We start from the raw sequence: 72,089 nt of genomic DNA, 5'->3' as shown, positions 1-72,089 counted from the left end.
ATGCTCTTAAAAAACGTTTGCTGAATTGAATCTGTTACTCCCCTGAAGCTCTGAATTCAGAGACTAGTTCTCTCATTTTCTCAGCTCTGTGGCTTTTCTTTATCAGCTGCAAATTCCCCCATTCACTTTTTGGGTACTACCTTCCATCCTGTCAAAATCTCCTCTCAGGAAAGAACCTGTACCTTAATTATAACAAGAGTAGTTCACATTGTTCACTTCCCTGAGATGATGAAGTATTTTACAAACTAACAAATCCTGATGGGAAAAGAGCAGGATTTTAAAGCTGGAATATCAGGCCTTAGTTTAGAGGTACTGTGGGACTTTGTTGGCAACTCCAGAATCAAATCACAAAGGCCAGCTCTGGACCTTGTACTCATTTCTGGAATCTACCTGTAATTAGTTTGAAAATTGGCCCCTGAGAGCCCCACCAGCACTCTCTAAGATAAATCAATCCAAGATAGAATAATCCTCATGTACCTTCATATTTTGGAATTGTGTCAACACCCAATAATAGATATTTCTATCTTACTCCACTACAGGCTCAAAAATGTTATCTGTATCATAGTTTCCAAATTACCTCAGAGTGTGTGTCTGTAAAACTTGTATAACTTACCTATTTCATTTGAAAAATCCCTACCTGGGAAATAATTTAAATGTCAAATAATAGAGGAATATATTTTAATGGTATGTATTCATATATATGGATGAGTGCTTTAAAATAATTTTGATGACGTAAAATATTGAGATATAATATTGAATGAAAGTAGTGTCCTGCAAATCAAGAATAGAATGGAAACATATACTTCTGGTAATTAAAAGGTATTGTGGCTGGATAACGGAATCATAGGTCACTCCTGTTTCTTTCTTTGTACCCTTTGGCATTTCCCAAACTTTATATAGTGAATGTTCAAAATTCTGTAACTTAAATAAAATATTAGGGGGTAGTTTTTTTTAAAAGCAGACGTTATGTTCTTTTAGACTCATTGACAAAGACCAACATTTATGGTTGGTTGGCTGGTGGATGTAGTGAAAGAAAGAGACTTCAATTTTGGTGAATCCATCATGAGAGATGCTCGTATGTGACTTACCACTTGAGCTGCAATACTCAGAGAAATGGCCTTTGCAGGGTCTCCACTCTCTGACTTGTTAGTAAAAATTACTCTTTCGGATCACATTTTCCCTGAGTTCCTGCTCAGACAGTCACAGGAAAGAATACATTAGATATAATGCTCTGAAGTGTCATGCTCCCTAGTCACTTTGTCTTGTCTCAGGTTTCTTCTCCATCACCAAGTCGTCCCCTACTATTTCTGAGGTTCATGAGTGGTCCATATAACAGTTACTAATTTCACAATTACCAACTTGACTATAGAAAAATGAAATACTCTTTAATCCCAAAGTTGGGTTTAATTTGTGGCCACGAGAGCAGACCACTCCATCAGCCCAGGGCCAGGTTTTGCTCAGCAAGTTCAGTGCTGTCTCAGTGAGTTCAGGCCTGTAATCCAGCCCTATTCTGGTTTACAACCTTTCAGTTCAGCATTCTGCTCTCTGGGACCATTGTGAGCCACATGTCATGTGGGGCAGGCAGGGGTTATGTAGTCCTTGGCTGTTATTTCTTTGGCATCTGGTGTCTAAGTAATTTGCCTGGCCTGGTCCTTGGGTTTATCCTCATGTTGATACCCATAAGCAGGGCAGTCTTCCATTGAGGGTTGGTGATCATGTTCTCCTTCCTCCCTGAGGTGTCCATGGTCCTGATAAGGTCTCTGGTCACAGCACATGAAGGACACTGACTCTGTGTCCTTTCCAGCTTTTCAGCATTCTTCTCATGGGCACAGAAAAGTCCTTCTGTTCTTCCATGCTTTCCTGAGAACTACAGGAGATTTGGGACTCCCTGGCAAACACTTATGTTGTCAATACAACACTTCATCATTCTCTTTGCAGAGAAATGTGCTACCAGAGTTGTTGGGAAAAGCAGAGTACAAGTACACTCTACTCTTGGATTCCCAACCCAAAGGGGAGGTTTCCAGCAAGACACTTGTGGAAGGCAGAATGATTGCCTCCCAGGGGTGTCCACACCCTAATCTCTAGAACCTATAATATGTTACATGGCAAAGAATTAAGGTAGCAGATAGAATTAAAGTGGCTAATAGCTGATTTTAAAAGAGGGAGATTATCCTGAATTATGCTGACTGGACCCAATATAGTCACAAAGGTCCTTACCTGTGGACAAGGGAAGCAGAAGAGTCAGTGTCAAAGTGATGCAGCATGAGAAAGACTCAGTTGGTCATTGCTGTCCTTGAAGGTGAAAGTGGGCCATGAGCCAAGGAATGCAGCCAGTCTCTAGAAGCTGGAAAAGGCAAGAAAACAGATTTTTCTCCTAGGCAGGAAAGAATGCAGACCTGCCGACCTCTTGATTTTAGCCTCGAGACCCATTTTGGACTTCTGACTTCCAGAGCTATAAGATAATAAACCTATGTTGTTTAAAGTCACTAAGTTTGTGGAAATTTGTTATAGTAGGAAGTATCAAATTAATGTATCTTCAAACCTCAGGATTCAGCCAGGGGTTTGGAAGAAGGGCAGGGGTAGAGCACATTGCCCTAGTGTGTGCTCATGAGTTTTCTCTCTCGTTCTGTCTCTCTGTCTCTCACTTGCTTTCTCTCTCTTAGTTCTGTTCCTTCTCCAGTTTGAAAATCTTTTTTTCAAGTCTGAGGATGGGCAGGTAGAGCTATTCAATCTCCTTATCCCTGCATGAATCATTTCTCTCTCACACTGGGCAGTGCCTTTTGCACTTAGAAGCCATGTTGGTGAGTGCAGGGGACTACTGCTAAGCAGTGGATATACTTCCAGTTAGTCAGGAAAGAGGGTCAAGAGGGAAATGGCACACCAGTGATTACTTTGAAATAGTAGTCTGCCTTATATGGATAGGAAATGAGCAACAGTAACCACACAGAAAGCAGAAACCACTAAGTACCATGGGCCAGTATACTCTGATGAAGGGTATTCCAGGTTCAGGGAAGTGACCAACTTCCTTCCCTCTGTAGAGGTTCATGTCCTGGCTCTATTGCTAATGGGACCTTGGTCAGTTCCCTGTGTCTGGGGCTCAGTTTCCCTTTCCTCAAACTGAGAGGCATTCATCTCATCTCCATCACCTCTAAGCACACTTTCAGCTCTGATACTTTGTGATTCTATGACACTAACTAGTTCAATTGAGAAAGAACCACTTACCCTGAGGACTCCCTCCCTTTGATTTCTGTATGGAGGCCACATTAGCATAGCAGAAAGGATATTGACACTGCAGTTGATTTTTAAAATTCACTGAGAAGGGGAGATAAAATGAAAACACACCAGATGGAATGTGAGTTCCCTACTATTTCAAAACTTAGATATTTCCACTAAATGTTGGCACAAACTTAAAATTAAATATCAACGTGAATGCTATTTACAGTTTTCAAAGTGACAATAGTCCCTTTAGAAAGGGAAGACTGTAAGATTGATTCTATCACTTTAGGAATTTTATTTTATGGAAATATTAAGGAAGTAATTAGCTGTATATAAAAATAATAGGGGAAGTCATGCAGACAATTGAGACAGTAGGATTCCACCACTGACTGACTGGGGCCTCCAGGAACTGAGTCCTGAGAAGCACTGTGAATTTGACTCTTCATCTCAAGCAGATTGACTAAGTAAATTTTCACTGTCTTTAATTTTTAGGGATCCTCCATGCTGTGGTTCTTGATCCATTTTGGGTCACAGACCCCTTTGAGAGCCCTGCTGAAAGCTAGAAATTCCCTAGCTAGGAAAAATTTTAAATATTTACAATTACCATAAAGATTTGCATTTAATGTTATGATTTTTTTTTTTAAATCCTGGGTTAAGAATGCCCAACTTGAGGTAGAGAAAAATGTTCTCAACATCTAGGAAATTAGGGGTGCCGGGGTGGCTCAGCTGGGTGAGTGTCCAACGCTTGGTTTTGGTTCCAGTCATGATCTCAGGGTCATGGGATTGAGCCCTGCATCAGGCAGTATGGGGTCGGCTTCAATTTCTATCTCCCTCTGCCCCTCCCCCCTGCTTGCTTGCTCTCTCTCTCTCTCTCAAAAATAAAGAAATAAATCTTTTAAAAGAATCTAGGAAATTAGTAAAAACTGATTTTGTGCAAGAAGTTTTATACACACATAGGCTTGTATGTACACACATGTGTATACACAGTCACACATGGTCAAAGATTTGTATTCACATCTTTGAGGCTCACTGTGTCCACTCAAGATCCAACTGTCTCCATTTGAGAGCATTTGACTGTTGCATTATTCTCTTATAGAGCAAATGTCAGAATATGCAAGGAGGAGGAAAAGGTCTTTTGAAAAGGAACTATTCACTGGACCTAGGGCAGTGAGCTTCATCGGGGAACCCATAATTGAACACATCTGATGGTTGACTCTCTCAGCTTTCCTCTAATAAAAAGGCCAGTTGTAGAGTCAGGTAGTAGTTCTAGAAAACAGGACATACAATTCCACAATTCTACAAAGAATTAGTACTTGCATTTTTAAGTTTATTTGTTAATTGACTTGATTTCTGTTGTTTGACGATTATATAACACCAAAGTACAGAAAACAGTTATCTTGAAATTTACCTATCATAAATCTTTTTGAAGTGTTAAGTAGTCTTTAAATAAGTTGTAAAAATAGGAATTTTTTCCCTTCTGTCAGTGAAGGAAGTTACATATTCAGTTTTTCTATTCTCTAATATACTTTTCATGATTATTTTTTAAGTGCCAGATGACTCAGACTGTGGCTCTATAATATCAAAAAGATAGCTTGAAATTCAAAATTTTTGAAGAATCATGGAGCCAGTTGATTCCAAAGTAGTTGAAAGGGTGATTTTTTTTTTTTTTAAAGAAAATCTGTTCACAGCTGCTCTCATTTTTTCATCTTCAATTAACATTTTATATGCAATGGCCTCATTCATCCTGCACACATCTACAAAAGGCTTACTACTTGGGATACTGTAGGTCAGGTTGATCCAGACATTTGAATTCAAGTGATGCATTGCTCAAACTTAATACATCTGAAAATAAAATGCATCCCCTTCTCCCATAAAATATCTCCCTCTTCTATCCATCCTTACTCTTGGCATCCCCATTCTGGATAATCCCAGCTAGAAAACGTGGTTCATTTCCAGCTCATTCTTGTAGTCCATCCCCTATACACTGTTGTTCATCACGTTCTATTAATTTTTCTTGCTAAACACCTCTTATAGTTATTCTTATTCTTGGGTAGGCAGAATTCCTGGGATTCTACTCTCCAGAAGTTTTCTGGGGCTTTCTCAAAGCTGTCAAATCATGTCTTCAGTGTACTTCTCTCTTGATTGTGGATGAAATTAGAAGAAATCTCATAATTCTGTCAACTAATTTTTTTTTGCAATATCTTTCTGAAGGTTGGGGTGGAAGATATTTTTTTAATATTTATTTATTTATTTTAGAGAGAAAGAGAGTGAGTACAAGTGGGAGAGGCAGAGGGAGAGAGAATCTTAAGCAGACTCTGTGCTAAGCAGGAAGGCTGACATGGGGCTTGATCTCACGACCCTGAGATCATGACCCCTGAGCCAAAATCAAGAGTTGGATGCTCAATTGACTGTACCATCCAGGCGCCCAGGATGGGAGATTTTAATGTAACTCCAAATCACACCAAAATTATCTTCTATTTGTTTCTTTCTCTCCCTCCATTTATTCCTTCATCGGGGAACCCATGGTTCTTGATCCATTTTGGGTTACAGACCCCTTTGTAGGGACGTAACCCAGTTACATCCTTTTTCCTACCAGTTACTTTTGAATCTTATGACATGGGTTTCTACTTGATTCCCCATTTAGGGGTTACTGTTAAATTTGCCCTGGATTTCACCATTATTTTGTGGCCATTATTATTAATTTTGTTAGATGTCGAGGAAGGAGTTTATTCCTTCTGAATTCTGTCACCTTTACAATGATGAAGCAGCACTATTTGTATCATTTCTTTTCTGTCCTCTTTCTTTAAGCCCTCACCAGCTGGTACCTTTTGGACTTTGTTCCAGCCATTCCCACTTATACCACATGAACTGGCAGATTACTTTTCCCAAAATTCAAATTCTAGCATTCCAGTGTTCAGACAAATCCAAACTTCCTGACCTATGCTTTCAAGATCCTTTGAAATCAAACTTTGACTCCTTATCCAACTTGTCCCTTGCACTAGTGAACCATTTGCTTAATCCAACTGCTCTCCTGATGGGTCCAGTAGGGGACTAAATCATTTCCACCTTGTGCTGTTGGACTGCTACCTCCAGTAACTCTAAAAGCTCTTGCCTCCACCATTGCTCTGTCCAAACTTTAAAGGTACTTCCTGACTACTCCAGCCCACAATAATCTTCCTTCTCTAGACCTCATTGCATGTATATTTAAGCACTTAAATTCTCAGAATAACAGAGCTGAAAGGCTTCAGAATAATCTAATACAGTTTAAAGATGGAGAAACTCATGTCCAGATGAGTTAATGATAATAATAGTGACCATTTTTTGCTCTTACCATGTGCCAGGCCCTTGGGTAGAAACCTCCCATATTTTTACAGTAACAGTTTTTATTCAGATACAATTAAAATACCATATAGTTTACCCATTTAAAATGTACAATTAAATGATTTTAAGTGTGTTCACAGAGTATGCAGTTATCACTGTTTAATTTCAGACCATGTTATCACCCCCAAAAGAAACCCCATTCCCAAACTCCCCATTCCTCCCTTCCCCCAGCTCCTGGCAATCAGTAATCTGTTTTCTGTGTCTATGAATTGCTGACTGTGGACATTTCACATAAATGGACATTGTACATTATGTGGTCCTTTATGACCAACCTCTTTCCACTTAGCATCATATTTTCAAGATTCATACATCATGTAGCATGAATCAGTATTCCATTTCTTTTTATTGCCAGATAATATTGTTATATGACTGTACCAAATTTTGTTTACTTGTTCATCAACTGATGGCCATTTGGGTTGATTTTTACTTTTTTATGAATAAGGTTGCTTATGAATAATGCTGACAAGAATGCTGATACTCATGTAGAAGTGTTTGTGTTGGCATATGTTTTCATTTCCGTTAGGTATATACATAGGAGTAGAGTTGCTGGGTCATATGGCCACTCTATGTTTCACCTAAAGCATCTATACCATTTTACATCCCTACCAGCAATGTATGAGGGTTTCAGTTTCTTTATATCCTCACAAATATTTGTTATTTTCTAACTTTTTAATTATAGTCATCCTAGTGGGTATGACGTGCTATCACATTGTGGGTATGAGGTGCTATCTCATCCAGGATGGCTAATGATGTTGAGCATCTTTGCACATGCTTAAGTTACTGCATAACTTCTTTGGAGAAATGTCTATTTTGAGCCATTTTAATTGGATTATAGATCTTTTTATCACCGAGTTGTAAGAAGAATCTTCCATATTTAACTCATTTAATCCTTGTGCTTCTTTCTGGGATTGGCAGACTTAACTTTATTTTGTAGGTGAAGCAATTAAAGGTCAAAGATGTTCACTCATTTGTCCAGAGTCCCACAGATGGCAAAGGCAGACTAGGGCCAAACCTCTGTATTTCTGACTCTTAGACTAGGATATTTCCTAATAATGTGCCCATTCATATTCTTCACCATTTCACTTGAAAAGTAAAACAATGAAGAGTAAGGATAACATTAAAACTATTAGTAAAGTCCAAAAGATAGTGTAGAAATGGGTGGACTTAATACTATAAAGGAAAACAGGGTTAAATGAGAAAATCAAAAGAATAAGGATAGTGAACGATTTCATTAACCAACAGAATGGGAAGTAAATGTTTTCTTATGTGAATCATGTTAGTCACACACTTGGAAGAAAAACAACCAACCTCAGTATGATCACATCAAGGAAGGACTGAACAGAGTCTGAAAATTTGGCCTAAGGCAGAAGCCACCCCTAGTCTTGGTGAATACATGGTACATAAGGAGTGAGCAGTTCAAGCACAAATGGATGGCTTAGTGCAAGGTGGTGCCAAGGATGGCACTTGGGGGGAGGCAAAGAGGGTACAAGGGGAGGAAAGACATTTGGTTTGGTCTAAATGTATAAACCCAAGCATTCCTATGTGCCAGTGTTCTGGGTACTGCAGGCCTTTCTTCTGTTGACTTTGATTTAGTCAAGGAGCTACTGTATCATGCAGTTGAACAACCATGTCACTGCACCTTTTCTGCTCTCCAGCCTACACTGTTGCTAGAAGGAACCATCCACTGGCACAACATAGAAACCCACTGTTCTCATGTCCTACAGGGCTAGTTTGGGACTGGAGCTACTGAGAGCCTATTAGTTAAGTCACTGTCACTATCCGGGCCTCTACATTCAAGGTTTGAGACTACCTAGAGAGATGAATCCAATAGGCACCATCTTGTATTGTTCCTGTCACTGTGCTGGATGAAGGTGAAGAGCAGGTACAGTGTCTCCTGCTGAGCTTCTATTCTGCCTTCATGGTGCCTAGGTCAGGGGTTGCAAACTATAGTGAGTGAGCCAATGGCTTGGTTTCATAAATAATGTTTTATTAGAACACAGCCATGCTCATTTGTTCACATATGGCCTGCAAAGCCTAAAATATTTACCATCTGGATCTTTATAGAAACAGTGCCATTTCCTGGCCTGGAGTAGTACTGGGCCGACAACAGCTGACGCATATACCCTCTGTTGACTTGTATACTTCCATTGTCACCTAATTGGCACAGAGCTACAAGGAGCCAAATTTTTATTAGTTCCACTGAGACATTCTTTCCCTAGGTGAGGGTTCCTTGATGCTCAAGCCTGGATGCTAGCAGAAGCCACAGTGCCATTGTTTTCTTTAAGTGGTTAAAACCTTTCTTGCCTTCCTCCTCCAGGTGTCTCAGCCTACCCCCAGCCATTATCTGCCTACTCAGATGAGATCATTTTCCCTTTGTGAAAATGTCTGAGAAGTTCAGTATTTCACTTGCATCATCTCATATGCCCACATGTGCTCCTGGAGGTAATGTCAGCTCTTCCTTCTGAAGTTCATTGCTAGTGGAAGAGCAAAACACAGAAAAGTTATGTCACTTGCCCAAGGTCCCACTTTGAATCATGAATGCAGACCCAGAAAAACATGGATAGGTGAGGCTTTGGAATGGGAAGATGGCAGCAAGGACTCTGGTGACAGACCTAGGGACAAGTCTTTCCGCCGATACCCAGTGTCATTCCTTGGAGTCTCAGTCTCCTCACTGACAAAATGAGGCTAAAAATATTTTCTAGGTCATGGTGTAGTTTGAAGGATTCCATCTGACAGTGTGTATGAATGGCCTAGCAGAATACCCGGCATGTGATGCTCAGTCAATGTTAGCACCCATTGTTGTTGCTGTTACTATTATTATTTTACTACTGTAAGTAGGAGATCAGTGTCTGAACTTGAGCTTCATGGCTCTTCATTCAGTGTCTGGAGTTATAAGATCAAATGCCCACAGAAGAAAGAGACCATAAATGATTAAAGTCGGCTGGGAGTAAGAAAACAAAATCCGTAGAGTATATTTATTATTTAAAGGCTGCAGTTGCATGTTCCTTTCTGGTTCATTCTTGCCAAGCAGGAATATAAGACTAAAATTGCCAGATCTAATAATTATTCCTGGAAATCTTACTTTTTAACACTGGAAAACAATTTCCATTAAAAAAAAAATACACATGGCAGGGCATCTGGGTGGCTCAGTCAGTTGAGAGGCTGACTCTTGATTTTGGCTCAGGTCATGGTCTCAGGGTCGTGAGATGGAGCCATGTGTTGGGCTCCATGCTTAGGGGGAGTCTGCTTGAGATTCTCTCTCTCTCCCTGCGCCTCTCCCCCACATTCTCTCTCTCTAAGATAAATAAATCTTTAAAAAAATACGAATCGCAAAATACTACCAAATCTGAAGGCCATATCTGGTTGGCAACTTCTTGTATGAAGGCAGTAAAACCTTCCCTGGGGAAGAACTTTCCTGGGAAGTTCTGCTCATATTTGCTCACATCTAAAGATGGTTTCACTATCTCACTTGAGCATCCAGCAAATATTTGTCAAATAATTCTCATGTGCCAAGCACTGAACTAAGGATTTAGAGATGATCCAGAGTCCCTGCCCTCGAGAAATTCACATCTAGTGGAAAGACCAACATGTCATAAAGTAATTATGTTAGAGTGATAAATGAATATTTTCAAAGTATATGAACCTGCCACAGAGGAAACAGGAACAGGAAGGGCATTCTTTAAGAGGTGACATTTTTGTTGAGTCTTGTACGATGAGTAGGTGTTTGCTAGACCAATAAGGGAGGGAGTAACAGAAGCCACTTAGGCTTTTGTTGTGCATTGTGGTAGCCACTTGCCACATATTGCATGTGGTGAATTTGATTAAAATTAAACATTCGGATCTTCAGTTGTGCAAGCCACATTTCAGGTGCTCAGTGGCCACATGTGTTTAAGAGCTAGCTTATAGTACAGAATTCGATCATTTCCACCACTGTGGAAGATTCTGTTGGATTGCACTGATCTATGGTGTCAGTGAAGAAACAGATACCCCAAGATTCTAGCAAGTTCACAACACTACAAGTTTTGGGGTGTTCCTGGAGTGAAAGGTGGGCAGAAGGCAAAGCAAGGCAAGGTGTATGTGACAATTCTCCATTGTTCTTCTCATCATTCTGCTTGATTCAGGATGCCATCATTTACCCACCCTCCCGACCACTGCCAACATAGTTCTGGCTTCTTTTCTTCACAGCTGACATGCACACAAATATATCACACGGTCCTAAAAAAGCAACATTACACTTGTCTGTGTTCCAGGTTTCTGCAAGGATGGCACACTCCTATTCTTGCCTTAGATACTGCCTGTGAATATTAAATATTTTAATGATTTTTTTCATAGTGACAAAAACTATAAAAGGAAAACAGACAAATTTATTTTCATACCATGCTGGTCCACATTGCTGAACCATACTTGGAAGCTTATGAAATTATTGCTAAGGTTATGTTTTGAGCATTATTAAAATTATTCACTCTATTTTCATGTCATCATTTCATTATCTCTGCTCATAAGAGATTTAAAAATATAGGATGAACTTTAGTGCTCATGAAAAGAATGAAAGATTTATACTAACACATTGTTAATTTAATTTGAGTTGTATCTGGTGATTGATAAACATTAACTACTTTTTTCAAATTGTTCTGATGATATGGCTTTTGTTGGATTGATCTCAGTTAAACAAAGGATGCAATTTGGGTTTAATTTGGAAATTCTAGAAAACTTTTTTGCAAGTGGCAGTTTATGTATATTCCCTTTCAGGTGATGCCTTTTTGCTCTTCATAGTTCATTTAAATATCATTTCATTCACTCTTGAGAAATCTGTTCATCCACCAAATAGGTATTGACCCCTTTACTGTGCCAGGCTCTGTGCTCGAAATATAGCAAAGAAGACAGTCAGATCTCCTGCTCTCGTGGAGCTGACACACTAGTGGGGGAGGGATGGCCAGCCATGCAAGTATAACTGAGCAAAGAAAGAATAAGCTCACAGATTTTGACTCATAATCTGAAGGCGATAAAACAAAGTAATATGTCTGATAAAGAAGAGGAGAGGGCAGTTCTTTACCCTCTATAGTCAGAAAATTTCTCTCTGATGAGTTGACTTTGAATTGACTTGTGAATGATATGCTACTGGCAGCCATGTAAGCATCTGGAGGAAGAGCATTCCAGCCCAATACAGAGGCTCTGAGGAGAGAAGGAACTAGATGTGTTGGTTAAATAGGAAAATGGGCATTGTGATTGGAGTGTGAAGAGGTGAGCAGGTGCCCAAACTTCTAAGGCATTTTAAGCTCCGGTAACAACTTGAGCAGGTTTTGAACACAGGAATGATGGGCTGTGATTAGTACCTGTAAAGGGATATTACTGCATGGAGAATGGAAGTTAGAGGTCAAAAATAAAATCAGGGTGTCCCATTAAGAGATGTTGATGATGATGGCTTGCCCATGCCTGGTAGCAGTAACACAGGAAAGAAATGTGTTGATTCTAGAAATACTTTGGTGGTGAGTTGACACAACTTATGGGTAGGTTCTAGCTGTGGCCCCAGTTATTGCTATTGGGAAGAGAGGCCTGTAGGAGGAAGGGATGGATTTATTAAAGGTGTCTCAGTGTTTCGTGCCCCAATAAGCAAAGTCGTATTTGGTTATATCTTCTCTTTTCACCTTCCTTTATGACTTCAATGTGAAAGAAGTGCTTGCTCTGCTTTGAAGAAAAGTGGTGACCTGTGGTGTTTTCTACTGTTACAGTTTATTCACTCTTTTTTTTTTTACATTAAAAGCCAGTATGTACTATTAATGAAAATATATTAATTTCATACATAGACTAAGTTATGCATTTCAAATCCACTCTATTATCACCATTCAAAATACAGAGTACACATGTGAAAAAGCATTCAAGTGCTGTTAGAAGGATATGGGAGTACCTATTTCCAAAAATATCAGGACTGAAGTAAATTCTTAAGAAATGTGTATGTTCAACTGTACAGCATTGTAGGGAAGAGTTAGCTATCCTCTTTTGGTTATCAGGATTTCTTCATTGCAACCACAGAAATTAATAGAGTCCTTATTAAGTATTAGGCATTATGTTAAGCACAGAGACTACAGTAGTCCCTGCCCACGTGGAGGTTTCAGTCTAGGGAGGGAAACATTTAGCAAATGAGGCCACACTGATCTGTGTTCCATACTAGGGAAAGGTTTGACCTCGACATTATGGATGTGTTGAGCCAGAGAACTCTTGGTTGTGGAGATGGGGCTGTGCACAGCAGGATGTTTAGCAGCATCCCTGGTCTCCACCCACGAGATGCCAGTAGCATCTGCCACCAAGTTGTGACAACCAAAAACGTCTCCAGACATTGTCAAATATTCCCTGGGGGGAGGAGGGCAAAATTGCCCTCAGTTGAGAACTCGTGCCCTAATTCGAGTTCCTGATGCCTGATGACAGTAACCAGTAGAAGCGCTACTACAGAAGCCAAATTCAGAAGCCTATACTCCTCACCCACTAGGTTTGAGAGTTTTTCTTTGCCTGTTCATGATGGAGCCAAACTTGCAATCTGTGAAGGCTTCTTGTAACATCTGAGGTGGAACCAGTCTCTTTTTGATCCTTTATTCAGTTGGGTTGAGCATAGGAAGTGTGGCATTGCATGTTATTAACAGTCTGGGAAGTCAGGAGAGGGCCAAATGACTTATTTTAAGTCAGGATACACCAATTTTGATCAATTTGCAGTGCCCTGAAAATACGAGTTATTGAAAGACATTTTCATCTTTCATGGTCAAAAAATTTTATAACAGCACTACTGTAATATGTTGCATTTTGGAGGTTAGTTCCACCAAATTCATATATTCAGTCATATGAAGAACTGTATAGCTTTGACTTATCCACTTCCCCACGGCCACCTTGTCTTCAAAATGTGGTACTTGTTAGTTCTACGCTCGAGTTGAGAAGCATCTAGAACACAAACAGCTCCATGGGCAAAGAAGACCACCACTCTACTCTGCAATGCCAATTGGCAACAGTGGTGACTAGTTTTGCTGGTGATGGTGCTAATGTTTTACTAAGTGAAAATTATGTACTAGATATTGTGAACGTTGCTTAATGTGTAATATTTAATGCTGACAATCCTATAGTCATTGCTATTTTTACCATTTTGTATGTGGTAAATTGAGGTTCCATCAGTACCTTGCCTCGCTGGTAAGTTACATGGCTGGGATTCAAATATCTCAGTGTGTCTTCAGAATCCATTCTTTTTTTTTTTTTAAAGATTTTATTTATTTATTTGACAGAGAGAGACAAAGCGAGAGAAGGAACACAAGCAGGGGGAGTGGGAGAAGCAGGCTTCCCGCTGAGCAGGGAGCCCGATGTGGAGCTTGATCCCAGGATGCCAAGATCATGACCTGAGCTGAAAGCAGATACTTAACAACTGAGCCACCCAGGTGCCCCCAGAATCCATTCTTTACCTCTTTGTGAAGCTGCCTCTACAGGCATTATTAATTGATCATGTTACTCTTTTCCAAGTCCAAATGTGGCCTCAGAACCCTTCTCAACACAGGCCACAACCATTTGGTCAGAGCTGGTATTTGAGGTCAAACCTACTTGCCCTTTAGTACCTTAATTCTTCCCCCTCAAGCATTAAGCTGTAAATTCTGAGATAGAACTGGGAGATACTGCAGATACATGTGAGTTGACATCCAGTGAACCTGTAAGGAAGGGGAAACATAGTTGAAATGTATTTTGTAAGTAACATTCCAGGCTCCTCTGAACTCTAATCAATAGAACTAGTATTTTCCTGCTTACTCATTTGTTTTTTAATTTTATAAAGGAAGACAGAACATCCTTTCTGCAAATATGGTGTTCAGCAGACTTGTGGTGTTGCCACATTGGTGGTCTTAGTCTTTCATCCTTAGAGACACCCCTAAATTTCTCCATTAGTAGAGATATCTTTGAGGATCAGTCCTGGGGATGTGTTTTTTTCCAGATTAGAGCGTACAAAATCCAGTTTGCCTGCCTGTACTGATTCAGTTCATCTTACATTCTTTGCCTTTTGGGTTGCAAAGAGTCCTTCCCAGCGATCTAAAATGTGGAGGCTAGAGGGAGATATTCTTCCCTCTTATTCTTGCCATTTTGCTCTTTATTAAACCATTCATGGGTAGAGTGAGACTGGGCTGTGTCACTAGTTGGACTGATTCTTTGTGCTACTAGTAAATATACCAATGGAAGAGTTAGCTACCTTTCCCTGTGAATAGCCTGTGAATGTCAAATAAGACAAGTGGGCCAGCAACAAATTTGGTTAGGTAAAATGTTAGATCAAAATATGGTGGCATAAAGATAATAATAATACTAACTGACCAATACAACTGACTATATACTTTGAAATTTTATAGATATAGTTTTAAAATACAGTATGTTATAATGACTGTGTCTATGAGTGATTCCACTTTTAAATATGGTCTTAAGACTAGTTTAAGAGTTTCCATATCTATTTTTGTATGAAATATGAAAACACTCTTCAGGAATCAATGTTTTTAGGATGCCCAGACATGACCAAAGAATGTGTTTTGTCCTAGACTCAATGTTAGGTAATATTTTTATGATTGATCGATAGGTGGTTCATTTCTGATAAAATCTTAATTTCAGCTGGGTTCAATGTTTAAGGATTTCTCATCCCCACCTAAATTTTATTGCTAGGCATTGATTAAAATCTGTTTCCCTTTAGGGTTGCCTGGGTGGCTCAGTCAGTGGAGCATCTGCCTTCGGCTCAGGTCATGATCTCAGGGTCCTGGGATGGAGCCCAGCATAGTGCTCCCTACTCAGTGGAAGAGTCTGCTTCTCCCTCTCTTCTGCCCCTCCCCCTGCTTGTGAGCTCTTTCTAATAAATAAATTTTTAAAAATCTTAGAAAAAAGGATTAGTTTCCTTAAAAAAAAAGTGATGGAACAAATTCCCTAGCATGAATAATACCCCAGTTCCACATAGGTCCACAGCACTGTTTGAGGAATAGTACTTTGTTAAGTCTTACTTTTCAAGTCTGGTTTAATTTTCCAGCTCTTGACTCTGTGTGAGTGTAATTGCCCTCTAACCTCTTTAACACCAGGGCTCAGGAAAGTGATGACTTTAAATTTACAGTTGTTTCATAGGTTGTTAATGACCAAAAGAACCTATCAATCTTGCTGACCAGAATTATATTTAACAAAGAAGATGGCCAATTACTGGACTGTTTTGCTGATATTTTAATCACACTGACTGCTCTTCTTGGAGTGGAGAGCGATTAGGCAGTAGAGACAGAAAACAAGCTATCCTGGCAAAGTGGGGCTGATGATGGGAATTGCACTCCAGAGGGCAATCTGTCAGTTTGCTTAGGAGGCTCAAAACTCACTTTGTTGTGTTTAAATACCACTGCCTGTTTGACCAGCTATACCCCTCCTGATGATGTGAAAATTTGCCAGTTTCTCTCACTCTTCTTCAATTTGCAAATTACAGGGTCACTATTTAGGGGTAGACTGAGCCTCTAGGCAACTTGGTGGCTTCAGAAGATAGGGATCTGGCTAAATTTGGTGGTGGGACAATGATCTCACCTCAAATCGTCAAATGACATCTAGCTTGCAAATTTGCTTTCATCTTTTTACTTTTAGTTCAGGGACAGTGCAGTTATCATATGTCTGCTTTTCAGCATTTCTTTAAAATTGATAGTCTTTTTTTTTTTAAAGATTTTATTTATTTATTTGACAGAAAGAGAGATAGCGAGAGAGGGAACACAAGCAGGGGGCAGTGGGAGAGGGAGAAGCAGGCTTCCCGCAGAGCAGGGAGCCCAATGCGGGGCTCGATCCCAGGACCCTGGGATCATGACCTGAGCTGAAGGCAGATGCTTAATGACTGAGCCACCCAGGCACCCTTAAAATTGATAGTCTTTTAAGAGCAGCTATGTCCTATTCAGGAAAATGTAAACAAATCTCTGAGTGCTTATGGATTCCTTGCTCCTCAAAGAATTTACTGCAAGGATGCTTTAAATGGGTCATTCTTCATGGTCACATAAAATGACCATACTTGTAAGACATCCGTGAATATCCAGTTTCTAAGGACCCTTTAGTTTCATAAGGCAAAGGCATAAATGTATCCCTATGCGGGTGCCCATAAAGAGATGACTAATATGGACACCTGCTTCTGAGACATGAAGAGTCTTTCTGGGACATCATGCGGGGAGCACAGGCCTATTGGATTTTCTCTGATGTTGGGGGAATGAACAACTTAGGAAGACCATCCCCTTACATCTGCAGCCTCAGTGCTTCTCATGCAGTTTACTCATTGTACCTGGCAAAATCTTTCCACTGAAGCGTGCTTCAGCAACTACTGTCTTTACTAACCTTCCTTTGCCCCCCATGCAGAATGAACTTCCCCTTTTTCATGTTACACATCTCATGGTTTATGGTTAGTTGTCTATAAGTGGCAAGGTAGCCTCTGGAGACCACACTTGACTTGTATTGGTCTCCCCAGTTCCTGACATTCCAGCTGCCACAGAGTTAGCCCTTGACCTCAGCTGGACAGCTGGAAGGACGGATTCATAGTCTTTAGCCCAAAGATTTTTAGGCCTCTGTAAAGTACGTAAGTTCTTGGAGGGCTTGGCACGTGTCCCACCACATTAGGAACCTGCCCTTAAAGAGTATATTACCTTTCTTCTAACCTTGTGTTGGAGAAATACTGAGTGTATGCTTGTGTGATTGCATCAAAATTGGTGGCTGCCAGCTAATGCAGGGTGCAGGTGTGGATTAACTTAGAGCATCACTTCCCAAAGTACATTCTCTGGAACCATAATAGGTTGAGACAGGGAGGAAAATGAAGAAAGTTCTATGGTAAATAACCTTGAAAAATTCTCAGCTAAACAAAATTAAACAGGATTCTTTACTGCAGAAATTCTCAGACCTTAACATTCTTTATGAAACTCCAAGAAGAGATATAATCAGCATTTCTAAAAGTACTTTGAATTATCACATTTTTCTTATTATTTCATTTCTTTTTCTGGTCTTTTCTTTCTTTTCTTTCTTTTTTCTTTCTTTCTTTCTTTCTTTCTTTCTTTCTTTCTTTCTTTCTTTCTTTCTTTCTTTCTTTCTCAAAGCAGTTCTATGGTAATAGTGTTTCAAAGATCATACTTGGGAAATTTAGACACTAAGTTTCATCAGCTGGTTTGGCTGATTTCAGACTAACAAAAGAGAATCATTGAATTGGCTCCAATTTTGTGTATGAATTAAAGTGACCATTTTGCCTTGAGAAGCTAACAAATGAGCTTCAGAAATTCCCCAACAGGAAATGAGCTGAGGCAGCAATGATTATTCTCAGACCCTAAGACCAGCCTTTCCTTGAACCTGGCCCCCAGGGAAGTAGGAACCAGGAGGATTATGGCAGCCCTTTCTAGTCCAATAGTTGGTTTTCTAGACAGCTGGAGAAAGAGTTCCAAAGTGATGTCCAGGACCGTATGTACGGCTGTCCTAGCATAAGGAATGTGAAGAATGGAGAACCAGCTATGGCAACCACCAAAAAGTCAGGTCTAATTCCCTCCATGGAGTGCCCACAAGGAGATCATCTGTGCAGAACAAATGAAGCCTCCAGGAGCCTTACAGTCTTTAGCCTCTTGAAGTTAATTTTGTACTTGGAAATAAGGAAATTACTGATGGATCAGGCTGGGCTCTCCGGTATTTAATATCTTCCCCATCTCTGTGCCTTGTGACAATGCTGTCGATTAACTGTAATGTGGTATTTTGAGCACCATTTAGATATTAATTATTTTTTAATAACCTCTTCATTGAAAGCCTAAAGCTTTGCCTAGGATTCTAATGAAAGTTTTCACATGAAAGAGAGGGATAATATTAAACAGGCACTAATAAACCCTCTGAAGAAAATTCAATACAATATCTCTGACAAAAGAAAGGAAGAAAGAAAAGAACATGTTTCCAGCCAATATGCATTCTCTCATTAGGATTGTACATTCATTTCTGCACTATCACTGCAAATTATTTTTAGTATGTATGTGCTTATGAACCCATGAAGAATTAGAGTTTTCTTAATGAGCACCAAAGAACATATGTATTAAAAATCCTTTAACCCTTCTGTAAAAGAAAAACCACTTATTAACAATTATGTCTTAGGATTAGAAAGTATTTTTTTCTTTGAAAGCATTCAAAGCACATTTCAGTGTCTTCTCTTACTTGACCTTTCAGCATTCCTTTGAGGGAGAGTGGGGCCAAGGCTGCAGTGTCTCTTACGTAGAATGGGTTTTTCTAGAGAAAGTAAAAGACTTGGTCATGGATCCCCAGTGAGTCAGGGACCATGCGAAGGGTTTCACTCCCATGGTGTAATTTGAGGGTGGTAAGAGGAGGCTTCATTTGGTATGAGAATAGTTCTACTGGTCTGTGGCACATGTACTAGAATTAACACCACTAGAGATTCATGAATTGTCCTTTTAGGCATCTAATTAGGAAGGCAAATCCTAGGGGAGGTGCCCATATTATCATCAGAGCCTTGGAAAGACCTGGGGTCTGGATATGCAGGCAGTATGCGCGGGAAGGCTAGACTGGCTGCAGATTTCTGGCATCCCGTCCCATTCTGATTGTCCAGGGCTCATGGACTGTTGAACATTTTTTTAATATAATCCCAAGCATTAGGGACAAATGAAGACAATGGGTGTTCATGGGAGTAGGATGAGAGACACAAAGACAGACTCTAAGACTTTTAGATCCTGGGCAGGCCAAATCACTGATGGTACAGAGATGAGGACCCAATCCCTTCCCAGTGATACTTGTCCAGATCTTTCAAGGATAATAAAATAAATAGGCACAGTCTCTTTTTTATTGTGGAGCTGTTATTTAAAAGAAAATCTTGATTTTTTTTTTCTCCCAGATTTTTACTGCACAGTGAGTGGAAGATATTACTATGGGTATTATATATCCCTTATTATAATATGAAAAAGAAGATAAATATGATGATGATTATACAGTTCACTCACATCATTGCTTTGCCTGCAAATTTGGCTCTTTTGACGGTATCATTCCCAAAAAGAAAAAAAAAATTGCCAAGCTTGTTCACATGCAGTAGAGATACACCTTTCTCCTTCTTTAAAAAAAAAAGTTCAGATTCTTTTTTAAAAGGTGGTTCTCCATATATGCAGTGTATGGTCATTTTAAAGTTATAATAAGTTAATTGGTTAACCTGGAATACACGACCATTTGGCCAAGCTAGGTATCTGAGTGGGGTGAATCTCCAAGTCTGAATCATTGGGTCTAAATCTCTTAAGAGGCAACTTGTTAAAGAAAACAGATCCCCTTCCTTCTTCTCCCACATTGCCCTGATGGCAACAGAATTCTGGAAATCCTCAGGGAACAAATGGAGGATGAAAGTTAGAAAGCACACCCGGTTTATTTTCTAAGCTCTGAGCAGACCCAAGAAGAAAGACTGAATTTAATCAAAAAAGATTTTATTGATGAAGGTATCTCTCCTTCAGGCTAAACTTTGGCCCCTGCATGCTAATAAAACCATCTCATTTCTCAGAAGTAGCCTTCTGCATAGAATCTGGGGGAGACCGCAGACGGGAATACGTCTTGGGCAGAGCATCTCGACAATGACCAATTTCCGATTGTCCCCTACTGTCCCTTGCTGAGTTAGGAGGCATCTGCCTCTATCTGGATTGGGTAACTTTTAATTCTTGGGCAGTCACCCAAACGTGTTGAGACTTTGGGGAGAGTACAGGTTGTGCCACTGGATTGGCTGCGTCCCCCATCTCATGCTGGCTGAGCCCTCAGGGATTGCTCTCTGCTACTCTACCACGTTAACTGTTTTACTGCCCAGATATGAAGATGAGCAACTGAGAGCCTTGAGTTTTTATGACTGCTAATTAGTATCCTGCTTGTGCCCTCTTAATTTCTTATTATAATAGGATGGCATGACACGCAGTCTTCTTTTTTTGGCTTTCTGGCTGCTGCAGCCAGAGGGGGCTGTATTTTGCACTTTCTCATTACCTGGGTGCTTGAAGAATATTAATAAAGATGAGTTTAAAAGGGCAGGCTGTGTTCTGAAACTTTCTAGTCCTCATCTCAAATCTGGGATTCAGGTCCTGTTCTTCTCACAGCTGTGAAAGGAAGCCCTTGCCCCAAAGATGATGCTTAGACGCCAGTGAATGAAATTGAGCTCTGGAACAGATTCCTCCGCTACTGTTCTTTCTCTCGTTCTTTGTTTTTCTCAGAAATCAGCAGGGCGGTAAGGCTATATGACTTGGTGAAGTGGAGAGTGAAGAGTCTGGAATTCGAATTTGGGTTCTTTATCTTATTATCTGGGCATCCTTAGTCAACTTGTTTTCTTTTCTTCTCTTTTATTTTCTCTTCTCTTCTCTCCTCTCCTTTCCTCTCCTCTCCTCTTCTTTTCTCTTCTATTCCTTTCCTTTCCTTTCCTTTCCTTTCCCTTCCTTCCCTTTCCTTTTCCCTTTCCCTTTCCCTCTCCTCTGCTTTCCTTTCCCTTTCTTTCTGTTCTTGTCTTCTCATACTGTCCTCTCTTTCCCTGCCTTCTCCTCATTTAGCCAGACAGCCAGAATTTTACTTACTGACTATCCAGACACTTGCTTCTCTGAGCTCGCCTGGGATGGAAATTCTGTAAGGTGAGGGGCCACATCTTTCTCTTCTCTGGGAACTGTGCAGTATGATTTCTGGCAAGTAGCTGATGCTCAATAAATATATATTTACTTAGTGAGGAAGCCTTACTCTCTTGATCTGTAAAGCTGGGATCCTAATGCTGTCCTTATAAGGCTATAGGGAGCATTAATTAATGGCACAGTACTTGCAAAGTGCCTAGGAAATAGCTGGTCCTCAATTAGTGGGAGTGCAATTCCTTCTTTCCATTGAGCTCTATGAGCTGAGATGCTCAGGTGAAATATGGCTTCAGGCTTATGAGAATGAATTGGTGGGAACTAAGGGAGTTGAGAATGGGGGGGGTACTTGCTTTCCTTTCCTTCCTTCCTTCCTTCCTTCCTTCCTCCCTCCCTCCCTCCCTCCCTCCCTCCCTTCCTTCCTCTTTCCCTCCCACTCTCTCTTTCTTTTTCATTTCCCAAATGACAACTTTGGGGAAGAGTGGATCTCCAGGCTGTCAGATGTGACAGGAACGTGGCGTTCCTTGCCTTCTAGTACTGTCTTCATGTGGTAGAAAATGTTACGTGTAACCATGGAGCCGTAGGAAGGCACTGTGATGCTCTCGCTTTCACAGGTAGGAAAAGCTGCCTTAGAACCTTCATATCAGTTTGCCCAGTAGAATGCTTTCCCTCAAATCTGTCTTTTTGCCTTGATCCCATCACCCTCCTGTCCTCGCAAGTATAAATGCCTGGCATTGCCTTCTCTTAGGGTCAGAGGTTTGAAAATTTCAAGGAAAACTAGCAAATGTCTTCTTGGCTGAGACCTGCCTCCCTGCTGGTTTTACTCACCCTGAGTGTGTGTGAGTTCTTATGAGCCACAATGGGGAACCTAGCACGTGCTTGCAATCCCCAGTGGAAAGCTGATTTCTTTTGGTAAATGAAAGCAGTGTTCATGTCCTTCATATATGCCTTGTGGCTTCCATGGAGGGAAGTCAAAGAAAAAACCCAACTGTTGGTGACCCCAGGCATCTATACTTCAGGGCCTAAAAAAAAAGCAGCATTCAAAGTAGCAAAGCTTTGCAAGGAAGATGAAGTTAGGATGTGAAGCTGGATCTTGGAAAGCGATGATCAGACAGAGCACTACACTCTACTAAAGCAAAACCCAATAGGCTGCAGCTGCTGTGTTTCATTCTATTACAGATGCTCAGAAGAGTTTGGAGTAAATCAAATCTCAGAGGTCAATAGTTTAAAAGAAAAAAATATATAGCACCAAGTAGCATGGGCTTGATGTTCTTTTCTAGAAGCCCTTTGGATTGATTTTCCTGAGGTCACTGCTTCCTTCACACTCTGGAACAGAGAGGACACACGCTCGTTGGTTCTTAGTGTTTCTTAGGCAGTATTTGTGTAGTTGAAGCTGAACTTCAGCCAGGACAAGGCTGATGTGGCTTCCATTGGCTGGACCCAATGCTTTTCTTGTTTCCCCTTCTGAATGTTGATAGTAAATGAACTTTGGGTACCTCTTAACACCTGAGTGACCCTCATGGCCAACTGATGAGCTTTCTTAAGGGCATGAGGCTAATAATAGAAGGGTTTAAAAATATCTTTATTTGGAAACAACAACAATAAAACAGCATGTCTGTCTTGGTATCCCATTTTTGTTTTGCTTAATTTTTGATTTTGGTGATTTTTTTTTTTTACTGTTTTCTAAAATGTAAAACTGCAAGGAAACATTGGCTTAAGGTCTTTTCTGTCTTTAAAATTAAATGCATTACAGTCTTAAACTAGTTTGAATACAACCAAATACCAAACAGGATCTCTTAATATTATCTCAACACATACAAAGTACATATTCTCCCAAAGATTTCACATTAATGATCTTTTGTTTGAATACTTTCTATTATGTCCAGTAGCTACTTCTCAGCAGTCCACTGGCAACTGACAGCCTGTTGACTTCTGTTTTTTCCTCCCTGCTAAAAGTGAATTTCCCTACCATCCCCTAGCAGGACTCCCCTGTCTACCCTCAAAATAACAGAAGGAGGATTCACATCTGTCACCGACGTGATAGCCTTGCTGTTTGGGGAAGTAAATGGTATAGCAAATAATGACCCAGTAAATCTCCTCGCCTTTAGTTTCCAACCATAACGAAGTTGTAGGAAAGTTGAATGATCATCTTTTACTAAGTATATTTATTGTATTTATATCCAGTAGTGTGCTAGTAAATGTTTAACAATCATCCCTTCAGGGGAAAAAATTTGTATGTGAATGTATCTTCGTATATACATATAAGTTTATTATAAATTTTACTGATATAAAGTATGCATAGCACACATTTTTACTCTCACAGACTGCTTTTGTTGATGTTGGCTGAATTCTTATATTTGTAGTCAACTTGTGGTTGCAATTCAGCCACAGTCTGAGAAATTCAGATGAGAAATAATGCTGGGTTACTATCCAGTTCAGCAAATGTCTGACATGAATGCTGGTTGATATTTTGTTTACATTAATATCTAAGACAAAAGTGAAAAAATGAAGAAATATGCCAAAATGTTACTCATTGGTCAATAACATGAGTGACTTTTTGTTGAGTGAGATCATAGATTTAGAATACTGGAAGAATATCTTCTCAATTTTGTGCTGTTCACAATTTAACAGTTATAAACACAAAACACTTTTAAGTTTAACCTGCGTTAATAGCATATCTATCACTTCTTAGAACTAGATAACCAACCAAATAGTAAATCTGTAGTGTTTGCCAATTCCATCATAATAAATACTCCCATGATGGCTGATTTCAAACTACAAACTAGACATCACTATGCAGAGTTAGAAAGAGATGTGCAGTAGCACACTATTGTATGGGATTTCTACCATACAAATAAAATAGACATGAATACTGAAGAAGCATAGAGAATGGTGAAATCATTAGGAAGTGAGGATTTTTAAATACTGTCGTGGCTATTAATGTTTATTTAATTACAAGTTACAAAGTTTAACTTCTCATGGCTTTTTAAGCAACTGGCTCACAAAATTTCTGAAAATTCTATAAATAGCTCCTTATGAGTCAGTACAAACCAACCCCGACACATCACTGTATCCAACGTATGTGGATTCCAAAATAAGCAAGAGACGAAGAAAGTCTGGAAAGAATGGGGGTTTGCTGACCTAGTAAGAACACTGAAGAAAATCATTTCCCCTGGGAACTCTCTATCCTTCTTCTGTCAACAGCACAGTCATGGCCAAAGTCCATTTAGTTTTGCCTTTTATCAACTTGGGAAGCTCTATATTCTTGAGCGTTAGGTGTGTTTGTTCAGTGTTAAGGATGAAACCATGTTTCTTTAGTGACAAAGGAGATCAACCAGGGCTAATACAGGAAGGGGAGCGATGGCCCACGATGTCATGCTTTTCTAGGAAGCAGCAACATTTGCCACAGCATCTGCCTACCTCTCTACAGTGTGTGTCCATTTTCTAGATATTCTTCCCTATCACCTGAAGTCCTTTGAAGCTCCTAATTTCTCCACACCTCCACTCACTTGCCTGAACAGTCTTCTTTGTAAACAGTTTGCTTTGTGGGAAGGTGAAAGTTATATCCTTGATTCAGATAATGTAATTAAATGGAAAGTAGATTCCATTGCCAAGTCTGGATTTCTCCACTAAGTACTACCTGAGGGATCTCTTAAACCTCAATTATTGGCTGCTCACCTTGAAAACAATGTGCTATAATAATCCCCCCTCTTAATTGTTTTCTGCACTTGAATATTGTTAATAACTTTTTTCTTTATCTACCCAATTGAAGTTGTGAGGATATTTCAGTAGTATGAGTCCCCAAAATTATTTCATGAAGGATGTTAATTGTATATTTCCAAACACATAAATGTGCATGTGTGTTTTGAATGTTTTGTGTTCCATACCTAAATGTTTTTTTACACTGTATGCAGGCATTTTAAAGGACTCTTATTTTGATCATATCTGCCCCTGAGAGTATTCAGTGTTTAATTTGAACAGTAGGCAAAATAAATACCTCACGTTTAGACTGGTTGAAAATGAGAAAAATATATTATTTTAGTGAAAAAGAAAGTAGGAAATAAAAGTTCTTAATGTGAATAATTTCATAGCACCTGATGTTAAATTTTTTTCTTGTATCCCATATTACTATAATTTAGTAACTGAAAGTTTGCCTCAGCTAATTTGTTAGGGAAAAAACTGACATGTTATTACTCATTCAGAAATTATAGTGCTATAGGTTTGTCTTATCTTATTTCAATTTGCATTTAATTAATAAAAATTGCATTATTATATGTTAAAGCAAATAACCTTAACTTTAGATTGTAACCAAGCAAAGATCTTTTAAACTCTAATATTCTGTCCTTATATTTTAGTTCTTTCTTTTTTTAAAACTTAATTTTACTCATTTTTATTGGAGGACAAAATGACTGCATGCAAAGGAGGTGAGGGTAATATTAAGTCTTTATAGAAATTTTTTTTTTTTAACCTGGAGTGTGTGGTTCATTGATGGACTTTATGAGGTTCTTCTACCCCTAAAAATTATACATGAACATTTATGTGCACTTGCCTTGGGAATCCATAGTTTTAATCAGAATCTGACAGAGGGCTTATGATCCCCAAAAGCTTAAGGACTACTGCCTCATAGAGATTAGTGGGACCCATTATCTTCCCATTCTCCCCACCTCCCAGAAATGATTTTATTAATGACTTGTTGCCCACTTCTCCTTCCTCTGTTTTTCCTAAGGATAATTTTATCTCCACATTCTAATATGTGGAAGAATAAATAACCAAATGTATAAATATATAAAGGTTTCAAAAATTGTGCCAGTGTAGCAGAAATAATACATTTGGTCAACAGCTTGTGGTGGGTTGGAACCTGGCCTCTTTAGAAGCAGGTATCTCCATAGCCAGGTGGTCTTAATATCATTTTTTCCCTGCTACATGGCCCATTAGAAGCCTTCAATTGCATGATTATGGAATGGATGAAGAGCTAAATCGTTGCGAGGTGGGAGCTAAGGTACAGTGTTGCTGCCCATGACAAATGTTTGTGTGCCGAACATCTTTGTTTCTTATAGGGAATAGACCCATGAACCCATTTTTTTTATATATATTATTAAAGGCTGTTGAGATGTCCAAATGAACAATAGCATTGCTATTTCCAGCGCTGCCATATTGGAAGTGACTGTATTTACTGGTACTCCCTAAAGGGACTTAAAGACCAGAATCCATTCTTTCCATTTAGTCTGAGACTATGGAACTAGAATGAATATAGTATTGTTTGGGCTCATAGTAAAAATACAGACAAGTAATAAAGAAGATGGCTCATTGACCTAATATCCATTATCATGAATTAATTCATTTAAATATGTCAAAATTACCTCTGCTCTTGCAATCATAACATCAGCTAATGAATTTAAATGGATTCCAATGTGCCTGATACTATCTAAAGTTTTTTTTTTTTTTTGCATGCATGATCTCATTTAATCTTCAAAACACTGTCATTAGTAGGCATTGCTATTCTCCCCATTTTACAAATGAGGACCCATGTCACACAGAAATTGGGTACTCATACTGGGTTACATATCTACTGAGTTCTGGCACCAAGATTCAAAACCAGGCAATCTGACATCACAGAGCTCAGCTTCTGGGCTGTGCGTAATCCCTACTGTGTGACAGCCAACATGCTAGAAGCTTGGAAATGACAGTGATCCAGACAGACACGGTTCTTGCTGCCTTCGAAATGGAAGCTGTGATAGAGACCAAAAGGGCTGGGAGTGGAGATTGTTTTGAAATGAGTGGACAAGGAAGAATATGGGAGAAGATGTAAGCTGGAGCAAGTGAAAAAGACAGGGAAGAGACAGATCCCTGACAGAGGCAAGAGGAAGTTCGAAGACTCTGGGGAGGGAAGGAGCTTGGAGTATTTTAGAAATAGCAGAAGGCAGAGTAGCCAAAGGGTAGTGAGCAAGGAGAGGAAGAATTAGACTAATAGCTGCCATGCGATTGTATCTTACTCTTAAAACCCTAAGAATGTAGCTATGGGCAGTAATCGAGCAGTTTGAAACCATATTTTCTTTGTTTTTGTGACTTGATGCCATGATCTTCCTGTAGGACTTTCCTATCTTGTGTTTGAGTTCCCATTTTTTCTTATCTCCACTTGGACTTATTCTTTTCTTCTCTCTTGGTTCCATTGGTATGGCACTTGACCATAATGCTAGGGGAACAAAAATGGTTTCACTGGTTAAACCACTGAATTAAAGGCTCAGAAATAATGTGATCTAGAGAGTTTTAATATCAAAGTACTGGCACAAAGTCCACGAAACTAAGAACTGAGCCAGTCTTTATTAGTGTCATGAGGAACTTTCCACTATAGGGTATTTATGAACCCAGCAATTGCTATGATTATCTCATTCCTACCCATGTCTAATATAAAAATTGTATCTGGATTATATTATTAACTTTATCTTCCATTTATTTGATCCCCCAGAACATTAACTCATTTGTTTTTATTTGTTGTTGTGTGTTTTTCTCTGAGGAGTTCAGTTTTGTCATTGCATGCATCAAATGGTTAGGATTCATCTTTGCTTCATCTACCCCATTATGGCAAATGGCAGTTGATTAGGCCTTTCTTTAGATCATTATCAATTGTTTTCTACCTTGCAGATAGTGCTGTTAGGATGAATTTATCATATCCCGAGATCCTCTATAGCTTGTTATTTCTAGGTGATTTATTACCCTCACCGTGGAAATGTTGTTAGTGAACATTGGGGAAGCAGTGGCTGCACTGAGAAATATCAATGTATCCTCATGTTCTGGCTTGCAGTGACAGTCAGAGATCCATCTCACTGACAGTTACCTTGTTAACATTTTGATCAGATGGCAAAGTTGTCATTTTTCATGGTAACAAGTATAAGTTTGCACAAGAACCATAGATAGATGGGGAAGATAAAACAGGCCTCTCTTAGTATTTCTGTATGATGTAATCAGTAATCTTTGGGAGAAGTGAAATAATTACTCTGTGAAAAGCTCATCCACTGTAAAATGTGTTTATTGTAGAAAGCTCAAATTTTTCTTCATTTGGATGGAATGTGCCCCCTTTTTTTTTTTTTTTGATGACAGTTTGATTAACACACCGAGCCTCTGTGAAATAGTGAGACAGAACAAAAGGGTTTACAGTCAGAAGGGTTCGGTTTAATCACAGCATAAGCTGTGAGCCAGGTGGGGAAAGATAACTGCCTGCAGAGTTCTCAGTACAGGGTAGCAGCCTCCATGGGGCTTGGGTTTGAGTCCTTCCTCCTTCTGCGCTTGAAACTTGCTCTGAAACCCTCTCTCGTTAGTGTCAGTATCAAGTAACTTAGGTGGTTCTCCAAACCCCTGTCAAAAACTATGAGGTCATATATCTTGATACCTCACTGTGTGTGATCACACAGCTGATGTCTTTGTATTGTTTTTCTCCTGTTTCCTCTCAGGCTGTGTTTCCCAAAGCTGTTGAATCTTTAGACTCACAGCACTTTTGAAAACTCTGCGCTCTTTCTGGTGCTTAGCGGGTGAGTGTGTTTGAAAAAGAATTTGACTTTTTGGGGCAGCATTTCTTTACACTGACTGAGAGTCAGAAATGGGCTTCTGACCTTCCTGTGAAAATAACAGTTCTTGGTATAATGGACAGCTGTCAATTAGAGGTCTTAAGAACCTCTGAAAAATCAATATTATCAAAATTCAGGTATGACTGGCATAAGTACCCCTGGGCAGTGACTGGAAGCAGGAAGACAAGGCTCTGGATGTCAAATACGAGTTTCTCTTCTGAAGTGTTGTATCGTGCGCACACACACACACACACACACACGCGTGCGCCTGGAAGCCCAAAGTATAGTTGGTTTTCAAATGCTTCTGTCAGGTGGCCATGGCCTTTGGAAAAATTATATTATATTTGTATAATTGCAGTGGAATGCAACCACAGAGAGGAAAATACGCCAAGTACAATCAATCATTCTTTTCATTATTTTTTTTAAAGGTAGGAAATGCTCATGGCTCATTGATATGAGCCAGGTTCTTCAATAATGGTACAACTATTAACCTAAAATATAGCTTCTTATTCCTTATTAGTTTTTGAAGAGTTGAAAGTAAGCTGTTAAGGTGGAAGCCAATCATGCTTTTGACCATCCTGTTTTATCTTGTCCAGGCCTGAGTGAGGGCTTTTGCTTTCTTAATCTCATCTGACTCGCTATGCATAATTATACAACTCACTTTGGGAGAAGGGAGGAGACGTGAGGAACTTTCCATTTGTCTCAATACAGCAATTTCAACTTGTCATTCTGATGACTAGTATCCTTACAGAAAATATGCAGATATATATATATATATATATATATATATATATGTAAGAAGTCCCATGGGAGTCTCTCATTTTCTTGAAAGGGGATCCTGTGATAATCCTTATAGCCAATATTGTCTGAATGCCTCCGAATTTACTATTTTTCAGCCTTTATAGCCCAAGCCCCTATTCTGCATGTCTAAACAAGGTTAATATCTTTTTTTTTAATTAAAGATTTTATTTACTTATTTGAGAGAGAGTGAGCAAGAGAGAGAGCGAGAGAGCATAAGAGCACAAGTGGGAGTGGAGGGCACAGGGAGAGGGAGAAGCAGACTCCCCGCTGTGCAGGGAGCCTGATGCAAGGCTTGATCCCAGGACCCCAGGATCATGACCTGAGCCAAAGGCAGATACTTAACTGACTGAGCCACCCAGGTGCCCCTAAATGAAGTTAACATCTTAAATGAATCCCCCTCCTCTCATCTTTCTGAAGACCTCTAGGGCTTATTTACATGTCTTATACATCCAACTCTGATGTCACTTGTCATTTCCTGCTGTGGGTCATTGCTCACTGCTCATCACCGCTTGCTGTTTAGAACTATGTCTACATGTTCCTGAGGTTTGTTCCAGGGCCTCTTCATCCCCGTTGTGGCCATCAATCTCCTCTTAATTCTTCAAAGGCATAGACAACACTAGACTATCATTTATAACAAACTTTTTTTTGATGACTCAAGGAAAACATGAAGGAATTACAAGTCTGAATCAGTTAAGTAAAATGCTTTTGTCTACACATTATAAAATATTCTGATTCAGAAAGCTCAAACAATAAGTTTAAAGGTAAGCTGTTTCATGGTTGGGTATCTCATTGGCACAAACATCAAAAATAAAGAATATAATTTCTTCCCTTCTTTCTACTCTGTGTTCTCTCTATTGGCTTTTGGTTCAAGACTAGTGACCTTCATGGTCACAAGATGTCAATGGTGGTATAGACATTCCACCCAAACAGCAGAAGAGTTGTGCCCATGTCTTCCTAGGTGGTTATTTTAAGAGACAAGGAGGTGTTTCATGGGTGTCTCCCCAGTAGCTAGTATGTCAGTGGTCAGAATTATATCCTCTAGGGCGCCTGGGTGGCTCAGTTGGTTAAGTGTCCGACTCTTGATTTTGGCTCAGGTCGTGATCTCAGGGTCTTGAGATCCAGCTCCGTGTCAGGCTCCATGCTCAGCGGAAGAGATTTTCTCTCTCTCCTTCTCCCTCTGTTCTTCCCCCTGCTCATGCATGCTGTCTCTCAAATAAATAAATAAATCTTAAAAAAAAAAAAAAGAATTATATCCTCTATTTCCATGAATGGTGTAGACCAATTCAGTTGAAGGTGGGATTAGCTACCCACAAAGAAGGTGAGCAGATGGAAAAAGGTAATTACCTTGACAAAACTGAGGATCTTTTAGCAAGGTAGAAAAGAGGAATGGAGAGTGGGAAGACAACCAGTCGTGTCTGCTACTAATGCAGGAAGCTCTAGCTGAAAGATGGATTTCAGATATTTCTGCTTTTACCCTTGATGGAATGGGAGTTCCCTGCCCTCACCTCTAGCTTGTTACCATGATTAAGGGGCCCATTTACCCCCAAAATAGGAATGCCCTCTACCTCTCTTCATCTTGAAGTCTGTTTTTGTGCCCCAGGATGACTGACTGTGGAACATTTGTTTCCTCTGAGGGAAGCACCATCCCAGTCTCCATAGTAGGGTGGGTCTGCTGCTCCCCCTGTGGTGAAAGCATGCAATCCAATGCTTCTCTCAAATTCTCAGTTATTCATTTTTAAATAATATTGCTATTAGACATCAAAAATAATATTTAAATAATTTTGTTATTAGACATCAAAATCATCCATACTAGATGATTTCAGCCCTAATGCAATACACATTTCCATTTAGGAAAAAATGATCTCTTTAATCACAGTTTCTTGTTAAGATGTTCATTGTATATATTTTTGCATTTTCTATTATTTTTTAAATTGTAAAATACACATAACATAAAATGTACCATCTTAACAATTTTCAGTGGACAGTTCAGAGGCATTGAGTATATTCACATTGCCAGCCTCACCACGATCCATTCCCAGAACTCTCCTCATCTTGCAAAACTAAAATTCTGTACCCATTAAACAATAACTCCCCATATCCCTCTTACCCCAGCCCCTGACATCCTCCATTTTACTCTTTGTCTCTGTGAGTGTGACTACTCTAGATACTTCATATGAGTGGGATTATACAGTATTTGCCTTTTTGTGACTGGTTTATTTCATTTAGCATAATGGCCTCAAGGTTCATCCATGTTCTAGCATTTGTCAGAATTTTCTACCTGTTATGATTAAATAATATTCCATTAGATATGTAACATTTTGTTTATGCAGTCATCTGTCGACAGACACTGGATTACTTCTACATCTTGGCTTTTGCGAATGATGCTGTGATGAACAATGGTGTACAATATCTCTTTGAGTCCTTGCTTTTAATTATTTGGGGGTATATAAACCCAGAAGTGCTAGATCATATGGTAATTTTATTTTTAATTTTTGAGGACCTTCCATACTGTTTTCTACAGTGACTATAGCATTTTATGTCCCCACCAATAGTGCACAAGGGTTCCAATTTCTACATGTCCATACCAACATTTGTTATTTTCTCTGTGTGTGTAAGTTTATAATAGTCACTCTAATAGGCATGAGGCAGTCTCTCTAATGATTAGTGATGTTGAACATCTTTACATGTCCAATTGATATTATTAAATATATTTCTTAATATCAGAGCCTGAAGCATCTGTGTTTAGAATACTTTGCTGACTGAGGACTTCACCAATTCAACTAGAGAGGCATATACCTTATATTTACATGAGCAGAGGATGTTTTCCAAAATATTCCCTTCTGGAGCAAGGACCGATCTGCCCCAAGATAAAATCCGAATTCCTTTGTAGAACAAAAACACTGCATAAGACCCCTTCTGTCTCCAAAATGGAATGTTCGTTCCAGCTTCACCAATTTTGTAATTCATATTCTACCTCCAAGAAGAAACTGAAGGAATGGTTAAAATAACAACCTGTCCTCATTACACCAAAGCCACAATTCACATAGCTCAGAGCCCATAAACATGAAAGAAAATAGCTACAAAGAACTGTTAATGCTGTAGAGGGGATCCCAGTCCTCATGCACATAAATGACAGTGAGGTGATCCTCAGAGTGACCCAAGAACATTTGCATCTTTTTCCTTGCTCCAATTTGGTAGCTTCTCCTTTCCCACATGCTGTGCTTGCGGTGCAGTCCTTTTGAAAGAGGGAGTATTTGTAAATAGTGCTTGATATGTATGATTTCATGGAAAGCCAAAGACCCATCAAAGGAACTCAGGGGTTCCTTTATTACCTGAGGAAATATTATGCATATGAGCTAACTATAATTGTACCTACCAGGGATCCCCATCTTGTAGACCTATGTGTATTTGAATGACCATCCTCTTTTTGCTTGTTTTGCCACTGGGATAGAGAACCTCTGTAATCTGGAATCTATACAGTTCTTGAACTAAAACTATTTTTCATGAAACAGAAGTTGTTTCTGATCCTAAGGGCATATGTGCTTGGGAGAAAGTCTGAGATCTTAGAAAATGATGCAACCCATGGCTGATATATGGATGTCATATGAACCCATATGAATATGACCCATGGACACTGTATGAAACCATGTTCATGAGCCATCTTTCCCTAACAGAGTACTTACAAAATGAGTCCCCCTTCTGCTATCAAACCATTGTTAGGTCCCTGGTAATTTGAAGTTAACCAATGAATAACTATCTTAAAATGCATTTTTGGTTAGGAAAGAAGGTAAATTTTTCTTTCCTAAAAATTGAGAGTAACAAAACCATCTGGATGCTCCTAGTATCACAAAAATATAGTTATTTTATAGGCTTTCCCTTCACTGCACAGGAGGGATTACAAATCGCAGGGCATTTTCCCTATTTCCTGAACAAATATAAGAGCCCCACAAAGAGCCCAGCATGAGACAAGAGTCTTGATGACTCCAATGAGAATGCCTTGGCCCACACTTCCTCTCACCTTCCCAAATGATGATGAAAAGGTTAAGCCAGAGCATTCCTGAGAGATGAAAACTCTTAAAGAGTAAACAGTGAGGAGTAGTTAAAGAGAAACGGCTGACACCTCCAGCAGTTGCCGCAGAGGTCAACGAGAATGTAGATTGCTTTCCCTCAGGCCTTGGCGACAGTGACAGAAGAAAGGAAACATCCTAAATCATAGTCTGAATTATTGTTCCCTGGAAACAAGTCTGAGGCACCTTCACACTCAGTTATCAGTGCTGGAGTGAAACACTGCTTTTCTCAGGACCTTCAACAAATGAGGAATAAATCCATGCCCCTCCCGTCTCCAGAGGGAACGAAAGGACAGATGAGACTGGTATGGGCCATACTTGTAAGGGTTTTCCATGAAATGATCAGAGTCACAGAAAAAAAGGAAATACTTGCTGAACTAGGAGATGCCTGTAGAAACTCTTGGGTTTCAGTTCCGTTTTGTCATCCCGGCTTCTTTGTCTTTGCTTTTGAAAAATGGGACCTCTCTTAGGGGGATTTGGAGAATGATTGAAGTGACTGATGAGCAGCTGATAAATAGAACAGAGTACTAGAAAGCATGGAACTAGAGCCCATAGGAAAGCTTTCATCTCTAAAAGGGGAAACCAGCTATGTGGCGGTGTGGGGGGGGGTGCAGTGAGTACGGTGAAAAGGGTTTGCATCTGTCCTGCTCTGGCTGCATCTCTAGCGCCTAGTGTGGTGCCCAGCAGAATAATTTTCTTCTGATTAGCTGAAACAGCTGTGCAAGCAGTCTGATTAAGACACCTGAGCTCCTGGGTGCCTGGGTGGCTCAGTCGTTAGGCATCTGCCTTCGGCTCAGGTCATGATTCCAGGTCCTGGGATCGAGCCCCGCATTGGGCTCCCTGCTCTGCGGGAAGCCTGCTTCTCCCTCTCCCACTCCCCCTGCTGTATTCCCTCTCTCGCTGTGTTTCTCTCTGTCAAATAAATAAATAAAATCTTTAAAAAAAAAAGACACCTGAGCTCCCTTCTTTCTTCCCCAGACCATTCCCCAGTATTGAATGCTTCGATCCTTGAGGGGTAAGCAGGGAGCTGCTGGCATTTTCTAGAGCACTAGACCAGCAACTACAGCACTACACCAACAACCCAACTAACTGGGAACTTGTTAGAAATGCAGATGATGAATTCTGTCCCTGACCTACTGAAATCTGAGAGGAGGGGTCTTTGCAATCTCTGGTTCAACAAGCCCTCCAGGTGATTCTCATACACAGGGAAGCTGGAGAACCACTGTGCTAGTCAAAATGGCTGATTCATTTTAAACTTTTTTTTGAACTTTTTAACCAGGTGTGTTGGCATCTCCCATCAGTAGAGAATGAGCCCTTTGTGTTAATGTGGAACACAGCTGTTTCTTGGCTACAGAATAAGTTGGGTCAATGGATCTGAGTGCTTTAAACTTGTTTTTGAGACATTTGGGGTTAGCATGACATGGAAGGACATCTATAGAATGTACAACCTTTTCGAGAAAAGCTGTAAACATTATGTGATTCTTTTTTGGGAGGCCGAGATAGTTTATGACCTTCACATTTCCCTGCAGAAAGGTTGTGCTGATTTTATCTCCCAAAACTGCCTGTATGAAGGGAGAAGAGAGCATTATATTCTTGGAAGAGGAGATCTTTTCACCACAAAAATGCATTCCTTGGAGGCATAGGGATTCAGACTAATGTGTTGCTTCACTCCTGAATCTGCATGAGGAGAGAGTAAGGTCACTGCCTCAGGAGAGTAAGTAGAGATATAGTGTAATCCCTCTTCCAAACTGGGACATATTTGAAGTAAAGGGGTGGAGGACGCTATTAATAATTTCTTTGGGACAACAGTGTAAATGGGACCTCACGCTAGACAGTGGTTCTCAACTGGGCAATTCTGTTGTGTCTATCCCCATCATCCCCCACCCCCACTTGCCATTCCCCACCTCCCAAGGACATTTGGCATTGTCCAGAGTCATCTGTGGTTGTTACAACTGGGGTTGGGAAGGGCACTCTTCATCCATCCCCAAATGAGAAGACTAGCTAAAACTACTAGGGATTTGTGTGGCTGCTGAAAGCCAGTAAAAAGTTCTGTTAACTGGAGTCCAAAAACCCACAGAAGGTCCTAAATGAGGAAAAATAAAATCTCTTTTTACTTAATTTCAATAAATTATAATTTCCCATCAACAGGGGTGATATTGTGCTGAGTACTCTTGAGTCACAGTGAGGATTGTGGTCCCCTACAAAGCCTACCATCAGTTTGGGAAGAAATAAGCCAATAGGATTATGCTGGTAAAATGAAGTTCACTCAGCTTGAGTTGGTAAGATGCAGACCAGGTGCAAAGTGGGTCGAAAACCATAAGAGATTGATCAGGAAAAGCCTTTCATTGGGGTAGGTTTTTCAATGATCTTGAAGAATGACAAGAATTTTGATGGGTTAGGGAAGCTAGCAGGGAGGAGAAGGAAGAGGTTGAGAAATTTTTAAAAAAGGAAACAATATAAAATATAATTGAAGGTACAGAAACAATTATTTCATGGTATTCATAGAAGGAGAAAGAATTCCATTTGCACTGTAGCAGTGGTTCTCAATGGCATGGTTTTGCCCTCTAGGGGACATTTTTGGTTGTCACTTTGGGGCAAGAGTGCTACTGGCATCTAGAAAGTAGAGCCCAGGAATGCTGCTAAATATGCTACATTGTGCAAGATAGCTGCCCAAATATCAATAGTGGAGGAGGAAACCATTGGCTAGAGGCTGGGTAGAAGAGTAGGTGACCTGAGTGAAACAATTAGAATGAGGCTATGCTGTAGCCACAGTGTTCTCTAGTTATTGTTCTGGTCGATTCTCTCTTTCGGATATGGATCCTTGGGAGGATCAGCTCTTGGTAAAGTGGTAAAATACCTGGAGAATGAAATCAGTCTACCTAGACTGGAACCTATCCAAGATAATGCAGTGTATCTAGTCTGACCTGGAAGACATTGCTAATCTATCAGACACTCTAACACTGAGCCCACACATAGCCTCCAAGTACCCTCCTGGCAATCGTCATCAGTCATTCAGGGTTGGCAAATCAGATGAAACTTCGGTGTCATCCTTGCTAGGCTCTAAAACTGACTATGTAAACTTGGGTTTGTTACACAAATACTCTCAGTTCCTTTCTTGTAGAATGGGAGGGTGGGCTAGGGTAGAGGTATTTTACAGGTTGTAGTGGGGCTATTTTAGCTAACATATAAGAAACCTTTTGAAAACCATCAAGATAGCCTACAAATATTAGTTATTATTAATAGTACACACAGAAAAATGCAGGTGGGTCTCTACAAGATCAGAAAATATTTACGTGTTGGTACTCTCCGCTGTTGCCCAAACTGGCTCCAGAAACAGTCATTTTGGTGGCTGCAGTGGTGGCTTCCTTAGCAGCATGCACACTTCCTTGCCACTCTGTGCATGGGGTCTGCTACCCCTGGGTCTAAAATTATGGGACAGGGCGACTCAAAATATCATAGGACGGTTAGTGCCAGTCCCGAAGAAATGCATGATACCAGTCTGGGATGAGAAGCTCTGTCACAGTTTGACACTGCCTTGACATCAAAGTGCATGATCAGTGGACTTGTCTTATTGAATAAGGTCAAGACCAGTTTGAGTGTGGTCATATTCGTGCGGTGAGTCATCTGTGGTGTCAGCTGTCTCTCATCATCCACACTAGGACAGTGTATCGGTCGGCCATGAATAGAGGTGAAATATATATATACACACATGTCCTTCACTGCACATAGTTTGAGAAGCACCGATATGGAAGAATCATGTGTGCCTGTGTGTGTGTGTGTGTCTGTTTCTAGCAAAAGCAGGGTAATGAATGACCTTTCAAATAGTACCCAGAACTTTTGAAATCTGGAATCTTCTCAAACTAGAGGCAGGCTCCCCGGGTTCTGATTTTTTAGCACATATGCATGGAACTTTAAGAGGAAGGTAACAAGAGATTAGTCATTTGTACCTTGCAGTTTCCTCCTTCCTTGTTAAGGTAGGTCTCTACTTCCAGAAATCCATTCTACTGTTATGGCATTGAAGAAGGCAAGGCAGGCTTCCTGAATGTGACTGAGTTGGCATTACCCACTGCCAAAAGGAACCAGCTCCAGGAAGAATGAGGACAGTCCTTGTCCTTATGAGATGGCTCTATTTTTTTAAACTAGTTTTCACAATGAGATGATTTGTGGCAAGAGTGCCTATTAAGACTGGGTTGAGCAAAACAAAACAAAATGCGGGTAACAAGAGATTCATAGATAAAACTATCTGAGCTTTTAAAGTAATTGTTAGATAACTTAGGTCTGTTGATTAATTTCTTTGAGCCTCAGCTTTCTCACCTATAAAATGGGAATGCGAATCTGTATCTTCTAAGTGTAAAGTAAGAGTTAAATGAGGTCATGCATGGGTAGTGTTTGCCACGGTACCTGGGAGAGACGGAGTACTTGGTAGACAGAAAGGCAGGAATAGAGCATAAAGTTAGAAGCAGAGGTTTGGTAGTACAGAGAGAAAAGTTTGGCTTCAGGCTACACCACTTCTCAGTTGCATGACCTTGAGCAAACCTTTGAGCTCTATAAGGCTCAGTTTCCCCTACTATATAATGGAGAAGATAATAATTGCTGGTGTGAAGATTAATGATAATGTAGGTAATGCTAAATATAGTTAGGATTTAATAACTAGTAGGTAAAAAGTGACAGCTATCATTAGGATTAATGTTACTCCAGAAGAAAACTCCAAACCACACAGATTTAGGTGAATAGTAAAACCGAAAAAAAAAAACCCTAGAATTACAGTAGGCAATTTTCATCTGGTAACCTTAGACAGGAAGTTAAAAAAAAAAGAATGTACTTTAAGAAAGGTTGGGGCAGTGACTAGTACATGAAAATGCAGGCATTCAGCATTGAACACAACCAGATGAAGGGTATTTTTTTCCTTAATGTGGTATCTAAGTTAGAAAATTTATCAACTGTGGTTATAGTTATGGAATTTAAACATGAAAGAAAGAGTGATCTGAGAGACCTTTATGCATTGCTCGTTCTTCTTGGCTTATCTAGTAGAAGGAGCTGAACTATTTGAGCTTGTTGGTTGGAGAAAACCCTTTTACTTCTGATTTTGGAATTAAAGTGCATTATTAAAGAGGACACAGACTTTGATTTCTTAGTAAACTCATTTGAAACAGCAGAGGACACCTGTTGTTTCTGTCTTCCAGGCATAACTTTAAATGATTCCTGATAATAGTGGCCCATTTTCACTGGATTACATTTTGCCCACATGTCATATGGTTTTGCATGGTCTCCTATTCATGGTATCCATATCAGTACATAGTATGGTAATATGAAACATAAAGTTCTCAGCCAGATCAAGAGGCAAGAATGAAATATTTAAGAAAAGACAGTGGCACAGTATTCTGGTCTCAGCCACAGAATGGGGATATGACCAGGCATATGTAATCAAGGTATACCACTGGCCACAGTGACTGATCTAAGGAGTGAGCATATGATTGAACAGTCAATTAAACTCTTTTCCTGGAATTTTATATAAAAGCAGTAGGAAGATCCTTTTTTTTTTTTTTCCTTCTCCTTCTCCTCTTCCTTCAATCTGGACTCACTGAGCTGGTGTAATTTAAGCCTAAAAATGGCTAGACACATCTATTTCCTCCTCCAGGCTCCTCTACCCCAAGCTGAGCAAGAAATTAGCCCAACACCCATAGAAAATCAGATTCAAGAGATGGAGAGTCTAAAGGACATCATTTTGAGTTTCTGAGTTGAGGAGTTGAGGAGCTTACATCTAATGTCGGCTGGTATGAAGGCAAGAGTAATGTATGTTTCAGGTTCTGAGTTTCTGTCAGAGAAATGCACTGTGAGCCTTGTGGTACTTGGGGCTGGGGCATAAACTGACTTTTAGCAAAACAATATCGATGGCAAGATGGTGTAATTCAGGTCTTCATATGTGCTTTCTATATCAAGGGATGTGTGAGCTAATTTTCTTTTCACAATCCATAGATAAGGAGCAATACCTTGTATTAAGCATTCCCCATTATTATTTTGAAACACATACACTGACAGTTGCATTGAGAAATTTTTTGTGTGTGGAAATAGCATAACACTAATCTTATTCCTTCATACTGATTATACTGTGACTAGGAAATGGAAGAACATTAATCTCCCTGCTTTAGAATCCAGAAAGCATGTTTGTACAGAGGACTGGCGTTTTGGTGTCCTGAAATGCAGACAGAAGGGGATCACTTGATGAATCCCTTGATTCTTTGAGAAGATTATTCTTTTTTGAATATTGAAATTAGCTCTCTTGGTAGGACCATGTTCAGTCTTTGTAGTGGCAAAACATAATGAAAAGAGATATAAGTTATTTCTTAAGTGTTTCTGCATTAGTTCATTCACTGAGCCTAAAAGAGCATTAACTGAGAGTAAAATATGTTGGGTTTTAGTCTCAAGACTGTCACCAGCTCTTCGAATGACCTTGGTCCTTATATTCTTCTTGGAGTCCATTTCTTCACCATATCCAAAAATTATTGAAGTAGACACACTTTAAGCTGCCTTCCCACCCTGCATTCTAACCACAAATAGGTTTGTCTCATGACCTGGGATGGTAAGGACATACCCTAGGGTGTAGGTATGGGGAGGATTTTGTTCATATATTTAGAGTGAAACTCTCAAAGGTCTAGGAAGTGTATAATATGTGATATTTGGTCCTAAATTTTGGATTAGTTTTGAATTATATAGTTTCCTTGAGCTGAAGCATACCAAAAAGGTGAAGCTGATAGATTTCCCTCTGGTTCTAGATAAAAGGATTAAAGCAATTACACAGGAAAAAAAAAAGAGGGTGTATGATAAGGTAATCACAAAATAAAGCAAATTGCATTGAAAGCAAGTGATGTCACTGTTTCAGTGGTGATTTAGGATAAGAATGAGAAAATATTTCTTCTCATTTTTGTGTGTATGGGGAGTGAGAAATCTTAAAAGGGGGGCAGTTTCTGTCCTGAGATTTCATTTATAACTTAATTATGTGTTCTGTGATAAATTCACTGTGATATTAATTGAGAATAAATGTAATTATTACTTATATTTTGATCCTGTCTTATTTCAGGAACTTCTTAAAAATCACCCATTTTAGATTGAAGTAGAAAGTGTGTCCAGATTTTAACATGGAAAAGGCAAACTGCATAGCAAACAAAGAGGAAGTGGGTAATTTTCATAAATTGTCATTAACGACTCATCCTCTTCTTAGGTTGAGAGTGGTTCTGCTGATTATTAAGATAATTAGGGCTATCAGATTTTACTATACATTGTTCTGATGGTATAACTTGTTGAGTCTTTTAACTAATTAGAGGCTATTTATATGGGATGGTTGCGAAGGGGAAAAAGACACAGTCCCCACATTAATGAAGTCCACAAACCCCTTATTTGTCATAGGAAGTAAAAATTTAGAGATCATTTTGTTTGTAGCCACCTTCAGGTGAAGGGAGAGAATACGTAATCTAGACATTAAAAAGAGACCAAGTTCATTCACTGAGCCTAAAAGAACATTAACTCAGAGTATAAAATATGTTGGGTTTTATGTCTCAAGACGGACCTAAAGTTCTTGCTCAGATCAGGAAGCAAGAATGAAGTAGTTGAAGAAAGACAATGGCAAAACATTCAGGTCTCAGCCCAGAAACACTGTGCTGATCCTTGGCAAGCCATTGAGCCAGAGCTGTCTGTAGAAGTGACAATCGTCTTCTTTCTGAGCATCATCCCCCACTCTGCCCTCCCTACATGCAACATGTTTCCACCCTCCCCTTCTCAAATTGTGGTTAGTGGTTTCAAGCCATCACTTCTTATCAGATTTACTGTTAAACGTCCAAATGATTTTTACCATCTTCACGGCTCCATTTCTCTCCCAGGCCCTCATGTTCTCTTGCCTGAGAAATTGTAACTTCCTGTTACTCCCCCAGCTTATATTCTTAACCCTAAGAGTCTGTTTCCCATGGGGCAGAAGCCTTTAGAACTAGATCTTGTCATGCCCCCTTTTTTTCAACCTTCCATTGCTTCCATGCACCTGACAGTGACATCTGCTTGATCTGTCCCCCCTATCTTTTTTATGCCTCTTTTTTTTCTTTCCAGACTAGAGTCACATTGCCCTCTTTCTGTTCTTAGAAACATGAGCTTGTTCCTGCCACAGGGTCTTTGTACTGGCTGCTTCCTCTGCCTGAAATATTTCTTCTCTAGATCTCACATGATGGACTATTTCTGTTTATTCATGTCTCAACTCAATTTCCACCCCCCAACCAGGCTTTCTGTGTCTCACCACATGTGAATGTGGCCCTTATCCTACACACTTTCTATCCCATAATCATGCTTTATTGTCTGTATACCACCTATAACTCTCTGAAATTATTTATTTAGGGGTTTATTGTTTGTGCCTGGTAAATATTTGTTGAATTAATGAATTCTTTTAAGAGTAGAACCATATTTCATATGCCATCGTTAACAGAATACTGGTATATGAAACAGAAATAAGGGGAACTTCTCTCCTGCAGTAAGAAGGCACTGAACCTACTGGATCTGTCTCTCCCTGACCCAGCCCCTAGTGAGCTTCAAGCTCTTGCACATGACCTTGGACTCCATGAGCACGTTTTGAACACCATTGCACTAGGCTATTGGTTATGGCAATGAAGAAATGGCTTGGTACATTCCCACCATTGTCTACCCAAGTCCAAAGCTTGGCTGGCCATCCCTCCATGAATCAAGTCTGTCTCTCTTGCTTACTCTTCTTTGTAAATGAGCCTTAAGTAGATAGCAAGGGGCAAAAGCATTTTGTTAGTGACTGAATGTGTCTGAACAAAAGACCTGGCTCCTTTCAAGTCTTGCAGAAGCTCCAACCTAGAATCCCATTTGGCACCTTGTTATATCCCAGGCCCTGCTTCCGAGAGGAGGTCATTATTTCAGCCTGTAATCCGACATAAAGGCTTCCCATTTTTCAGTTACGTAAAGTAATATAACACACATCTCGGCATCAGACATCAGGATTAACACTGACAAGGCTTACATTAAAATGCTCTCCCAAGCAGCATCTCTAAAGTGAATAGAATAGCTAACGTGCCTGCACAATGATTCTTGCTTCATGGGGAGAAGGATTTATGTTTAAATACTATTAACATTTTAACTGTGACAGCCAAGGCTTAAAAGAATTGTATTTTAATATAAGATTGAATGCATTTCTATAATAATACTAATCCTATGTTATTAATTTTTAATGCTTTTAATTTTGATAACCCAACTAACTAGTTTGGGGAATGTCATTTCTTCCTTGATTTAATTTTTTTCTTTATTTTTTTAAATAAAATTATACTGTTAAGATGAAGTACAGAATTTGGAAATGGGAACTGTATTTGACTTACAGTGTAGGAGTCAGAAATGGGCAGGATTCAATTTAAGCTGAACATCGACCATTAATTAGCAGTGATAGTAGTAGTATTACAACTAATTATGAGCCTGGAGCTCTGACCCCCTGGGGAGTGGTGGCCTTGATGGTGTAGAAATTGCTCTTGAGATTACATGAGGATGGAAGAATTAGGCCTCCCTTCTAAATGAACAGCATGCACCATTTTTTTTTTCTCCTTCACATGATTTCGGAAGGGCCTCTGTTGGCAGAAGTGGTTAAGCTCTCCATCTTCTTTCCCACATAGAAAGGCGATGCTTATTAGAGGTTCTCTTGTATGCATACAGAGAGAAGATAATGCATGCATGTGGGTGTGGTATGCAGAGAAGTTCATGAGAGAAGAGAATGTGCAAGTTATATAAATCTACCCAGGGTCACCAAATATAGAGCTGCTGGCTGCGCACAGTATCAGTCAGAATGAGCTAAGTGTGCTATAGTAACAAACAACCCCAATCTATAAAAAAATAAAAGTATCTTTCTACCTTATGCCATAGATCTTTGTGGATTAGCTGGGTGTTCTGCAATTATCATCTTCGCTTTAGAGATACAGGCTGATCATTGTTCTACCATCTGAAATATTACTGGTTACTATGGCAAAAGGAAAGGAATATGGCAAATTATGCTAAATTGTGCACTCTCAAAGGCCTCCACCTCCAAGTTGGCTCACTTCTGCTTTTATTCATTGGCCATGGCAAGCCATGTGGCCACATCTAATTTCACAGGAACAGGAAATTACTTTTACTCATAGGAAGAAGGAAAACCAGAAATATGAGCATACAGTTCTATGACTACAGTAGACATCCTAATAATGGGTGAGCCAGGGCTGAATTTCAGTCTGCATTCCTTTTGTTAAACAGTGAGCCATGGCTCAGGGATTTATCTGCCCAAAGAAGAGAACACCATTTTCTAATTTGTAGCAAGTTACCTCATATATAACAGTGGTCCAGCACCTCGGCTATGTAATTCATTTTGCCTGATGGATGATGGTAATAACTTGATTCATTCGTTCCTTTATTCTTGCATTCAAAAGTAGTGAGTGATCGAGTTTCTACTACGTATTAGACATAGGGAATAGAGCTTTGAGTAGTCAGACATGGTCTCTGGCCCCATTGAGTTTATGGCCTCTCAGGGAAGACAGATAATGAAAAAGAAATAATTACAAATGTAATGAATGCTAATAAAAGGAGATGTATAGGTTGCCATGGGATTATATGACAGTAAATAAGTTATACATTGCAATCATTCTTCCTTCTTATGGCAGTGTCTTGACTTTCCCCTTTCATTTTGAGTCCTTTGAGCAGATAATTAGACCAAGGGGCAGATAACTTAGATGGCTTAGTCTTTGAGACATGGATGAGCACTGGAAGAGTCTAAGCACTGGTGTGCATCTCAAAGCAGGTCTTGAAATGGCTTGCTTATGGTCTATTTGATGCTTATTAATACTTTATCCTAAAGAGTGTGTGTATGTGTGTGTGTGTGTGTGCATGCACGTGCATGCTCTTTGGCTTGGAATCAAGTGTTGACCCAGGCTTCTCAGCATTGCTCCTTAAAAGATCCTGCAGCAGATGCTGCCGATGTACCTGTTGACAGTGATCATTCCACTACACATTGACCCTTGGCTTCCATCTGTAAACACAGTGATATTCTAGCTGGCCACTGACGCTGTCCACTCTGCCTGTGAGCAGTGCAAAATTGATTGGAAATGTAATTCCCTGCTACCCTACCTCCCTGTGGTAGCAGTTATCACATATGACTAAACGAAGTTAGTGGATAAATACCCATCTTACCTCGCTCCTGTGGTGGAATAAGTCTGAAACATGTGTACACTGTCTCTCGGTGGGATTCAGCCCCTCTAGCCCACAAAAAATAACACATCTGGTTCATGTATTCCTTCCCCTACCTCACTTCCCCACTTCCTGACTGGTGCTTTCTGGAATCACCTTCCAAATCAACCTGCCCTCACAATCTTGAGTCAGGATTTCCTTTAGAGGAAACTAGCCTCTGGCATGCATATTTAAACACCGAATCAGTAATCCCCAGAGTCAAGGCCTTTAAACTTTTCTCTGTCTGCTCCCCTACAAATGAGATGCTACCAAAAAAAAAAAAAAAAAAAAAGGGTGACATTTGACACAGGCAAGTCAGAGAAATAGCAACTGAGTCCTGCTGGATGACCATTTGTTCTTAGATGCTGGTGACTGTGGTGGTCAGGCTTTGGAAGATAGAGCTCTATTCATTTACTCATCATATCTGTAGCTGCCAGGGACACTGAGCATTGATGGCAATTTTTCTCCCAAATGCGTCTCATGATAATTTGGCATTTTTGTGTTCATATTCAGCATGACTAGGATCAATTACATCACAACGTCCTTTGGTAACAAAAGCACTTAAAAAAGCAGAACTAAAGCCGTAGAAAAAGTATTTGGCTGTTTCATTCTTTTTTTTCTTTTTTTGAATACCATGTCCCATGTTCTTCCAGTTTATAATTCCTACCCTAACTGCATTGTTTACTATTTGACTTTTGGGCATAAAAATACATTGATTAGAGAAATAAATTAGTGTCCAATTTATGAAAATAGCCTTCTGGTACTTAAAGGAAATTCTTGTGGTGCTATTTGGAAAAGGTGATGAATGTAGTTTTCAGTAGAATATCTGCATAAATTATGATTGATTTGCAATTCATCACCTTCTTTGCCTTGCTCCTCTTCCATGAAGAGACCTCATTTGTGCATTATCAAGGAGGAAATATTTTTAGGGATGTGATTATTTGGCAGAATTGCTAATAATGATGGGGAAAATTTTCAGAAAATGTATCCCAACTGGAAGGTTCTGCAGTTTCAAAAATAGCACCTTGAAAGTTGACACTTTCAGTCCTTCGGGCATTGCTTACCTTAAATGATGTCTGAAAATTAATGTTTCCCTGTGAGTCTGTGCACACTGGGTTTTGACCCTAAGCTTCAGGGCATGGCAGCAGGACACAGAAGTGTTGCCCGTGCTCTCTCTTCTGCAGCCCACCAGTCGGCATCACCAAGGGCTCAGTCTTCCAACCCCCATGTGGGCTTGGAATCCATACTTGCCATGGAATGGGTCATCTTGTATTTTAGCCGTCTTTGAAATCACTGGCACTGCCCCTATACCACCACCCGGCTTCCTCATCTCCACGTGCTGGCACTTCCTTCACCTTCTGCCAGGAGTCCATCCCTCTTCCTGCCAACCAGTCAAACCCTACACAGAAGTCTGCGCACTTCCTCCGTGGAGGCTTCTCCACCCGAGCTCCATCCCTGTACCCCAGGCAGAAGGCAGCCTACTGTGGTGGAATAAAAATAAATTTTGGTGTCTTGTGAACTTGGTGTCCAATCTTGGCTCTGCCATTTATTAGCTGGGGGACCTTGGTCTGGTGTCGAACCTCTTTACCTTGCAGTTCCTGTGTCTAATTCCCACCTCCTGAGCACACTGTGAGGAATAATGGGACAGTAGATATAAAGTACCTAGTCCAGAGAGGGAGCTCAAGGAATTTGAATGTTCTCTTTCATTCATGCTTTGAGGTCCTTTCATACTGTATCTGCCACTCTCTAGAGGCTCAGTCTGATTCCTTTATACCATGTATTAGAGCACTTTTAGGTTTATGTTTCATCTCACTTTTCTTTTTTTTTTTTTTTTTTTTTCAAAGATTTTATTTATTTATTTGAGACAGAGAGAACGAGAGAGAGAGAGCACATGAGAGGGGGAGGGTCAGAGGGAGAAGCAGGTTCCCTGCTGAGCAGGGAGCCCGATGCGGGACTCGATCCCGGGACTCCAGGATCATGACCTGAGCCGAAGGCAGTCGCTTAACCAACTGAGCCACCCAGGCGCCCTCATCTCACTTTTCATCTGAAAGCCAAATGTACCTGTCCACTCTGGGCTGCCCTGTGCTTCAGCACCTGTCCTCTGATCAGCCTCATGCTTATCATTAAATCAAACAAGGTAGCACACGGTGTCTGTCCCAATGGTGCTGATGAATAATGTGGATGATATTGGCAGTGCCTTGGAATAATGGAAGGATTATGGTCTACAACAGAATTTATCCAACTTTTCCCTAGCATCCTTCTTTTCCTACTGGTTCTATTCCCTGTGGCAATTCTTTGCATGTGTGTGTGTGCGTGTTCTCTCTCAATATCTAACAGTTTTTTTTCTCACACCCCCATCCTGTCACCCTCTCCTCTTCTCTTATAATGAATCTCCCTTTCCTTTTCTTCACTGAAGTCATCTAGATCACCAACACTCATTGCCATTCACAATCCTGCTTACCAGTTCTTCCCAACAAAGGGTCTTCTCTAGGATCTGTACTTCTTAAAAAGCACAGAAGGTATTCAAACTGTATATAATGTAATCTTTCCCTGAAACGTATGCTGTTTTCCACTCTTCAGAGCTCAGCGCTTTTTTTTTTTTTAATTTTGAAGCTGTTTCAAACCTATAGAAGAGTGGCAAGAACTGTCACATTCCTTTTACCCAAATTACCCAACTTTTAATGTCAATGCATTTATTTTCTTTCTCTCTCTCTCTCAAATAGAGATATTCTTCTGACATGATGCCCCCTGACCCCTATGTAAATATCAGTTTGCCTTCCTAAAGCAAGGACTGTCCTCTCATAACTACTATAAAACTCTCCCACTTGGGGAATCAGCATTGATATGTGCCCTCATCCAATCCATAGACCCCATTTAGATTTTGCCAACTGTCTCAACAATGACTCATTTTCTTTGGTGATCCAGGATCCCATCCAGGAATATGTGGTGTCATTCATAGTTTCCTTTGATCTGGATCCGTTTCTTAGTCTTATCTCACATTTTCCTGTAAGATGACGCTTATAGATAGTAACTTCATGATTAGACTCCAGTCGTGCATTCTTGCATGCATCCCTGGCAGGAATTCTGCAGAAGTGATGCTGAGATTTTCTCCATGCATCACATAGAAGGCATACTATAATGACCCATCCTTTCACTTGATCTCCTAGTCAAGTTGGTGTTTCCTAAGTTTTCTCATCATTATTTGAACATTTCCTTACTCTCTGGTACCAAATAAGAAGTTCCAGGATCATCGTATACTTTTCCTGTCCTGCCTGGGAATCAGCTGTTTCTCCAAGCAACCATAGTTCCTGTTGGAGGATAGTTTTAGAAACTAACATCCGGGTGCTTGGTGTGCTCATTGCTCCTGGGATGTCATTGTTTCTACATCCTCTCAACACACAGAGCTAGGAAATACATGCATATATACTTACATATTTGTTTATTATTATATATGCATGCATGAGTATGCATGTGTACATATACATTCCACCATGAATTCATACTCATTCAAATGTAACTTTCCAATTCAAATCTTACTCTTTTTCCCTTTCTGTGTTTATAAATGCCCTTGGAGACAATAGGAAACCTAGCTCACATTGTCTTCAATATATATACTCATTTGCTCAGTATAAGCAATCTCCTAAATGTTCTGTCATCCTTCCCTGCCCACCACCACTGCCCCCTCATCCGCTCTTCTCTGCTCCCTCAAACACTGCACACACCACTCTCCCGACTTCTGTGTGACATCCCCTCCCCATGCTGTCCTGCATCTCCAGCTGTAGCGCATGCTGCCATTGACCACGGACCTCCATGAGATGTCCCTCCCTCTCACCATCTCCTCCTCAGAATCTATCATCTCTCTCCAGCAGGGAAAGGGAAGGAAAGATGGGAAAGAAAGGGAAAATCACCATTTATGCCTTTTCACTGATGTATGGATTTTGGGAACTCCCATACCCTATTTCTTTCATAATGTATTTGCTTCTGGGTTGAATGAACAAATGTTTCAAATGTTCACCATCCACCCACTTCACTCTTTCAGTATTACCTACCTCTCTCCAAAGCTGATTCTAAGCATAGTTGAAGAAATAACTTGATAATATTCAGCTGAGCCAACCGAACATGAAGCTCTAACCCTAGAGAACACTAGGAGAGCTGGATGGTATGGGCAAGGGACCAACAGGTGGTACCTGGAGGTTCAGCTCAAAATTTTTATGCATCCAGGCATCTTCAAAACCCTCTCTCACCATCTTGTTTTCTCTATCTTAAACTTCTTGAAAATATGTTAACATTCACAGTTCCTAGTATCACTAGGGACATAAATTCTGAGAAATGCATCCTTGCTGATTTCCTTTCTAAGGTGCCAGCAGTACGAAGACAAGCATAAAGTCTCTTAAGATACAAGGGAATCACCTTGCGCAGCATAGTAATAAATGATGTCATGGTATAATCTTTAACAGGATGGTGTTTTCCACACGTAGAGGGCAAATTGATTCTTAAATCTTTGTTAGTTCTCTGTATCCAACTGATAGGAAAGCTTCTCTGGGGAAAGAATAGAATGAAACACTCTATCGTCCCCACTGATTTTTCAAGCCAGCAGAGTTCCCAAGCCTCATGTTTCCTGCCACTCACCTGTTCTCCCAATTGAGAACTCTCATTCATTTTTCTAGATTCATTGTTTGTGTAAATAATCTTTTCCTATGAAAATATGAAATGGATATTGGCAACATTCTTGATAACCTTAATGGAATAAAGCCACAAGCCCTGCCTAAGATAAATTATCATAAATCTTATTTCTCAGGAACCTGGCAGAGAGCTCCAGGTGGGCAGGGAAGTGGCCAGAGTGAAAACAAAAAAATTCTTCTGATCTAGAATTTGTGGCAGTAGGGGAGGGAGCTGCCATGACATGTCTGATCTCATTAACGTTCCAGGTTCCCCACGCAGGGATGGATAAATGACAGTGTATTACTCACTCCTGCCCTCTGAAGCCCTTCCATTAGAAAGGCTGCAATTTAATCTCACATGTCACAAATCAAACCCAACCTGAAAACTACCTTTCCCAAAAAGGTGAACACATCCCATGCCTCATGGAAGGAACTAGAGTGCCTCTCAGAGGAAGCACTGTGTCCCCAAAAGCAGCTATTCAAACTGCTTCCAACTGGAAATGCCCACTGTACACCAGTGTTCAGACTGCACACAGTTGTTATATTAACTTGACTTTTTACAAATTGTGTAACTTTGGGCCAGTGGAAATTCTTCCTGACTCAGTTACTTCATGCCTTAAGCCAGGATTGTGCTCTTGAGGTTGTGAGCATTAAAGGAAAATTGTTTCATTTTGTTTTCCATTTGTAAGAACACTCAGCCAAGTAACTAAACACGTGATAAATAGTAGCTGTGACTTATTATTGCTTATTGTTACTTCCATACACTGAGCTAAGGGCTTTATATTTTTGACCTCATTTATTATCATCCCACAATTAGGTAGATATTATGAAACACCATTTTGTAGAGGAGGATACTAAGTTTTTGAGAGCTTAAGTAACATTTTTACATCATACAGCTAGGAAATTTGTACCTTCTGAAGCTAATGTGATTCTTCTATAATGTTAACAATGCTACATATGTATTAAAAATCAGGTTTCTTGTGGATTATAATTGAGTACACTACTAAGAAGAATGATATGCATCTGTACTTATGAGTGAAGCGAGGCTATAATTTTTCTCTCTTGCAATGTTTTTGTCTGGTCTTAGTAACAGGGTTATACTGAACTTATAGAATCAGTGGGGAATAGGTTTTTTTTTTTCTATCTGGAATAGTTTGCATAGAATTGGAATGATCTCTTCCGTGAAAGCTTGGAAAAACTTTCCTGTACAACCATCTGACAGGATGTTTTCTTTGCAAAAAGATTTTTCATCACCACTTCTAATTCTTGAATAGTTATGGGACTATACAAGCTTTTATTATTTATTTCCTATGCCCATCCTGGTAACTTATACATGTCTAGGCACTTGACCTTTTCATCTAAGTTTTTTAAAGATTTTGGCATAGAGTTGTTGATAATCATTATTTGTTATCTTATTTGAGCTGTATTTATGTCCACCTTTTTCATTTAAAACACTAAGATTGGGGTGTCTGAGTGCCGCAGTTGGTTGAGCATCTGACTCTTGGTTTCGGCTTGGATCTTGATCTCAGAGTCGTTAGATTGAGCCCCACACCAGGCTCCGCACTCAGCCTCGAGTCTGCTTGAGATTCTCTCTCCATCTCCCTCTGTCCCTTCTGTTCATGCTCTCTCTCTCTAAAATAAATGAATAAAATCCCAGATCTACTACTTACTAGTTTTGTTCCCTAAGATAAATGATGCTCTGTCCCCAGGCCTCAATGTCTTCAACTGTAAAAATCACAAGATGGGGTGTATGGGTGGCTCAGTCAGTTAAGTCTCCTACTCTTGATTTTGGCTCAGGTCATGATCTCAGTGTCATGAGATTAAGCCCTGCATCAGGCTCTGTGCTGGGCATGGAGCCTGCATAAGATTCTCTCCCTCTCCCTCACTACCTCCTGCCCACTGGTGCTTCGCAGCGCTCTCTCTCTCTCTCTCTCTCAAAAACAAGAAAATTAAAAAAAAAATTAAAAACAATTAAAATTTAAAAAATTAGAAATCACAGGATTCTTGTGAGGATTTTAGATAATGCCCTGCCCTGTGCTTGGACTCTTGGAAAGGGCTCTGTAGTATGGGAAAGAAGGAAACTAGGTTTGCTGACTATATACTAGCACCTGGATTCCCTAATACAATGAGCTGATACTTCCATGAGGCAGAGTAATGATCTAATTGATAAGTGGGATGCCAAGTGGAAATTCACATGGGAAACTTGACCTTTTTGCCTTCCTCTCTCTGTTCTTTAGCTCATATGATAGGAGCACAGTGGAGGAGTTCGCTTTACTGAGCTTCAATTATTTATCAGGCGTATTTGTGCTCAGTGACACATGTGGCAGATATAAATCCATGAGTTCTTCCCACTGGAATGCTTCTGGGCAAGTTATACAGTGGGGACCCTTTAAAGCATCAATGTTGAAGAGCAAAGATTGATCTCATTCACAGCCTTTTCTTCTGCACATCTGGGGCTTCCCGGGATTTCCTCGCAGTACAGGGCTAATGACTTTTGATACCAATCGATGCAGAGCTAATTAATTTACTTCACAATTTACATGCACTCTACCCAGTATTTCAAATGATTCTTTCTTTCTTTCTTTCTTTCTTTCTTTCTTTCTTTCTTTCTTTCTTTCTTTCTTTCTTTCTTTCTTTCTTTCTCTCTCTCTCTCTCTCTCTCTCTCTCTTCCTTCCTTCCTTCCTTCCTTCCTTTCTTTCTTTCTTTCTTTTTCAAATTTGTTCTTTGTCTTTTCTTTACTCAGGGACTAATGAGCTTCTGATGACTTTATCTATTATTTGGATTTTTATGGTGGCAAGAGTTTGGAATTGCAGGGAAGGAACACAGTGATTCAGGGATTCCGTGAATACTGTGCTTTTCAACTACTGAGTCTTTGTGACAGTTAAGAAGAATGCTGTAGTCTAAATAAGGGTAATTTCACTTGGGTACTTTATGGAAATTAGGTAGCTGATTTAAACTGTCTTTGGAAAGTTCCAAAATAGCATAAGAGGAAAGTGACCGCCCTCTCTCCCTCTCTTTCTCCTTCACACACCCACATAATGAATATGATAAAAAGAAAAATATGTCCGTGGAAATTATTCTCGATCACAAAACTATAAATTCTTTTCTCCCCAGTTTAAAACACCATCCCTTCATGATGAGATGTTAAAGATTTAGTTAATTTATATTAATCTTTGAATTTTATATTTAGAAGTATCTAAAAGATATTTGATGGGCCAGAGATTACACTTTGTTACATAATGGTTCAAGTTAAGTATATCCTATTGCAGTGATAAAAATCATGGGCTGTGGAATTCACTAAACTTGGATTTGAATCTTTCCTCTCATGCTTATAGGGACTAGTTTGAGATATTTACTTTCTTTGAGTCTCAAGTTCCTCAACTATAAAATGAGGATCATAATATCCTATGAGGCTACTTCAAGAATGAGTATTCATGCAAGGGGTAGAGTGTATTTCTTGTTATAGAGTAAGTATGCTATAAATGCTGGCCACTATTGTTGCTGGTGGTGTTTTCTACTTGGAAGTTCTTTCCCTTGTTCTACTCTCTACTCCAAGAACAAAGAACCATTCAAGGGTTTTTTAAAAAAGACAAAGCTTACACGGAAGACCTCCTCCTAGTTTACTTAAGGAGATGGAATGTGGCTGGTTGGACAGCCATACCCTAGAGAGCAGGACTCCACTATACATTAAGTCATTCATACTCAATTTACAGAAGCTACTCAGTATAATAGTTTTTTAATTAAAATACTTAGGAAGAACTAATATCCCCTACTGGGTGGATCGTATCTCTGTCTGAGCTAAGACTCACACAGTGTGTATTAAAACAAGATTAAGGTGTAAATTAGAATCAGTTCTACAGCTATGTGTGACTACTCTTTGTCACTTAATTGGAATCTTCCTACTGGTTTGTTTAAAAAAGAACTCCAAAGTAATACCGGATTTGCATGTTGTCAGAAGCTTGTAGGAGCTTTAAACTTGCAGTTTAAAAATACTACCTCCGTGTAGAAACTAGCATGACATTGAATGGAGCATCATTAGGGGTCAAAGCAAATTCTAGTGGGAATGACAACTATTGATGGTGATACTTTGTACAGCTTGGGGGCAAGACGCTATTGTCTATTAGAACACAAGTGCATTTAATATGCCTGGTTTGGGGGTGAAGGGAACTTCTCTACAGAGTATAGGTTACTGAGAAGAAAGCTAAGCATTGTGTAAGTTGGGTGTGTATCAAGTGATAATTGGATGGATTTGCAATTGTTCAGACCTGGGTTTGAACCCCAGGTCTACTATTCATTAGCCGTTTCATTTCAGACAAGTTACTTAGCCTCTCACACTCCGCTTTCTTATTTGTAGAATGGAGCTAAAAATACATCGCTTGCATAGGAGTGGTAAAGATCAAGTACAAAAACATATGTAAAATACTTCTTGTAGGGACTGACACGTAAGAAGCGCTCTGTAAGTTGCTGCGTCTCATCTTCATGGTTCATATTAAATATTCCACTTTAACTGACATTTAACCAGCAGCTAATGAGCTATGAAAGTTTTGGTTAACTAATAATTAATGAGCTGTAATAGTTGGTGAGCTGTGAGAATTATCACCGCTTCCAGCCCCCACCCCCCCACCCCCCGCCATGTGCATTGACTTAAGATTCCACATGTGAGAACACAAAGCAGCCGATGGTCTGGACTCTGCTAGGTTGACTTTGCCCAAGGACCCTAGAAAGGCCGTCTCATCCTAGAACAGAGTATCCTAACTGCATCTCCCTCAAGGATGACGAAGACCCTGCTTCCTTAGCTGATTCTGTTTTGCCAACCCCTGGTGAACAAAGGAGACTGGATGACTATTAGATGTAGCCAACACCTCTGGCAGTCATCCAAGTCATTCCACAAAGAGGAGCTCTAGTGGGGTCAGGCTGAAGTGGAACGTGCAATCGGGTCTTAGGATACCAGGATGGCCACCTCCGCCTCCCCCACCCTTGTGCGTGCCGCTGTTGTCTCATTGTCACATTTACGAATGCACAGAGGCTCTTGCTTGTCTCGGGTCCCACTTCCAAGGTGCTTTTTCTCAGATGTGTGTGAGTCCCCTTCTGTCATGGCCCAGAGTGTCTCGGTATTGAGTGGTAAGTGTGGGAGCTGCACAGAGAGGTGACTCATTTTTAATTGATATTTTAAACACAGTTTCTTGGTGGTGGCCATGCTCTCTGTCCCTAACCTCTCTGGTTAGCCTGAGCTTGTATGGGCTCATTAACTCAGATAGCTCGCCCTTTAGCTTCTCTTCCATGTGTGATGTACCAGACTTCACTTCTGCTGTGTAATTTAAGAGGAGAGACATACCACGGTTTTTATTGGAGAGCTTAGGTCTGTCAGGGTTCTCTGAGTCTGAGTCTCATTTTATTTTATTTTATTTTTTTAAAGATTTTATTTATTTATTTGAGACAGAAAGAATGAGAGAGAGAGAGAGCACATGAGAGGGGGGAGGGTCAGAGGGAGAAGCAGGCTCCTTGCTGAGCAGGGAGCCCGATGCAGGACTCGATCCAGGGACTCCAGGATCATGACCTGAGCCGAAGGCAGTCGCTTAACCAACTGAGCCACCCAGGCTCCCCTGAGTCTCATTTTAATGAGACAGTACCAGGAGGGGGGAAAAAAACATATAGGATGCCATTACCTCAAAGAAAACCACCCAGAGCCATTGGCCCAACATAGTACTTAAGAAGTTGCAAATTATAAATTAAGGTAGACGTTGACAAAGAGGTTGAGTTGTCAAATCAAAATTTGCTAGGGAATTTTGCAAATTACAACATTTTCCCACTGATAATGCAAAGTGACAGTTTCCTTCTGCTTAGATGCTAAATCCAGCATCCTTACTTTTGCAATTTACATGGAAATAATGAATGTTTTGTGTTAGGGCCTCTCCCTTCCAGGGAATAGAGCTTCACCTTTCTAATATTATTGACTTAGCTGCCAGCATGCAGAAAATTTCATGTTAGCATTTGGTCCTAACAGATAATTTTTAAAAAAGACATTGAAAAAACGTACTTAATTAAAATTGTATGGGGGAAAAAAAAGCATGGCTTATCTTAAGGTTGTGCATACATAACAGTTGTATATGTATAATTTATTTTAACAAACTAAAGTCAAAGGTAACTTCTGTGTGCTTAGTATATATTCTTATAATATTGCTGAACTCTGTCCAAAATAGACGTAGCCTGTTTCCTTCACTGAAAAAATAATGCATATTCTTTGAACCACTCATATAATACATATGATCAGGGTAATCTGTTTGTATTTCTGAAAACAATGCTAATCTTTCTAAATAGAGAACTGTGGAGTTTTAGATACTTTGCTCTGGATTGGAAGCCAACTAGCTCCTTTCTAGTAAACCTGCCTCTCTTGTTTTGTGCTTTCCATACGCCCTCAGGTGCATGCTGTTGGCAAGCTTAAGGAACAGCTTTCCAGCAGCCTGCTCCCTTGCATGTCTGCATATATTTCTGAGTTGGAGGCCTCGGGTAGTTAGTAGGCCACCACTCAGATTGGAGTTGCGGTATTGTGCCTCAGTTAGACCATAGCTTGGACACAGCTCACATTGCATGCGCCTTGATTTCATCTTTTCCATATGCATTTTCTGATGGCAGAATCTGATTTCTTAGCAAACAACTGTACATGTTAGTGTGAATGGAATTTGCCTACAAAGGGATGTGAATCTAACCTTCATATATGAGAGCACTGTCCTATGTAGAATTTGCATGATAACAGAATTTATTCCATTTTAGATCAGGTGTACTAGAGCAAAGAAGAATATAAAGGCAGCAAGGAAGAGCAGATACAGCTAAATACTCAGGATGAAGGGTGAGAGACAGGAACCCTGAAATGCTGTCTTTGTTCCCAAGTATTTTATTGTTACTGGGAATATGAGGGATTATCTCTGAACTACTACTTTTTTCTGGTAGAGTTTTTCACCCCATCAAAGGGGCCCTGTAGGCAGGGAACAAGTTGTATGGCATCCTTATTGCATAATAACAAAGCCAGGCACCTGAGCATAAGCTCATCTTTCCATTTAATTACCTAATTTCCCTAATATACTCTTAAACATGAGTACTTTGGGGAGAGAAAATTATTGAGTATTAACACAAAGGAGTCATTTATTATATTTATTTTTTTATAATTTCCCAGAACTCCGATATTATTTTAGAAAACACAAAATTACTGAAAATACTCAAAGATCCAGAACCTATTGAGGGGCCGTATTTTCATTTTATCTTTTTGGTGTCCCCTTTCTATAAATACAGATATATTAAAATATAATTGATAATCTTTCCCAACTCCGTAGATGCCTCTGACTCTAAAGCCTATAGATCTCATTGCAAAACTGGTCATCCCTATGAGCAACCTGACTGCCTCCTAGTTATTAAAAGTGTGTTGGGGCTTGAGGAGGAGCTGTGCATGTGCACACATGTGTGTGGTAAGCTGGGCTGTGGGAAGCAGGGCCGAGGTGGAGTCCACGGTGCAGGATGCTTAATAGGCATTAACTCCTGTGAAAGGAAGTAGCAGAAGCAGGACTGGACACAGGGGAGGGTGGACTGTAAGGCAGGCCTTACAAACTATCACCCAAGCCCACGTGGGCTCTGGCATGAATACTGTCCATCAAGGTCGGCCTGCAATGAGCTGAAATGACATTGCCCTTCCATGCCTGCTTTACTCAGCAGATCCTGGCTGCCCAGGGAATGTGTGACCTCTAGGGAAGCAGCTCTCTATGCCCGGGGCCCACTGGAAGTAGCTGGTGGCCAGACACTGTTTGCTGACCACCTGCCTCACAGGTGGGCAGTAAGTCGTTCCTTAAAGGGGAATTGGAGCGGGGCATATCTGCGTCTACCACAATATGTGTGTGTCTTCCTGTCCCCAGCCCAATCCTGCACACACCTAGTCTAGCATGCAACTATGATCGTCCTGGATGACAGTCAACCCAGACAAGATTATCTGACTTTTTTATGCATACCATAATCAACCATCAAGAGGGCTAAGGACTCTGCCAAGAATGTAGCAAGCCGATCTGACCTTCCAAAACCCAGAGGTGAATAAGATGAGGCCAGTGAGACTCTTGGCAATATGTAGTCACAACGTGAGGGCATCATCAGTTTCTGGGTATTTTGGTACAATGGGAATATGAAACAGCTACCAAGGGATGTTGATTGAGCTGTTATTTTATGTGCTGAATGATCGTCACCCTAATATCTCATTTAAACCTTACAGCAACTCTGTGAAGTCAAAGCTGTTATCATCCCCAGTTTACAGATGAGAAAACAGGCTCTGTGAAATTTTTCAAGGTCCCAGAAAGGAAGCTATCAAGTGGTAAGGCAGGGTTACAAACCCAAGTGGTCTAGCCTCACAATGGTATTAACCATTCCTTGAGGGCTTGGCCATTTTTATGAACGGATGCTCAGGGGACATTCCCTTGCAGAAGACAGCAGAATAAACATCTGTGCATCTTAGGCACTTAGGATCGAGCAGTATCAGACGTGGTCCCTGCCCTCAAGAAGCTCATAAGGCAAGATTTCTACAACTAAAATGATCAGTAGATGGCATGAACATTCCCACATACATGCTAAAGAAAAAGCGATCGGTTTCAAGAGAGGAGAAATCTCACATAGCTGAGTGCATTGGTGACAGCTAGACCTTTACAATAAGTTAAAAATGATTTTTTAACTCACTTGGTTAGGAGATGCACACTGTCCAGGAAAGCAGGTGGTTGCCAACATTTAAAAATTAGGAGATTTCATGATTTCTGGTTTCCCTTTTTAAAAAATTGGGAGAGCTGGCCACCCAGGGTGCTCATTTCTGTGAGAAGGCAGCGTGCTGGAGGTGGGAGCATTTGCCCCTCCAAGAGGACCCCTTCCAGCAGCTAAGTGGGTCAGTTCAAGAAGGACACAGATGTGAGACTTTATCTTCTAGTGACAAGATTGCATCTGGGCTCTCCAAATGGGAAGCAGAGATCTGCAAGATGGAGGGGGTGCCTATTCTTCAGGATGGAAGTTAAGCTGGAAGTCAGGTTCCCACCTTGGCCTTCCTTTTTCATTACCCGGAGCCAAAAGGGCACCTAGCCTGCCGAGTGACAGCTCTACCCTCTTCTGACCCTTCCTGTGGCCTTTCTCTTGTCCCCACTCACCGCACCCTGTGTATCGAAAAGGGCTTTAACTGAAAGTGAGAGGTGAGATCCGGTGGTGAAACATGAGGCTGAAAAAGTCAGTAAAAGAAATCATCTTTAAGAGCGAGGTTTAATGCCGACTTCTCCCCTGAGGGGCCTTGTCACTTCAAGCCTTTAATACCGGGCCTGACAAATATTTAGAAAATGTTCAGGCCGGAACCATTTTGCACAAGGAGAGGACAAGATGTCCTGATAGATTTTTTTTCTCCTTCATCTTTAATATCTATGATCCTCTGAATCCTTCTAAGGAAACAGATCTCAGAGGCCATTCTCCGGCTGGCGTTTGGCGCTGGGCAAGAGAGAAAGAGATAATGGAGCCGGGGCTGAAGTCGATCTTCCCAGAAGACTGGGCGGGAGAGAAGGAGGCCGAGCCATGTGCACGGGCAAGTGGAGAGGAACCTCTTGGCAGGCTTAACCTTATCAACGGGTGCTTTCTGGAGTTGCTGGTGGGAGCAAGGCAGTGCTGCTTCACTGACAAGTGTTGAAGTTCTCACGGAGGGAACCAGATGCCCCAGGGTGGCCCAGCCTGTGCTCCCGAGGGGCACACGGAGGACCTGGGGAGCCTGCCAGCGATGCCACAGCCCGCATGGGGCATGGGTGCTGCTAACCATCAAACACCACATTCTTTTTTGGAATAGGCTTTTTGTTTTTTTGTTTTTTTTAAACAGTTAAAGCCAACTCTGATCCTAAATATATAAGGGAAATTGACCCAAGGTGATGTAGCTCTGGATAAAATGTGGAGGCTGGGGCTGAAGGTCCGACAACCTGACCTCCCTTTTGGTCCCTCCTTCTCCTGCCTTCTAAGGCACTGTCACCAAATCAAGGGCTCCTCAAAAGGCAGTCAGACAACTCTGGGAAAGAACTGGAACGTGTGCAGAGTGTTTCTATCTAAACCTCCTGATCACACTGTGGAGAGAACAGAATTGGTGTCCATGTTACAAGTAAGGAAAGTGAGATGTGGATAGGCTGCCCAGTTCACTCAGACCTCTTCCTGTGTGTGCCCATCGGAGCTGGGAAGTGAATCAGGCCTCTGGGCCTAAACCCCAGCTCCCAGCCCTAGGGCACACGCCCAGGCCCCACACTAGAGCAGATCGGCATGACCGGGGAGGGCCTTGATGACCCTGCAGGAGCTGAGCCAGGCCTTGGAATCTACTTGCAGTTTGAGCCCATGTAGGGACCAGGAAGGACATTTCCAGTGGGAGGAACCATAGGTGCAAAGCCTGGGAGTGAAAGGAAGCATGAGGCTTGAACGGTGGGTTTGGGCTGCCTTGCGAGAGCCTTGCAATCCCAGGGAACTTTGAGCTCCGTCAGTGAGGCAGTGAGGGCGAATCACTATATAGCTGTCAGCAGGGGCGGGGCCAAGAAAACAGAGGGTTCGAGGCAGTCTGTCTGGCCATGTAGAGCAGCAAGTGCATATGGAGGGTGAGACTGAGGTCAGGGGACCCAGCTCGGGGAAGCTGTAAGCTCCCAGCGTGGAGAGGGGAGGACGCGTGTGCTGGCTAGGAGGGCTGGAGACACGGGGAGCCTTTCATGGCAGGGGCAGGACCGGGCGAAGGAATGGCTGTGGAGCTGGGTAAAGAAGCTAGAGACAGAACAGCTTGCAGAATCGGAATCTGGGAGCCTGGGTGGATGTGGTGGTGATGATGTCAGCGAGCGCTGACCCCGTGCTTATTGGGTGCCAGGACCCTCTGAGCTTTTCACAGACGCTGCTGCCTGATGTAATTGGCCCACAGTCCTCTGGAGCAGATACCGTGATAATCCCCATTTTACACTGGAGAAAACTGCATACAGAGAGGTTCGGGGACTTGCCGGTGGTTTCACAGCCAATGGATCCTGAGGGCAACGTTCAAACCCAGGCAGTTTGGCCCCAAATCTCTCCCCTTGACCGCTGTGCCAAACTAGCTCTCCTGGAAAGTGAGCTGGTGCTGGGAGGACCTTTGGCAAGTTTCGATACAGAAAACCAAATCTCTCAACTCCTGCGTGTCATGCAAGCCAGAATTGCACAAATAGTATTCCAGGGGACATCTATAAAAGAGCTCATGAAGATATATATTGGTTTGAGAAATAGTGACTTAAGATTAAGGCTTCCATACGCTGGGACTCCTCAGGTGCTTTTTAGTGGGAGAATGTGCCCTGAGTGTTGCCAGGAGCCAGCACAGTAGTGGTGTTTCTTCAGCAAATTCGAAAAGCGTAACTTTTTCTTTCCCCACAGAACATGAGCTTGTGTTTCTCCAAGCACAGGTTTTGTGCGGAATATAGTTGAGGGAATGATAACCTAGACATTTTGTGAGTTGGGGACCAGAGAGAACCCTGCAACAACTAAACGCTGCCTGTGTGGACGTGAGGGAGCGTCTCTGTTAGGAGCAGGGCCAATCCTTCTGCGGGAGCCTCAGCGGACTTGGCATCCTGCTCAGGGCCCTCCGCCCAGTCCCGGCATTTGTCTTGATCATCGGCTTCCTGCCGAGTCCATGAGCACCACACGTGGCAGGCGTCTCTCTCCCCAGTGGGAGGTGGCTGCACCTGTTAACGGCCTGGGCCCCATCACGCTCACAGATTTTGGACTGCAGCGGCCACACTGACACAGCAGTGCCCCAGCCTCTTCAGTCCATCAAGTGAGATGGCCAGTGGCACTCCTAAAGAGGACATGCTCCCCATTCTCACACGGGAGGAGAACCCGAGGGTGGAGCCATCCTGGCGTGTGCAGAGGTCGGCCTCCGGCGGCAAGGAGACCAGGGAAGAAAGAACCCAAACTGCGTGGGTTTGCTGGGTATTTTTACATCTGACGTCCTTACCAGCCACCGCCTACCTACTGGGTCTCCCACTGAGTTAGCTGAGCCAGTTAACAGATGCACTAAATGCCTTTGAAGGGGCATAGTATGGCTCACTTTGTTCACGTCGCAGCAGTCCTGAAGGATGAGAAGGCCCAGCCTAACAGTATGGGGTGGCGCAAAGCAGCTCAGCTTGTGAAATTTTGAGAGAATTGCAAACCGTCTAGTGAGAAACTCCTCTCAGGATTGAGTGATACTGCCTGGTCTCTCAAATCTCCATGATATGCGAGCCTTATCCATTTTTCTTTAAAGATTTTATTTATTTGAGACAGAGAGAAAGAGAGCAGGGTGGGAGGAGCAGAGGGAGAGGGAGAAGGAGACTCCCACTGAGCAGGGAGCCCCAGGCAGGACTTGATCCCAGGAGCCTGGGATCATGACCTGAGCAGAAGGCAGACGCTTAACCGACTGAGCCACCAAGGCACCCCGAGCCTTATCCATTTAATAAACACAGGGGAGGACTCTATCTAGGGTGTGCTGTTTTTGTTGGCATTCATGAATAGTCTTGATTTAAGGTCCTATAGGAAGTGAAGGAGAACGGTAGGAATCTGGGTGCCCATCCAGACAGGACGTCCTGGGGCCAGTTATGAACCATTTTCTCTTAGATGATCTGTGCCCCCTTGCCCTGCTCTCAACCTGTCACTACTCCAGATGTTGCCTCTTGGTAGGTCAGGAGCTGATATTTCATGTGTGGAGACTGGGGTAGAACTTCCTGTGGAACCAGGCTTGCTCATGACAGGTCTGGTTAATAACTTTAAAAATGTCAGCCCTTCTAGCTTCAGCATAGAACCCCTAGCACTTTTGTCTTTGTAAGTGTACAAGAAATGACTCATGCAAGGACTCTCCTTATTATAAAGGTGAGGGAAGATTAGGAGAGATTCATATTGGGTGCAAAATAGCATTGAAAAGAGGAGAAAACCCCATTGATGAACACAGGAATATTATCATTCTCACTTTCTTCTGTACCTAAAGAAATTTTCAGATCTTTTTTTTTTTAAAGATTTTTTTTTATTTATTTATTTGACAGAGAGAGACATCGCGAGAGCAGGAACACAAGCAGGGGGAGTGGGAGAGGGAGAAGCAGGCTTCCTGCTGAACAGGGAGCCCGATGTGGGACTCGATCCCAGGACCCTGGGATCATGACCTGAGCCGAAGGCAGACGCTTAACGACTGAGCCACCCAGGCGCCCGAAATTTTCAGATCTTATTCTGACTTCCCAAACAGTACCCAGATCCTCAAGGCCTAGTCCATTAAAGAGGAAAAGTATAAAATCTATGGTAATGACTGTTTTGGCCCAGGCTGATATAAGGCAAAGGGCCTTTGATCCACACAATCAGTGTGGCCAGAGCAGACTCTAACTCTCAGGGAAAGGCTGTCTTTGCAAAAACAGTAGACTGGGGTATTTACAGAACAAGGTCAACGTATCTATATGAATTTGGGCTGATTCCATTCAGTCTACAATCATGGGTATGCCACCAATTCTGCAATGTACTAATTAATTTAAAAGTATTAGGGAATTCATTGAAAGAACGGACTGATTACTTGATTCCTAATAATTTATTTGATTAAATTTTATTTAGCCTGGTAGAAATGTAGATCTTTTGTATCTATGGATTGATGCCTAACTATGTCTTTCTAGGCGTGCATATCTCTATCAGTTGTTTAACACATATTTTAAGCAACCTGTGTCTTAGTCCTGGACAAACAGGCCCACGGCACAGGCCTGAGTCATTGCAAGGACAGCTCATGCCTGGGGCTGTGTGGATACATGCAGGAGCGTGGGGTCATGGTTGAGGGCATGGGCTCCAAATTCAGTCTGTCTGGCTTCTATTCTGCTCCGTTACTTCTTTGATTTTTGGCCAAGCTTCTTAATCTTTCTAAGTCTCAATGTCTTCATCCGTCAAAAAGAGATAATAATCTAAACAATCGCCCTAAGGATTCAAAGAGATAATCCACATAAGGCACTTGGAGTGCCAAGCACATGGTAAACACTTAGTCAGTGATTCTTCCTGTCATCATCATCATCACAGCATCACCATCATCAGGGATCATGAATATGGTAATAATGATATCAGTAATGTACAACCGTTAGGTCATAGCAGTCATGCTTAATAACATGAAGGGGTAAGAATTACTGAATGCCCTCTCTATGCCAGGCATGCCTCTGAGCTCTTCTCAAGCACCCCTTCACAAGAACCCTACAAGACAGGTAGGATTATAACCGCCCCCGCCCCCCATTTAACAGATGATGTAACCAAGGTTCATAGAGTTTCATAGCTTGCCTGGGTCACATAATTAGGAAGAGGTAGGGTAGGCCTTTCTGCCCAGGGAGGCTGGCTGCAGAGCCCATGTTCCTAGCATCACACCCTATGCTTCTGGCAATAACACACAGCTGTAGCTCACATCAGTACTTCTTTGGGGCCAGAGTGACTAGACTGGACAGGTTATAAATGCCAGGACCCCCATCCTGCCTCATCCTGTGCAGCTGGGGGAAAGCAGACATGCTATTCTGAGAGCACCAGCCTTGACCCCACATTGTGTATAAATCCCCCAGTGAACAGATGACCCAATTATAAAGGGTAGCTGCTGTGCACGATTGGAGCCTCCTGCAGGGCTTAAGTAGAAGTCTCTTTGAGGGCCAGTGCTATTCCTTTGGTCTGCCAGGGTGGCTGTCTGTGCTGTGGTTGGCCTATTCCACAGATAATGAGGAAATTTACATTTGCAGAATTATGTTGCTTCATTTTAGGGTTTAGACTATGGGAGAATGGGGGAGTTGGAATATTTTCCTTAGAATGATTGAATTTAGGCCTGTGTGCACACTGCAAAATCCCAGAGATTTTCAACATTTGATGGCTTTTTGAATTGCAATGCAACATTTTTAGGAAACAGGTTTGACATGGCATATTTCAGAGCCCCTAAACAGGGAAGCAATTGCACATGGACTTAGGATTCAGGATATCTCTGAGTATCTGAACGTGTTTCAATGGAAGGCATGTATTTATTCCCAGCTTTTACCCCAAATGAAAAATTGCCTAGAATTTCCTTCTTGCCACTTGGGGAGGCAGATTTCCTAACTGGTTGTCTCGAACTTCTCCAATGGAGTATATGCAAAAATAAATACGTGTAGATTAGCCCTTGTGTCCTACTGTGCCACTTTGGATCGCTTTGGTTATCTTAGCAGTTGATAGAGATTATCGAGGTAAATTGTGCTATTCTGGGTAATATCTTCCCTCCATCTTGGCACCTTGGCCCATATACTTTATTTCTTACTCACACAGACTATGTGTGGAGACTGGGGTAGAACTTCCTGTGGAACCAGGGCACACTGGTGGCCCTCCAGGGCCAGCTTCCTTACAAGCTCCCTTACAAGGACTTAGGTCTTCTGTATCTTATAATTCTGACATCTGGACAAGCATCCTGAACGTCACTGAAGCAGAGAAAGAAAGGGCAAGAAGGTCATGTACTGGCTCTTAAATTCTTTGGTCCTTAATGTGACATTTTCACCCAGAGTCCATTGGCCAGGATAGGTCAGAGTGGGCCCTTTATCTGTAAGGGCCTTGGAAATGCAGTTGAGCACATGGATAGTCACAGTGCACTAAATGTCTCTTCAGTACCACCTAATCAATTCCTCTTTCCAAGGATAGAGAAGGTGTCAGATCCTGCATGCTCTAAGTGTTACAACTAAGAAATATGGGAGAAATAGCAGACCTAAACTCTCTTGGCTGAGTCTTGCATGTTTCCTCTTACATATCTAATTTTGAAGTTTGAGGGTCCCTGGTCTCTCACATCCTCCTGCTGCTGGTACAGAGATGCAGGAGCATACAGGCACATGAACATTGAGAAATCCTAGGGATATCAAACATTTAACCCCTCTCCCCTGAGATCTTGATTTATGAATAGGAGTCCTTCAGTTAGAACCACATAGATCCATATGGAACACAGATAAATTTTCAGAGGCTAATGCACTGGAATGATACACTTTTAATTATGCAGAGATGGTCTGAACCCATGTGTATCCTTGTCTACAATTGAAATTGATGTTTAGTTTTGTGTTATTTAATCAACCTGATGTGATTATTTTAAGTAACCATCACCTACTTCTTGGTATCCAATGGGTATCATATACATGTAAAATAAACATAATTCTGCATCCAGTTTTCATCTTTTATTCCTTGTATGATTGTGTCTTCATAGGCATTGTGATTTACTAGAGAGCCTTTGAAATACTTAAGATTTTCTTTCTTTCTTGGCAAGTTCACATAATACCAGATGAGTTGTTTGAGTACCTTTGTCTTATTAACTAGGTGAGTTGATGGTATGTGTTTATATACATATAAATATGTACATATAAACACATACCACCAACTCACCTATATATGTATATGTATATGTATGTATATGTATCTATATGTATACATACAGAGTGATTTTTCAACCCTCTGTTCCTTAAAAGTACAAAACTCAAAAATTCAACAGATTGCTTACTTTTGAAAAATCACATATAGTATAAGAAAGAGATTTTCCCATAAATCCGTCTTAACCAAGGATGTGACATGGTTGAAATAGTGTTTTTCAATGAGCATGGAATTAATTTTCTTGGTTCAAAGACATAATGAATGGAATTTGGCCCCCAAACTCAGGCAAGTGCTTGGTAAAGTCTATGGGAACAGGTCATATCTAGCCATTTGTCTGGGAACTTTGCATCTCTCTTTAAAAGATACAGACTTCAAATCACCACCCTTTATCATCTGCAGGCACATCTACTTGGCTGGGACGGCTTTGCTTCAGAGTGTGAAGAAAGTTGTCAGGGACTAAGAGATACATCAAATGTTCTTTGAGAGATGTAGCAGAAAACCAAAATTATATTGATTTCTTAGAAGTTACTGAAGCAACACCGTAACTTTCATTCTGGATCTTCCTACTTACCAGAGTGCATGCCAAGGGGAAAATGTCTCCAGTCCTGGAAGCAAGAAAATGTAGTTTATTTCTTTTTCTTTGTTTCTTGTTTTTGATGATCATTTTTAAAAAAGCTATATGAAGATAGAAAAAAGGATTGCAGTCTGACGGTAGAGTTCAGAAATGAAAAATCAAATGAAACAGCTATTTCTTTGCCTTAAACTCCAAATAATCAGTGATGTTGCTACCTTGTTCACAGAATCGAACACTTGTATTATCCTGTGATGTTGTCAGAGTGTGGTTTTCATTTTAATTTTAGGAAAGATCAAAAAGGATTCTTACATAAGTCGCTTGAAATAGAATAGAGATAGATCTCCAAGAGCTTCTTTCATGTGGGACATCAAAATTCATTTCAGGATGAGCAATTTGTGTTCAAACGTCACATTTGCCGAGACCAGTGGATTAAAACAATAAAGATGAGATGGGGTGGGAAGTTCAGAGCAACCCAACACACAGCACTTTAAAGAAAGAGTTTAAAAATACATATTTCCCACTTGTCTCCATGAGTTTGTGTCTATACGACCAAAGAAGATGAAAACTGCCAATTTTAGGCAATTACAAAATGTTAATCTATCACATCATGGTTAACACTCTTTGGCATCAGACAAACTTGAGTTTAAGTACTGGCCCCGCCAATTCCCAGCTGAGTGACAGCTTGTTCTCTCTCTGAGCTTCATTATGCTCATCTGTAAAATAGGGATATCCATAGTGTTCATGTTAGTGATTAAATGAGATCGTGTTGTAAAGCATTCAGTATTAGCAACTCTCAGTATCAACACTTACGTATTAGTATCCACACACATATTCCACTGTCACAACCCCCCCCCCCCCAGCAGAATGACATCAATGCCATGTCAACCATACCTTATGTTGTTCTCTGGCACAGTACTTTGTATCCAGCAGACAATCAGTAATTATTTGTTGATACTCTGTCATAGAAATGTCTGTTATTTTTGCCATCACTGACTTCAGATGTCATTCTCTTGGACTGTGTTATTCCAATTTAACTCATCAGTTTGTCCATCACGGTTGAATAACTGAGCAACACAGTGAAAAGAAATCAGGCAAACTTATTCTCTGATTGAAGTGCCTAACTTTTGCTTACAAGGTGGGGGCAGGCTTAGATCAGAGGCTGAGCTCCAGTGGCCCAGAATATGCACACGCAGGATGTCATTTTTGCTTTGAAATGTACATTGCACAGCATGGAATAAGACTCAAAAGTACTTAGTAAATACTCGTTTACTGGCTTGTTAATGACTAGCATAGAAGGCATATTTGACAGCTGAGTTTTACCATAAAATATCACTGTCTTTAATTATGTGAAAGGATTTTGAAATCTCTTGAATGAGGCATATAGGAAGGAAAGGGTATCATCCTTGAGAGGGCCCAGAAGATGCCATAAAGTGGACTTACTACTTGCTACGTGGAACTATGGTGTAAACAAACAAACAACTTGCCATAGTTACCAAGCAAAGTCTTATCAGAGCCATATGAGGAATTTGGAAATACGTAGGGATGTTTTTGTTACATTGATCATGGGGGTTGGGGTTCAACTAGCAATTGGCCTGGAGGGGCCAGGTGAGACAGATAGCCCTACCTTCATGGAGCTTATATTCTAGACATAGGCAATAAAGCATAAACATAATAAATGAGTACAGTACATATTAGGCTGAAAAACAAAGAACAGGTTAAGGGGAATAGGATTGCTAAAGGGAGGTACATTGCAGTTTTAAGTAGGGTGGCCAGAGTAGAAGAGAATAATGGAGTTAGATGTGTATCCACTCTCCTTTACTCTGGATATGGAAATATACTAATGAATTAAACTGAAGATAGCAAAAAGATTCATGTTTTGGAGGATGCCCCAGAGCTGTGGCAGGTTAGTGAAATCAGTTTCAGCTGTCAAGATTCCTTGTTTTAAGCAAGAAAGCAGCCTTAGGGACATTACTACTAATGATGGATGGATGGATGGATGGATGGATGGATGGATGGATGGATGGATATAAAATTGCCATGTAAATGGTCATTAAATCAGTAAAGGATACCAAATTTTCTTGTGTTCAGATGCAGTCATTTCATCAATTCAGACTGCCAGCTCTGCTGGGGACCTTTGCAAAACTGGCCCAGAGCAGATTGGACAAATGGTTTTCTGGGACCCACAGAGTCTCAGTCCATTGACTTGTGCCTCTTCTCTACCAAAGGCCCACATGGGAACCTTTAGTCCTCTCTAGCGCAAGACTCACTGATGCACAAGATAAACTGAGGCCTTCTTTCAAAGCCTGATTCTTAAACTATGTGCCTTAGACATAGTTTTATTCTTCTGCAGACCCAATGAATTAGATGAGTGAAGCTGAGCATTTTTCTGAGTGTTCCTTACTCCAGGCTGGGGAAGAACTGATAATGGAGAAGTCTTCATGGACAGATGTGGCCAATGTTGTCAGCTTCTTTCCTCCTCTGAGGCCACAGATGTGAAATAAAATAACCAAAGTTGCAAAAGGATTTATTTCTCTTCTGAACCATAGGAGAACTCACCTGTCCCCTAGAAATTGATGTTGTCTATGATAATAAATGAGAGTGCCATTAACACCTGCTGAGGCCCATGGGAAGTTGTTCTGACCAAAGAAACATCCATTTTTAAAAAAGCACACTCAAAAAGAAAATGACAAGATCCGAAATGAAATATCAAACAAGTAGGGATGATCTTCATAGAAAATCCATCCAGAGAAGAAATATGAAGTTAAGCAAACAGGCAACAATACAGCAGCATATGCACTATTGAAAAAGAATCCAACCCTCTGCAAGTCAGCAGGAAGGGATGCTCTAGAAGTGCTAGTCAAGTGTTAGTCGGAAGATAGTAGGAGGCCCTAGGGGGAGGCTGCAACACTTCCAACAGCAAACCCAACCAAATAAATAAAACCTTTGCTTCATTTTACCAAAACATATACAGCACTGCAGATTTCAAAAGTTCTTTGAGAGCCCCTTTGCAGAGCTCACTGGAAAATCCAAATAGCAAAGCTTCCCAGTAGGAGACATAAGTAAAGGTTTAGAAAGATGCCCCTCAAACATTAGTCCACCACAGTAAGGATGGGGAGGAATGGAGGGAGGGAGGAAGGAGGGAGTGGTTGAAAAAAAGGAAGGAAGGGGCAGAGATATTTTATAAGTTGGAAACTAGCAGAGGACATGTAACTTACCTTCGGTGTATTGCTATAACGCACTGAACCTTCATGGATGGTCATACTCACTCTATCTCTCTACGAGAAAGAAGGGGGGTTCCCTTCTCCCTTCAGTAGGGGACTACTTTTGAAGTATCAAATTTTACCCAAGCTAAACACTCTTGCCACTAAGAGTGCAGAAAGAATGTAGCGTAATAGGGAATTTCCCCCAACCTTTTGCACATGGATTTTGCTGCATGGCCATGTGAAAATTATCAAAGGGTCAATCAATTTAGAGGCTGACCTACCAGACATGTAGGGGGTGCTCAGTGTGTCAGGTATTGTGCTAGACACCTAGCCCATGTGGTTACCTTCAGTATACACAACAGCTCCCAAGGTCAGTTACCCAGTGTGAGGACCTTCAGTTCTGTGGCTAGTCAGTTTCTACACTGCTCTTCTTTTCTTGTCTTCTCTCCCTTCTTTAGCTCCCTCCTTTCTTAATTTCCTCCCTCTTTCTTTCTTTCTGTCTTCTCTCCTTTGTTCCTTTTCTTCCTCTCTCCAACTATATGGAGAAGGCAACTCTCTAAGAATTGTTCTGATGTTGGTGCTCAAGGCTTTGTTGGTCGGTACATGGCCGGGCATCGGCAGGACGGGCTCAGTGGTTGCTGGGTGCCAGGCACTGGTGAGCCAGCCTTGTTTGCACTACCAGGCTCTGTCAGAGCTGAGCCGAGGGGGGACTCTGCAAGGCAGGGGTGACGCCAGCTAGCATCCCATCTGCTCTGTGGGAAAATCATACTGCGCTTCCCAGGGCGTGGGTGTGAGGAAACCACATGAGAAGAGGCAAAACTGCAGCTGTCTCCTCGCAGATGATGGGTGTGGGGTGTTTGCCATGGTCGTCTCCATAGGAAGCTGGCAGGAGGCACCCAGTCTCCAGAGCATTCTCCACACCTCCTAGGCCCAGAAAAGAGCACCCCAAAAGCCAACACCAGTGGCTCTGCTCCCACAGATATTATTTGTTTTTGTTCTCTCTCCCCCTTTTGACTGCTTGTCAGGTTTATTCGTTTGTCAGCCCGTCAACCCATGGGGTTCTTCAGAATTTCTCCCTTGGCCTGCTTGCCTCCATGTGTGGTCTGGTCTGGTCTACTCCGTGACTTCTCCCATCCCTAGGATCGTAGCCCCTCAGTCTTGATCTTCAGCCCTGACCTCTCACCTGAATATTAGGCTTATATCCCCAATGGCTTCCTGGGCATCTTTATCTGCACTTTGAATTCAGAAAGTCTTTAACTTGGATCCTACTCACCTTCCTATAAGCATCTTCTCTTTCATGAACCTCATCTTGGTTAATGGCATTCGCCCAAGCCTCCAAGTTGGGAATATGAAACTGATGACTCTTCTCATTCTCTTATTTCATACACTGGGTCAGCCAGAAAAGCCTATGGATTCATCATGTTGTGTCTCTCACTTTACTCTTTTCTCTTGCCCCGATTCAACCCCTCCTTGCCATTCTAAACTGGCTCCCCTCCCCCTTCTTGTATCGCCAGCAGGTTCTGTAGAGCAGAGACATGCAAACATTTGTAAAGAACCAGTGGCAAATATTTTAGGCTCTAGGGGCTATGGATCAGAATCACCAGTAGTGGACTGAAGCCAGGGCGTGTTCATATTGTTAAAGCCTCTCAGGTAATCCAAGTGAACAGACATGTTTGAGAATGGATAGCTTCCAAAGCTGTGCCTCTCAGATGTTAGTGCATGTAAGAACCACATGGAGAACACATTTATGAAAGCAGATTTCTGAGCTGCATTGCTGGAGATCCATTGAGAATCTTGTTGTCCAAGGATTGTACCCTGAGAAACACTGACAAAGTGTATAAAATTAAAACATAATAGCCTAGCAAATCAAATTTTCTTCATTATCTTGTCCTAACCCCCTTGCCTAGCCATCTGATTTGTACACGCCACTCTCGGCCCTAGGCTCTATGTGTTATTCTCTGAGCCTTCATGCACACTCACGCTTCTGAGCTTCTGCGCATGGAGGTGCACATGCTTGGAATGGCCTTCCTTTCTCTTCTCCAGCTGGAGAAATTCTACTCATTTTTCTCTGGCCCTATTCTAAGAATTTCATATGCTCTGGTTCAATTTCTTTCTTCTCTATTCTGCCTTAATAATTTGTTCATAATGCTGATACTTGTTATTATCTGTTTATCATTCCTTGTATACAAAGGTGTCCCCCGTACCAGACTGATTCTCTTCAAGGATGGGAACATCCCCATGAAACTATGCCTATCAGATTACCTGTTCCAACTCCTTCCTTCCTTCTTTCCTTCTTTCCTTCCTCCTTCCCTCTGTCCCTCCCTCCCATCCATCTATCCATCCACCTATCCAACCATCCATTCATTTTTTTCCCATCAATTTAGTAAGTATTTTTTGAGTGTCTACTATGT

Source organism: Leptonychotes weddellii, chromosome 1 (genome assembly GCF_054177405.1).
Source record: "Leptonychotes weddellii isolate Sample4059 chromosome 1, ASM5417740v2, whole genome shotgun sequence".
NCBI lineage: Eukaryota > Metazoa > Chordata > Mammalia > Carnivora > Phocidae > Leptonychotes > Leptonychotes weddellii.
Note: the sequence above shows the minus strand (reverse complement) of the source record.